Raw genomic sequence first — 72,089 nt, forward strand, 5'->3', positions numbered from 1 at the left:
AGGACTGGCCACCATCCAAGCCACTGTGCCACACAGTGGGGTACAAGGACTGGCCACCATCCAAGCCACTGTGCCACACAGTGGGGTACAAGGACTGGCCACCATCCCAGCCACTATGCCACACAGTGAGGTACAAGGACTGGCCACTATCCAAGCCACTGTGCCACACAGTGGGGTACAAGGACTGGCCACCATCCCAGCTACTATGCCACACAGTGGAGTACAAGGACTTGCTACCGTCCCCGCCACTATGCCACACAGTGGAGTACAAGGCCTGGCCACCATCCCCGCCACTATGCCACACAGTGGGGTACAAGGACAGGCCACCAACTAATTCTCCATACTCTTTATTCAGCTCTGATTACAATGTGGCACATTTGGGGACCTAGTCTGACCTGGAGTCACCAAGGGGTTCATTTCTGGTTCAGGATAAACATTGGGAGACAGGGTAGTATTACTGTCTCTACAACTCTCTATGTTACAAGTATTGGGACGTCACGGAATAATAACAATAATCATTGTTGTTATAGTAACATCATGTTTAATCATGAGCAGTTACATCAGTTACTTTTTCATATAAAATTAAAAAACAGTGGATTCTGATGAAAGTGAAATAATATTCCAATCATTCTGAAAGAAACATCAAAGAATCAAACAAATTCTACGAGAGTACTCCAGTAAAAACAACATAACAATAACAAGATGAAGGGAAACATGTCAGTAAAGTTACATTGTTCTTGGTAACATTTTAAAAAATCAACATTGGAATAAAACTAAAGCCCGGCTTTTGTGATATGTAACATGGCTTTTAACTGCTAGTTCACCGAAATGATAGGCTTAATTTCCAAAGTCTAGTTTTGTCCCACAATAGTCCTCGTTACTAGTTTTCTAAGACTATTTTTAGAACATACAGGCCTTGACACCATTTGTTTCTAGGCTAAACATAAAAATCACAAATTGACCTTACAAATATGAAAAATATAATCTAAAAAGCACCATGTTTTTGTTTTGCTGATTATAAACTTGAATGATCATTACAAAGATAATTAGCACATTAGTTAAACTGCAAGACAGCAGGTTACAAAACGTTAAATGCTAAGACAAAACTAACTAACACTGCACACATAGCATAATGTTCCGATAACTTTTTGAAGGAAAAAGAGATCTTTGAATTATAAACCAAAGAAATAAGAAATAACAAGATTGATGAGACAGCAGGGACAAAATACTCCCTTTGCAATGTATATGTTTCTTAAAGGGGCAGAACGTTGACTGTTCTGAAGCTTTGTTTCTAAACAATAGCCAAAACCCCTGAGCCTCCTCATCTCTCCTCTCCTTATTCCCTTTCTGCTTCAGCTGCCACAACGCCGGTGTAAGCTTATCACGTGACATGACTTTTCTCTAGTTTATAAACAAATGCACTTATTCTGAAATAAGAACGTACAGGCCTAATGCAAGCCTAATATTGTTTTGCATAATTACAAAGACACACTACTATGCTGAGACAGTGAGGTGCATAACAATATAGCTTTGCACATGAAAATGACTAGCTCCCTGTACGACTTCGATGATCTGGAGCATAAATATGTAAATGCTTTACATATGTAAATGAAACACACATGAATGGACTGTGTAACATGTGACAATGTGACAAAGGTAATCGGCTGGCTACAAGGAACCCAGGGTAGGAGAGTGATTGGCTTAATATGATCGAGGCATATCTATAATGTAATCTAGGCTTTGACAAACACTGGCTTCTAATTTAATCAAGCTGGCAAACACACAAGCTTTCTCTTCAACATGCCTCTATTATCAAACAAGACTGAAGCCAGTCCACTGTGTTGTTCACTTTTCGGAGCTGTATCATTTTGGTTTGAGAATTGAATTGGGCATTTGACATCACACACCAAAATTATTTCACGCATATTTAAAAACACACCGAACTGTCGCTGTACTGTCCCTTTAAGTAAGTCACTCATAATCCAGGGTTAGAAACTAACACTTTTTGTCCACTAGTCCTAGCAATCTTGAAATTCAATAAACATCCAAGACTTGTTCAGTACATTAGTCCCAGGTTTCCTCTGTTTCTTTCCATACCGTGACAACATTCCCTCCCTGTTCCTCCCCCCATGACCCGTCAAGGTCACTCTCACTGTCGTCATGAGGCACAAGCACATTCTTCCCATCATCACTGAGGGTGTAACAGGAACAGAGATACGACCTGCAAAAAAGGAACAATCTTAAGGTTGTTCAGTGAGGAAACAAGGCTGACATTGTTACACTGTCCATGTGAGCCATCTTCCAGAGTGAAGGCTGTTAACTGACCAGTTTCCACCCTTGCCTAACTAGGCTGGAATTACTGGGCTTGATCATAGCACCACCAGTGGCTATTACTAGTTATGTCCCTTCTATGTCCTTCCTATTGACCAATGAGACTCCACATCTCACATCACTCTTACATTGCGAAGTTCATCAAATCACCTGAGCACCTTGATTAAAACATGAAATGATTTGGAAAATATCAGTTGACGCCGAATTGGTGGTTCGCATGCTTTGCAAATCCTGCAAATCCTGCATGGCAGTTTACGAACTGGATGTCAACTTTGTTGCAAGAGTTGGATTGGTCTATGCATAGACTAATTAGTCCAGGCAAAAAATTACTCCATAATGCCAGCCTAGTTTGGCAAGGTTGGAAACTGGACTTTTATAGTCAGATAACTCCTTCGCCTCATGAAAATGATGTGATCATGTTTTGCTTAAGTTAACTGATAAAGTATAATGGTTTTTACACCACTAACACAAACAGTATGTTATTTTTACCAAGGTGTGTCAGCTTCATGTGGGAGGAGAGCCCATAGTGACTCAGGTTGTAGATGTTTACCACTTTGGTGAAACCCACAAGAATGAGTAAAGAGGGTATCAAATATATGGTACTGACTAACCAAGGATCATAATCAGGGCAAATCTGGGATTTGAACCCACAGCCAGAAGACCCTGAGAGATCCAAGGGTGACCACAGTGGCACCTGTACCCAAAATTACTTGAGCAAGCACAGGCACATATCAACAAGTGTAAAGAACAAACATCTAGTGTGTGTTTTAAACAGTGAAAATCTATGTGCAAGGAAACTTCCCTCTTTCCAGGAAGATAAGCCATGGGCACCCAAGAGAATTCACCAGGACATTATGAACTTAGGCTTAAAAGAATAAAAGAATTGGTTCTCTGACTATTGAAAACATAGTGCGTAGGGTGTTTTTTTTTTGCTTGTTCAAACTAGTGTGTAACCAAATAAGCAGTTGTGTACCTAAAACCTGGGAAAGGGCCCCGAACATTAACAAGCATGAAAAATCCTATTGCCGCCGTGACCATAACACGAGATGTGCAGAAAAGCAGTGTGCACGTAAAGGGAAGTAACTGCGTGCTTTATTGGATTGCATTGTTTTTAAGTATTAGGATTTTTATATTTTCTTTTAAAATGGAAATAAAAACGAAACATGCAGCAGACTTTATGATGATGCGGGCAGTGCCTGAGAACCAAGACTATAATTATTTTAGCCTTAAGTTGTTGTTCTCCATAAACAATTCATTTATTAGGTTGGTCTACTAAATTAGGGTGCATTTTAGACTAAGAATCGGCACTGGCATCTATTCCATGATTTACAGTAGAGGATGGATGTTTCAAACAAAAGTCTGTACCTGAGCTTGTCAATATCACAGATATTTTTGATTGGCCGAAAAGAGAACAACTTCTCCACAGCTATCACAGAGTGACCTTCATCCTCATCAAGGTCAGCGTTAAGGGTCAGCTGACGAATGTGGTACTGTACTTCCAATGCCAGTCTGTCCTCAAGAGTGGACTTGTTCTCCTTGTAGGGATAATCACATTGAGCAATCTTGGGAACAAAGCAAAAACATTTGCAACATCATAGACTTCGTCGACACATCATGGCTTTGTATTTGTGGATACTTATAGCTGCTATGTGGTGTAGTGTCACCAGATCAATAAAGTCCCTTATGACCAGCACAGGTTGCTAGGGACCAATTCTAACCCAGAATCCCAACTGGTTCCAATTTAGTCACCATTTACTAACAAACATATATTAGAGTTTAAGAACTTGAAAATCAGAGCACAAACATGACCAAAGCTATGAAGTTCACTTGAAATTTAAAACTATTTACATCAGATCATAAAGGTTATACATAAGGCTAAAAAAAGATAATAGTCTTGGTTCTCAGGCACCACCCGCATCATCATAAAGTCTGCGGACCATTTTGTTTTTATTTCCATTTTTGAAAAAATATAAAGATATACTTTAACACAATGCACAAAAAGAAATTGGAAATGGAAACAAAAATGAAACGTGCAATGAGATTTATGATGATCTGGGCAGTGCCTGAGGTTTAACAAGGCAACACAAAAGGTAACCAAAGTTTCTACACAATGTGTTGCTATGTACACTGAATTACATATTGATACGTCAATAATGGTAAATCTAGGGCCAAATATTTAATACATCAGCCATACTGGCACATGAGTCAAAATACACAACAAACAACCGTACAATCATAGCCAGCAAACCACACTACACATCAAATGTCATCCTACTTGTACTGCAGGGGAAAGTGATGGTAAAGACAACATTTTCAAAATGGCAAATTGGAATATTGTGAGCAGCTTTGGACAGCTTTGCTGGGATCATCCCAAGAATATTTCAACATCAACAAAGGTGTTGTGGTTTCAGGGGGAGGATGAAATACCTTCAGAAGGTTCATGTCAATATCCACCTACCAGGGTGTAGCAGGGAGTACCGGCTGGGTGTGCACTGCGTGCCTGCGGTGTCCTGGTGAAGATGGCAGCCTGGGAACAGTGGCCGACATGGGCGGAGCTTTCAGGGGGGGTGCCAACACCATCATATGACACACTGTAGAGGTACTTATCACAGATATCTTCACACCTGCACACAGAACAGACATGACCCATAGTAGGATGCTTTAAATTTTCCTTGTGAGTGAGTGAGGGAGGGATGGAAGGAGTGAAGGAAGGAATACAAGTGAGAGAGAGTGTGCGAGGGATGGAAGGAGTGAAGGAGGGAATACAAGTGAGAGAGAGAGAGTGAGCTAGCTAAAATTAACACCACTTTGAACACTCTTTGAGTTATATCATAGGTCCTGCTCCTCAATGCGATCTTAGAACTAAGGTGATCGTAACTCCTATACTTTACTATTGGCTTATGAAAGTTATAGTGATAAGATCACTTCGTGCCAAAGGTGTTCCTAAATTTGTGGAGAAAGCCCAAAGTGAACAATGTCCAAGACAATTACCACCTTGGTGAAACATAGACAGGTATGGTGCTAACAAAGTGTTTGATTGCAAATATGCTCATATCAAACGTTTCTTTAACTTCATCATTGAAACAGCTATTGTTTCAGTCGGTTTGAGGGAAAATGAACCTCCAAGTCCTGCAATAGGGGCATATAGGGAAAACACTAGTCGTTTTAAGTCTTCTTTAACTATAACTGATAATATTTAACTTTTCAAAGTTTTCTAACAACCCGAATAAATGTTCATCTGTATGAAAACATAATTTCTCTATGTTAGTGTTGACATTTTTCAGCAAATCTATAAAACATTGGCATTTATGCATTTGCCTCAAAGGTGCAGCAACATTCCTTGATGACATCATACAACATCACGCAATAAAGTTACAATGTAGTGATATCATCATGGTCATTGCCTGAAGAAAGCTGCCATACTCCTCTAATCTTTAGTTGTAAGTAATCATGGCAGTACACGGCCTGTCGTAAAATGAGACCTTTTTCACTTTTTGGACGGTAGATTATATCGCATATTTGAGGATTTGCTTTTGTTGTTAAAAGACTGAACATACGATAGTTCAGACACAAAAACACAAAACCATACCAGCAGACATCCTTGATGTCAGTTTAAATCAAACGTGATGATGAGAATCTACTTACCATCTCTGAAACTCTTTCCTTGACCATTCAAACTTGTGATCCCAGTGTCGGAAACCAGTAAAATTTGGAAACAGTATATTGAAGTCTGCATTTGGAGTTGTCATGACAATCAGATGTGGTCTTAAGTCACCAAATACACGTTCTACGACCTTTTCAAGGTCAGACGGTACTAGGTGCTCAATACTGGAACAAAGTACAACAGATTTTTGAGTGCAAACATGAACAAGGATATCAACCTTCCAACATGCCCAAGCAGTTTTTACTTTTTACAGAAATTTGTTTACAGATTGTTTTTTTATATAGTTGGTTGGTTTGTTGTTTAACGCCACACTCAGCAATATTCCAGCTATATGACGGCAGTCTGTAAATAATCGAGTCTGGGCCAGACAATCCAGTGATTAGTATCATGAGCATCAATCTACGCAATTGGAATTGATGACATGCATCAACCAAGTCAGCGAGCCTGACCATCCGATCCCGTTTGTTTTTTCTTTATATAGAAACTCAAAGTATTTTCTAGAGACACCATTGTTGGGACAAAATTAGCTTCAACTTCATGACAACGGGGAAACAAGAATAAGTTTACAACCAAACACTATGAAGAATTCTTAATGATATGCCACATCAAGGTAAAAAATCAAAACACTCAACAAAAAATAAATTCATATCACACAACACATACTTATTTCCTATGAAATTTCAGATTAACAGGTATTGTGTGGTTTCTGAAGAGATGTTTACAGTATGAGGAAATGTATTTTGCGAGAATTCAGGAGCATGGTCAACATGCAAAAATCAAACTATTGCATGTACTGAGACCCTCTACTATCTACACATATACCAAATGTCATCACATTTTCAATAAAAATAGCTGAGTAATATCCCGTGAAAATCCAGGGTAGAGTAGGTCTTCAGTAACCCATGCTTGCCATAAAAAGGCGACTATACTTGTCGAAAGAGACGACTAACAGGATCGGGTGGTCAGGCTCACTGACTTGGTTGATGCATGTCATCGATCCCAATTGAGTGGATCGATGTTCATGATATCAATCACTGGATTGTCTGGTCCAGACTCGATTATTTACAGACCGCCGTCATATAGCTGGAATTATGCTGAGTGCGGCGTTAAACAAACAAACAAACAATAGAGTTTCAGCTTGCAGTATGGTTAAATAGCATAGGTCAAATAAAGGTCAAACTGTAAAATATCACAAAAAATGGAACATGTCTATTGGACCCAACTACTACCAATGCTAACTACATGTGTACATGATTTCATCCCATTATGAAAATAAATGGCTGTGTAATGTCAAAAACAGATTTTTCAGTAGTCCTGCCATGGCATCCATATTGAAAATTGGATTCAAACCTCTGGAAATATTTGGGTGTCGTCACTGATGGGAACAAGCATATGAAATTTCAGCTTCATTAGTCTTCTGATTTCTGTGTAAAAGATGTTTACGTTGCATGCTGGGCACCTCACAAACAGGTCATGACATAAGCACAACCAAAAAATGAGCTACATAACTTTATTTTTATTTGGACCAAGTGAAGCTAATGATTTGTGAAAACTGTAAGACAAAGAAAGTGTGGTTCAAGTAAAGAAAGCTGCTTACAATTCTACCATGGTGACAGCCTGACAGCCCTGCAGTCTGGAGTCCAGCACTGTGGCATCCCCGTGGAATATCCTGATACACAGGGGCTTCTCCCTCCTGTGTAGGTAGTCATATATCAGGGGCTTGATACAGAGCTTTTTGGCTTCCAGGATCCGCTTGTCCATGTCCACCAGGGTGATGCTCTCCACAGAGGTAACCGTCTTCAGTAGAGTTGCTATTCCACATTCTCCACAGCCAATATCTACAACCTGTTGGCAGTGGATGGATAAGTGACTTTACTGGTCACCCCACCCTTATAACTTCACCCCACACTTGAACCTGTAACTCACACCCTCTAACATGACAACCCCTACCCACTTACCCAAGAGGGATGGGGACAGGCCTTGTCCCACAGCATATTGTAATGCGGAAAACGTAGACCCATTTCCGTGTAGTGAGGTCTGTCTGAGTGAGAGAGACAAGCCTATAGCATATCATTAAGTGGTAACTGTTGACCCAGTTTCCATGTAGCGAGGTATTAGCACTTTTGGACAGTGTGAAAAATTTACATGTCGGGCTACAGGAGTAAACATATTAGCATTAGGGAGGTAACTCTCATAGTGAGTGAGTGAGTATGGTTTTATACCGCTTATAGCAATATACCAGCATATCATGGTGGGGGACACCAGAAATGGGCTTCACACATTGTTCCCATGTCGGGAATCGAACCTGGGTCTTCGGTGTGATGAGTGAACCCTTTAACCACTAGGCTACCCGACCGCCCCTAACTAACTCCCACAGAGAACTTGAGTTCATGGTTTACAATACCCTGACTCACAACATTGTGGGTTTCAATGTTAACAATATCTGCATGTCTCCACTGATCTTGTTCATTATATAATAATATTACAACAATGCAACTATCACTTTGAAAAGATTAATTATGAAAAAAAAATAAAAATAACATTACCCTGTAGATATATCAGTGTCAACAGTATCATCTATACCACTATGATTGTGTCAACTCAATCCCCTTGTTCATTGAAAATAATAAAAAATGTTTCAGGAAGTCATTGTTGTGAAGACATATTACTTGTTTTCATAATGTTTGTTTTCTACTGTTATATTACATTAATATTTCATCAGAAATGTGTCACATTCTCACTCCTGATTCTGAATGTACCCAATGCAATAACAATTTGTTTTACCTTCTGGGTTAAACGTGCACTTTATGACAGTATAGGTACTTGCATCAATAGGTAGTGTGCTACAAAATGTCTTTGCGCAATGTTGATCCTATCGATCAAAGTTATCTTCTTCTTGTCATTGTTCGCAAAGAGGCCCATAGCAATATGAGGTTATACGATTTGTTAGTTTGTTGTTTAACGTTGCACTCAGCAATATTCCAGCTATATGACGGCGGTCTGTAAAATAATCGAGTCTGGACCAGACAATCCAGTGATTGACATGAGCATCGATCCACGCAATTGAGATCGATGACATGTATCAACCAAGTCAGCGAGCCTGACCACACGATCCCGTTAGTCGCCTTTTACGACAAGCATAGTCGCCTTTTACAGCAAGGATGGGTTGCTGAAGACCTATTCTACCCCGGAATCTTCACGGGTTTGAGGTTATATGAACACATTGTCACAAATAATTGAAGATGACATCATCCATTGTTAATGACAATTTTATGTGATGTCATTTGAAAATACTAAGCTGATGTGTCCATTTGAGATAAGGAAACCCATATTTTTCTACATTTGCTCAGATTACGGTTTAAATTAAGAATAACCTTGGCCAAGGCGTAGAACTTAAAAAATCAATTCACTCGGGAAAGTCAATCCATAATTCCTCATCGCTTGTAGGATATTCTCTAATAGTGCCACAGCACTTTAGCTCACTTAGACCTGAAGTCAACAGCTTTAAATGTCAACAAGCAACAAGCATTGCTAACGTTCAATTACCGGTAGTAACAACCAGCCATCTAGTTTTACCACAGGCCACAGTATGACGTGCATGAATACATAAGCCACTTGCCAAGAGCTAAGGTAGTTACATCATTCCTTCACTGTAGACTCATAATCCACAACTCCTCAAAGCTCATTTCTTAAACAGTACAACAGCAAGCTTTTCATCAAAGTTATAATGTTGGGTATTTTTACCTAAATTACTGGAAAATATTGGGAGCAAAGCAGGCACAGGTGATTCTTATTCTGTGGTTATTTTATGACAAAACAGCAATGATTGTGACATTGATCACTGCATATACAAAATGTCTAGCATAATGGGAAATACAATTATAACTGTATACATTCTTTATAATCGCAATTTATCTCAAGATATACACTAACAATGATGTTTTGAACATGTTTGTAATCTCCTTCCTTCAGCCAAGACTTCACATGAAGCAAAACAATGTAATTTTCTACTGAACATTTTATACAATAATTATTGTTCCCTCAAACCTGAATGGGCTTGTATATTATACTCAGGTGTGTTTTGCACACAAGAGACTATGAAGGTGCAAGTTGAACGACCACTGCAGTTATCTCCTACCATGACTTACGCTAGTCACTCGATGCTGATGCAGGATATTACGGACGAAGCTGTATCTCTGTACATAGAGCTGTGGAACAAACTTGGGGCCTCTGTCATTTTCTGCTGACTCTGACACATAACTGACTTGAAGCCCGTTGCCATGGCTGCAGGGCTGGCTCTCTCTGGCATCTGTTGTCATGACACTCACTTGCAAGTGCTTCAGTCATTCTTCAAAGGAGGCTGAAATGAGGGGGCTATGTTTCACTTACTTGAGAAAACGTGTTTGTTGGTTGTTTACGCTGCAGTCAGCATTATTCCATATCACAGTGGCCAGTAAATAACCAAGTCGGAACCAAACCAGTGATTGATACTATGAGCACTGATCCACTCTGTCAGGGTATGTTGACACACTCAACAAAGTCACCGAGCCTCCCTACCAGATCCATGAACTTCCCTCTTACGACAAGTAGATCCCTGTGGGGATATTCATTTCTAACAAGAGAAAATAAGAACTCCAATGATTTAGTTCTGATGGATCTGTACAAAGTTCACGAAGTACAAATACTTTAATGTCTCGGTTGGCTGAAAGTGCAAGCTTAACCCCCATGGTGCCTGTCTGTCAGCTGGGTTTGCATACTGCTCAATCCGTGAAGATCCAGGGTAGAATAGGTCCTCAGCAACCCAAGCTTCCCATAAAAGGCGACTATTCTTGTCGTAAGAGGCGACTAACGGGATCGGGTGGTCAGACTAGCTGACTTGGTTGATGAATGTCATCGATCCCAATTGCGTGGATCGATGTTCATGATATCAATAATTGGACTGTCTGGTCCAGACTTGATTATTTACAGACCGCCGTCATATAGCTGAATATTGCTGAGTGTGGCGTTAAACAAACAAACAAACCATACTGTTCGGGGGCGCACTTTGAAGATGTAGCGGGTTCAAAAACGCATACACTGTATCAAAAGTGTTACAAAGTTCTAACTTCTTCACACAGTGTAACCGAATTGAATAACATGCAACTTGAGTTGATTGTCTTTCCAACAGTATCTAAAGTCAACAAATCCAAAAGGTCTATGCACTGCCTAGCCATCGATAAAAGTGCTTGTATTGTAAGTTTTCTACTTTCCTACATTAATCGTAATATGGAAGCACCTGAATGTGGCAAGTAAAGTCAAGTAACTGCCCTTGTTTGAAACCTAAATGTCCAATAATTCATACAATTGGAAAGGACACATCCTAACGGTGATAGACATATCACTTTTATGTCGCAGTACATATTCACTTAGAATTTTCCACGATTCATATTTACCGATAAAAAATCCCGATGAAATTGGCAGTGTTTTTGACATCAAAACAAAATTGATGGAAGTGGTCATGATTAGTTCAGATGCAGACTGTGTCACAGATTATGTTACCATACCAATGACAGTTTGGAATGCATATCTTGAAAGAAATCCTGGTTACTTCCATGTAGGTTTCAGTGTTCATGCTCTTTCATTAGTGAAAAAAACAACTTCGGGGTAATTGACTTTAAACATTTCCAAAGGATAAAAGATCTCTAAACAGTCATAACAATACTCAAATTGAAATCGCTCAATATCAGACATCATTATTATTTTTTAATAATTAACAAGATTATAATAATGTATTATCACCCAAGAGTAAATACACATAAATTCAATCAAAATCGTTGAAATGTTTTCGTGGGCAGCAAATCTATTCAACAAACCTATTTTCGATCACTCGTAACTCGGGCGCTGAATGTCATACAAGCACTGTGCAATCACACAGACCGCTTATTTATACTTTGTGTGTTATGATGTGTTGTAAATGATTTAAATTTAACTTTGAAACGAAATATAATTTGATCATTTAAAAACTTAAATACTACTTTGAAAGCTCAAGAAACATACAGTAGGCTATTTTTAATACAAGGAAACGAAACTTGCACTGGTGAAAGAAAGCAAAATTATTGTTTTTACGGTATGATTACAAATAATATCTAGAATAAGTGAAAGAGAAAATTACGAAAATATGAATTACTTCGCTTAAAGTAGTGTTCAATGTATATACAGTTCATGTGTTCAAAACTCTGAACAAATTTGTTTCTCTATGACCACTAGAAAACATACATCCTCGTCGCAGCTTGTATTTTGCACTTGACAGTCCATGAAATTCAACATTTTCTTTCATATTGTCTTATAAATACGACTTTAGAAGTGTATTTACACCTGGGTATGTACATGCACATTAAAAGACATTCGTGATAGTTTATTTCCCGAACAGTTCCATTTCATCCCATTCTACAAAAAGAAAAGTTTGCAATAGATAATGATCGTAGGTCAATGAAAGTAATGGAATTATTTGTCATAAAAGGAAAAATATATCCTTGGTATTGGAAATATAACCATGAAAATCTTTAATATATATGGTTTTCAGATATTATGTCTTTCCTTTCTTCTTTTGGCCTAGCTAAACTTCTCAGGGAACTAATGTTTGAATCTGGAGGTAATGGACTATGTCATTTGAAACAGCCGCCTTCTCCAAGACATATTTGTTCTGGCTCGTTACAGTCTGACTGTTGCAGTTCTTCTCACCTCTTTCCTTGATTGGCAGGTCCTATGAACATTGTTTTTAATCCTACTCTCGGTTTTTCAATCATACCTCAATGAACCGACTGTATTTCACCTTTCTTTATGTACACACATTTGTACCCTAACTCGGCAATATATATACGGGGTGCAGGCTAAAACGGCACCTCAGCAAAACGTCACCGATTTCTCTGGCGAAAACGTCACCCCATTTGGAGAAAACGGCAACTATGTGTCGGGCAAAAACGGCACCTCCATTTTTAATAATAATAGGAACGATTTTTGTAGTAATATATATGGTTTATTTACATGGTCACAGTTATCACATGATACAGCATGTTGTTGTTTTTTGACATTCTCCTCGCATGCAACACATCGAAAGACCATTGTGAATAATTGTGATCTGACAGCACCATGTTAGGCTTCTTAAATACAGTTTCAGCTTAAATTGAGTAAAGGTACATAAAACTTCAAAGCGTATAGTGTTTTCACAATAAGTTAACTGCGCCTCCCAATCAGTCGGCGAGTAAATTGGAGTAGGGGTCTAATTTCTTACTTGTTCTATTTCACAATTATTTGTGTTTGTAAGAGATGATGTGAGTTTAATTTCTATTATTTTTCTTTAAAGCATGTCATTTTTTCACAATAAGTTGTGTTGCGTATAAGCTAAGTTGGATTATAGTTGGAGTAGAGGCTAATTTTTTCTAATGTAAACTTGTTTTAACATCTCACAATTATTGGTGTTTAATATCACTTATTTGGTAAAAAAAACCAAGGTGCCGTTTTCGCCAGGCAATAGTAGCCGTTTTCGCTTGAGTCGAGGTGCCGTTTTCGCCCGGTGACGTTTTGCTGAGGTGCCGTTTTCGCTATAACCCTATATATATACGCGACTGTCTGTTTTCACTAACAGGTTTCAGTTTGGTGTGAAGTTTCCCTTAATTTAATACCCTACAAGGTACAATCCTCATCACTGCCGTTTCTAACGCGACTCTAGGCTTGTGTACATTTGCGTACATGCAGTCTGTGCATTGCCAATGAACAGCACTTACATTAGTTACAAGTTAAGATCAGTTTAGATTGGAGATAAGGACTTATCCAGGAGACAGGCTGTTACGACGATTTATTTATTCAGATAAATGCAATGACAAGTGTTATTTGGATTACCAGCTGTTCACTTTTATCATTATACGAACCAGTAAAATACTGAGCAGTCAAAAACAAACATCATTCCCATTAACTTTCGCCGACAGTACCCACGAACATTTCATGCCGTATTCCAATGGGGAAGTAACTGTGGATCAAGGGGGGTAAGAATGTTTACTTCCGGTTGAAAATTGATATTTTCAGAATTTTAATTGGAGCCGAGGGAAGGGATATTCTGTGTAATGCAGGTAGATATTATTTGTTTTTTTCAATGCATTGCGTTTCTTTTGTTGATATGTTGTGCAGGTAATGTGTTTGGCTGTATACATTAAGCATCATATGCACACTCATCGGAATAGCGCCAAACAGATGCGCTGGAGCCTGGGGGTTTGACTCGGATTTGACAGCTGTCAAGTTTGACAGCACTTTGAAATGGCGCATCTTTGAAAAGATCAAACTGGTTCTTCTTTTCGCTATACACCTATTTTCCTCAATCAAAGGTAAAGACTTGAAAACGCGTGCACAATAAAGCAGTAAGAACTGATTTAATTTTCATGAAATGGCTTTTCAACAGAATTATATTTTGGTAAAATTTATTTAATCTAACATTTTTTAGCTTCGTGAATTGTCATTGTTTTTTGTGGGAGCGGGAAGTTACTTCATTTATGGCTTTTGATTTGTGTGTACTATTGTATTCAATATACACATTGTCCTATGCATGAACTTGACTAGGCAGTCAACTGTATAATCTGTAGCCTGTGTGCATCAGTCATACTAAATTGACAGATTTTCTATGAAAAAGAATTAAACTCACCCAGTGTTTTTCCGGTGATTTTTTACTTGTACATCACAAGAAATACAGTACATTACTACCATGAGTACCGTATGCTTGGTTGGTTAGTTTGATTTTCATAAACCAAAATAAGATAGAGATAAGGACCCAAACAAAATTATGTGAAGCTTGTGCAACCACCTGATTTAGCTTTACCAATCAGCATTGAATTGCTTAATATAAACCTGTATTTGACAGCAGCCAGGCTGACTAAATGTTGACAGTTCTTTTCACTCTATTCGCTTCATTTTGACTGTGCCTGTGTATGCTGTGTGTTGCCCTGAGGTTCCACTGTTGCTGACACTGACATGGACTTTTCAAGACAGTAAATAGCTAATCCGAATAAGATAGCTAGATTCTTGAACAAGTAGAGTAGTGTCCGTATGATCGAACAATTGACATGTGTAATTCTTTGCTTACATCAATGCAATACTGCATAGATTAGTCATCATTGTCAGTAATATATTCAACTTAAGATGCATTAGTCACTTAGTGTACAAACTTGAATTAATTACACAGATAAGGACAATTAAGTAAATAAAAACCTTTCACACATCGTATTATTGTCTGAGTGTGATGTTTGTGTAACTTCAACATGTTTAATTCTATAAGCACAAATTTACGTTCATGGCGCTGTCATATCTGGTAAGATGTATTTGATTGATGATCAGGCAAACATTTTGACTCAGTTCTGTGTTGGTCAGTTTTTTCTTCATTCATCAAATCAGTGTTCTCAAACATTGTTACATATATGAAGTTTACAATATTAGGTTTATTCACATGATTTTCTAGTGTAGTAGATGTGAACCATGAGACATGTTTGATGGGTCAGTAGTAACTAATGTCATGAGTGGACAATCTCCACTGCATTTGTGTTCAAATGTTTTATTTATGGTGGAAATTGCTTCCTGGCTGGATGTATTAAATATTTGTGCAATCGATTTTTTTTCTCTCAGAATGAGATTAATTCTGTTGTGTTCTTTTGTCATCTTCCCAGGGCAAGGGAGTTAACTGACTTTTATAGTCCAGTTTCCACCCTTGCGGAACAATATGGAAAATATCTTTTGACAATGAGTTGGCGGTGCACATGCTTTGCAAATTATGCAATCGACCGAAATCTGCACGACAGTTCACAAACTGGAATTTGATTAGGTTACGTGATTTTGATTGGACTAAGCATAGACTTGTTAGTCCAGCCAAAATGTAACTCCATAATACCAGCCTAGTTCGGCAAGGGTGGAAACTGGACTTTTATAGTCAGTAAACACTCTTGCCTCAGGAAGATGTTCATTGTTTGAATACTTTATATATAGAATATCAAATGTGAAATTGAGAGATGAAATCGACTAGGGCGCTGTCATTTTAATATTACATTAATAAGTTAGGGATCAGCTTAAAATAAGTTTTGGGGATATCTTTTGTAGTGAAGACTGAGCACACAATATCATGAAAATATCCCGAGAAATATTCATGATCCCCAACTTTTTAGGGTTGGTTTACATGACCAACAAGGTGCCATTGGATAGTGGTATGGACAATTGAAGGGAAGGCACTCCTATCAATTTCATGAATTAAGATGAGCTCCCCTTGATTATACATCAGGTCAGGGATGCATTGCAACAGCTTGTTGACATCTGCTAGCTAACGTGTTCCGGATTATACGCTTCTGTACATTGTTCCGTAACGTAAATGTGAAGTTGTTCACATGACTCCATATTTATGACTTTGCAGTCTTCCTGGTCTTGGAAATTTGGATATCATAGAAACAGTAGGTTGTTGTGACATATTCCCTGGTGACAAACATTATTTTGTGGAATCTGTTTTGAAACATTGGCATTATTCCTGTTAAACATGTTGTCTGACATAACATAATACAGCACTATATATATTGCCTTGTAATCTTTGAAAATACAGGGCCTAGACCAGTGGCCTAGACAAACGGTAACCTATGAATAACCCAGTAAAGTAATATTTTTCTGCTATTCTGTTCTTCAAAACCTTCCAAATGGCATGCTGGTTTTTGTGGGGAATTAGTCAGCAAAGAGCCAGAGTGACAAGAGACTAATTACAATTTTGATTACGAGAACAGAATGAACACTATCTTGGATATAGATGAGGGTGCCACAGAGAGTCGGTACAACCCTCTGGGCTATGGGTGAGAGGTCAAACCCCAACGGCCTAACATATTGCTTCTGTATGTATTTAGCTAAAATTAGAACAACAAAAGGAAAATGATTGGCTGTGGAAGCAAAATGGGGTGTGCCCTATGGTTAATGAATGGCTAGACAGAGGGGAATACTTAATCCTGTGGGACTGGAACTAATCTTATTGACACATGCTTGGGTGCTTGGAAATCTTGTTGACACATGCTTGAGTGCTTGGAAAGAGATCATGATATCACAATAGGCGAGCTTGTATTGGCACTAAACCTTAATAAGTCTAAATTGAAGTATTAGCTCAATGCTATTCTAATATAGGTGATGACAGGTTTACTTAAATAAAATAGTTCAAGGCAACATATTAAGCTATTTCTTATTGAATAGTATGTCTGAGGGATGGGTTCTTGTTACCTTAGGTTAGTATTTATGAAACTACTGAAAACTAATATTTTGTATCTGCATTTTCCCTGGAGCCTTATATATATTACTTGCTGTTCTATAATCATATGGGGGGCACAGGTGACCCAGTCTTCTAAGGCGCCACGATTTGCTGTGCTGAGTTGCGTCCCTTGGGCACGCCAGAAACCTATGATTGTGGGTTCGAATCCTGGTTCGCCCCGATTATGTTTTTAGGTTTGTCAGCACCATATCTGGACTCGTGGGTTTCACCGAAGTGGTAAATGTCTGAGACCTGCATCACTTCGGGCTTTCTTCCCACATTAAGCTGACACGACTCGATATAACTGGAATACTGTTAATAAAAGCGGTGTTAAACCCAACTCACTCACTCACTCACTCACTATTATCATTTGAAAATTTGTATAAATGTTACATCATGATAACTTATAAAAGCACTTACTGTGGATCTAATTATTACATGAAAACTTTGCTGAATTTCTGAATCAGGTATTGTATTTAACACTAACAGTTTACTATAACACAGCTCTGCTATCAATTGCAAAGAACGAAAAGAACGAGGAGTGGTTTATTTCACAACAAACCTTGTTCTATCATGACGTCATTTCTGGAGATTCGAACATGCCCTCAAAAGTTAATGATGTCTTAAATTGGATGACAATATTTTTGAGAGGGAAGTGTCTAGTGAGTTTTTCCCCTTAAATGCAATGCAGATGAAAGCAATTAATGGCCGAAAGGTAGCATCCAAGAGTTGGAGAGATATGACAGTTGGTATTTTGAGTATATCTAGGAAATACCAGACTTAAGCCCCCGTTTTTCATATTCATAAAATGGACTTGTCCGACATTGCCAAGGTCACATTGTATTCAGGAAGTCATCATTAACTTATTTATGTATGGGTGAATATTTTATAGCTTTTACATTTATTTAACATCCTTAAAGAGCCTGGACATGAGGCTCTAATGATATTTTTTAATTGACATATTGACTGTTGTTTCTATGAATGTAAAGCCATGCAATGCATGTCATTTGTGCCCATTCTCAATTATAATAAAACATTTTGCATCCAGATAATCCAGTCTCCTGACCATGTTGACAATCCTGAATTAGGTGTTATTGAAGCTAGCTTGCGCTGTCAGAATCTTTGAAGATTCTCTTCATTCTGTCAACAGAAATAACCAACTGGAAACTCAAATGAATTGAAGTCACACAAACCTTCGGTACCATGTCGATTGAACTACATGAAATCGGGGCCTCTGCGTCCACATCACCCAATCCACAGCAAGCAGAGCTGAAGTCACGGTCCAGTGCCTGGCAACGTCTTCAGAAGCGACTCAAGCGTAAAGGGGTAGTTGAGGTAGACATCGATCACCATCGCTATGACATGCTCAACTGCATCCGGACCGGCATTAGGCATGTGCTGCTCAATCATCCAGAACTGGGACCAAAGGTGAGACCAATTTGAAACTTTTTACCGCACCATGACCAAAATGTCCAAGTGAGTAGACATGCTTATGATATGGCAAGTTGTCTGTTTGTCCATACGGTAGCCTAGTGGTGAAGAGTTTGCTCAGTACGCCTGATGTTTGGGTTCAAGTCCCACATGGGTACAGTGTGTGAAGCCCATCTTTGGCGCCCTCAACGGCGATATTGTTAGATTAATGCTAAGGTGGTGTAAAACCAGACTCAATGGCTCTACTGGTCAATGACATGAAGGGATGCAATGATACAATGGCTGTCACAATACGATACATATCTCGATATTCTGGCGACAATACGATACATATCTCAATACTCAAAGATACAAAAACAAACAGAAACAGATCACCATACTCCAGATTATATTAACTTTCAAGACTTCAAGCATGTCAAGATTTCTTTTTCAGAAAATTAAAATGTTAACATTGTCAGGTGACAGTTATGCCCTTTGGACATATAATAGTCAAATTGCCACATGTATGACTTAGGGAGCGACCATTTGATTTCTATGGGGGGGGGGGGGCGGAAGTTGTTTTCTCAGCAAACTATTTTTTTCTGAAGCCATTTCTAACAAACTATTTTTTCTAACAAACTATTTTTTTGTAACATACAGCTGAACAAACTATTCATTTCAGATGGTAATTTTGCAATTTTATTATAGAGTAAAATATGCAATCATATTTCAGCAAATGCAGCCTGTGGTGTATTATAACATGAACAGCTATAGAACACCCGTTATAATAGTCTTTTTCATTCCCTGACATAAATACAGTAGTCCTGTTTGTAGCCTGGTGGAGGATGCGGTAATAGCTGTTTCTTTAGTCCCGGCCCGTATCGGTGGTATACTTCCAAGCCATCGTAACTGTACCAACCTTTGCCTGGCACACACACACATCCCACGAAATGACCCCCATTGCCATACACTAAAGCAAATAGTGTATATACTCGTTCATTCATCTGAATAACATTGGGGTATCTGGTGAGAGGACAATTGTCTATCTCTATGTACACTACTGGTGGGGAATCAATGGTGAACAGTCTTGAAGAGAATGTTCGGACACCAGAACAATTCTCATTGGAGTCTTTACCCTGAAACAGGCATGGTCGAGGATCATGTTCATTGGCAATCCATGAATTTAACTTCTCCTGAAGAGTAGTGTGTTGACCCTCCTCCCACGACAAAGAGATGTCAGTACTTGTTCTGTGAATGACTGGATTCTCACAGTCATCTTTTGCACTACATTCTGATGAAAATTCAGTGGTGACGAGAGGTTTCATCTTAGAAAATACTCTCTCCTGTTGTCCACCATAGCAGTTCCAATGTCGTGAGTCTTCGGAAAATTCATCAAACTGTTGTAGCCAGCATATTTTTCAGCGTAGTGTTTCTCTTTAAACAGTGTGTGAACTTCCAGCAATTTAAGCGAAAATGGTTCTATAATTCTCTGAAAATTTCTCAAGATGTCTCTTCTGAATGTGAACAAAATGTGAAAAAAATATAAAATGTTGTCAATAGGACAGGTGTTCGTCAGTCGGATGTCATCTTCTATAAAGAAAATGAAACCTTCTCATACTGTGGGACAAAATGTCCTGACAGGCTTTGTCACTAGACACAAATGTCGGAACAGTAGAACTGAAACATACGAACACTGTAATCAGACAATGTATACAGCAAAAACAGAGCAAAACGTGTCTCTCCAGCAAAGGATGATGGTGTGCATTGACGTGTTCAAATAGATGTTTCATCACAACAGAAACACTTATGACCAGGTCATATCCAAAGATCATATAATATAGTTTTTTTTGAAGGATTTTGGTGAAAATTGTTCATACCGATACCTTTTCATTTAATACATATGGTTTATTTGTATTTCAAACCATTCCTCAAACAAACCACAATGTAAACATGTTCAACATTTATCAGTGAATAAATGTGTTCTTTTACAACATTGTAGCTTGGTTATTTCTTTTTGGAAATTGTTAAATTGGACGCCTGAATATTTGTGCATGCATTTAAATAGCAAAATGTGCTGAACTGAAGCCATTAACTTCATATACAGAAATAGCAACAAATAAGATTAAAGTAATAGTGATGTTGCGCCGAAGGCGGCGGAAATTTTTTACGTTTATAATGCTGGAATAATTCTTTAATTTAATAGATAAATGTTGCAATGACATGCAAAATTGTATCTGGAAACAAACTATTCATTTTTCTCACAGTAGTAAACATTCTATTTATTTTACTGATTATCTCCAACAAACTATTCATTTGTATATACTTCCGGCCCCCCCCCATAGAAATCAAATGGTCGCTCCCTTAATGAGTCAAAGTATGGCATTCATCATATATATATCCGTTCTCTGGCTGGCAACTAAAGTTTGTTTCAAGGCATCAGTAGCCGTAGTCTGACTGTGGTTGATAGTATAATAATGGGATTAAATTGCGTACTTCGGTTCGGATTTGTTGACTGGTATTTGCGGTGTTATGTGATCAGCGGTTGATGTTTTTCGAGAAGGGGAAAATATTGAGTCTGTGTGCTTTAACCAAGTTAGCGCCATATTGAATTGTGCATTAGCAGGGAACACTGTACTTAAGATTCGCGTTCAGTATCGTGGCGTATCGAGAGATAGGCCCACGTGTATTGTATCGTGGGTAAAATATTGCGATGCATCGGAATATCAGTGTATTGTTTCACCCTTAATGATGTGACTCAAGATTTGTTCATGGCATTAAAAGTGTTTAAATCAACAATAGTTCCTTTAGAAAAAGGTTTCAGTCATGGAAGTTTTGACAAATCATTTTGAAAAAGTCATCTTCTCAGAGAGCACAAGGTCTAGGAAGTCATTTGTTAATGTTATGATGGAATCCCAGTTTACCCTGAATCTGTTTTTAGGTTTGCCAGCACCATGCCCGTGGTTGTGAATTTCTCCAAATGTTTGAGACTTGCATCACTTTTGGCTTTTGTGCCACATTGAGGTTTGACGCCACTGGAATACTGTTCAAAGGGGGGTTTACCCAACTCACTCACTCACTCACTCACTCACTCACTGCACTCATGTTGTGATGAGATGCTACAACACACAGTGTTTCCAGTGGAACTTTTGACTGCCGGTGATGTGGGCTGGTAGCAAAGGAAACTAGCCGCCCTGACTAAAAATTACCGATCCCATGATCGTCAGTGGTTATCTCTGTGATGTCATTATCTTTTCAACCAATCACAGATAAACTTGTGACCCGCAATTTTAACATCATGCCAAGTATGAATTTGTAACAAAGATCACATAAAAAAATCCAAATTAAAACATTGGTATTGCAGTGACTAGGATGTATTTCATTATTGGCTGAGATTGTGCACTATTTTCAGAACTGGGATTTCCAATAGTAAAAATTGACCATGTTGACATGCCAAGTTTTGAAAGAGAGTGATTAATGTTTACAGCGATTCAAAGGATATGATCTGTATTTTTCAATTGAAATTTCCCGGACATAGGGACTGTCAACCCTCAAATTTAATGGTCCAAGTCCTATTTTACCTGTCAATATCTGGTATATATCGGAGAACGGAAATACTGACAGAGGGGGGCTCAGATGTGTTCATGTTGTGATGTGATGCAACTCTGTAGGACTCAAATGTGTCATGTCAGGAAAAGAAAATTAGAGAAAAATAAAAACTGATCCTATCACATACTGTGCATTTCATCCTTCTTCGATCCTGGAGTGAAAACGATCCTTGAACATGTTGAAGATGTAGCCAGCTTCAAAACACACCCCAGGCAGAACCATGGCTACCATCACTAACAATGGATGTACACTGCCTGGTTCCCATGCAGCTTGATTACAGGACGTCCCACGCAGCATGATTACAGGACGTCCCACGCAGCATGATTACAGGACGTCCCACGCAGCTTGATAACAGGACGTCCCACGCAGCTTGATAACAGGACGTCCCACGCAGCTTGATAACAGGACGTCCCACGCAGCTTGATAACAGGACGTCCCACGCAGCTTGATAACAGGACGTCCCACGCAGCTTGATAACAGGACGTCCCACGCAGCTTGATAACAGGACGTCCCACGCAGCATGATTACAGGACGTCCCACGCAGCTTGATTACAGGACGTCCCACGCAGCTTGATAACAGGACGTCCCACGCAGCTTGATAACAGGACGTCCCACGCAGCTTGATAACAGGACGTCCCACGCAGCTTGATAACAGGACGTCCCACGCAGCTTGATAACAGGACGTCCCACGCAGCATGATTACAGGACGTCCCACGCAGCTTGATTACAGGACGTCCCACGCAGCTTGATTACAGGACGTCCAAAGCTTACTCATTCTCTTTCTTATCACCCTAGTGTGGAGACATTCTTTTATTTGAGGAGAATTATAATTATATTAAAGTCTGCTGAGTGCGTGATCATGGATAATCAGAAACCTAAAGTGTGTAATGATAGTAGACAGACTTTTTCTGTACATGATCCACACTTAAATTTCTGTGACTGTCGTGGTTGGTGTACTGACTCCAAGAGACGCAGCAAGTGCAAAGATTTATGTACAGCTGACTTCACTACATACAGGGTCCGTCAGTGGCTAAGAAAACCCAAAAGACCACACTTAAAGCAGTTAGTTCCAAAGCGTCTAAATTTACAACCTTGAAACAGTATTCTATCATGCCAGTGCTTGTCTCAGACTTGGATGATGAGGCATTCAACTCCTTCCTTACAGCCGATCTATCTCAGCCCTCGTCTAACGAACCCCATTCTATTGTCATTGTGCCTGCAATAACGACTATGATTCAATCCACTGAAGATCGTCACCAAGTTGAACACATGGATTCATCCAAATTGACAGCTCTGCTCCCAGAAATTCGGATTGAGGATCGGTCAAGGTGTTGTGAACATTTAAAGGGGGTTTCCTGGAGGTTGTTTGAGAGTCGGCATTCATCACTATCCTCGACTTAAGAAGAATGTCAAAGCTATGATCGTTTGCATCCGGATAGAGATCAGCATTCTCCCCGTTGTTCGGTCAGTTCAGAGGATCAGAGAATACTCGGCAAGGATTGGGATCATTGTAGCCCTCCACAATTGTCTGAAGATCGGAGACAATCGGAGATCAGCAGGAGCGGCTTGCGTTACCTACATCATGGGATCATCAGACTCAATCCTCAGTGTTTTCTCAGTTTGATATTCAAGCTTTAGTACAGGCCATGACAGCCGCTCTTAATGAGTGAGGCTTGCATTAGGACAAGCCACAGACACACTCAGATGGTGATGAGCCTCGACCGACCACATAACCTTGTGTATCGAAGGACAACACAGATCAGACGTTACACATCTCTGAAACCTGTGATCAACCCATCTCACCTATGGACAGCTTTGACAGTGTAGATCAGGCAGATATGCTTACCGTATTCAACGTAATAAGCGCCCCGCTCTAATAAGCTGACATATTGGCTAGTAAACAATCCAAATTAGCACCCCTTCCGATTGATCAATGTACACAAGACTTATTTATTTGCATATATGCACACTCGTGTGTTATATGCACCCTTAATTAAGGGCAATTAAATTCTGGAAAAATATATCTGTCGTACATAAACATTTCAGGCTGTCACCATAAACCACAAGATTTATCTTTCAACTGTTTTCTTTTTCAACCAGAATAATATTCTAATAAGAGCCCCCTATTTCTAATTTTGAGAGCGCCCTGGGCGCTTATTACATCTTATTGATGATCATCCTCGATCTTGTTTTTTTATGTCGGGTTGAAACACAGATACATTTACCTTTCCTCTGAAGTCAGTCATCTTTGACCTAAACAAAAAACAGCTTTGAGTGGGTTAGATTGCTGACTCTGTGTGCTGACAATTAGATGCCTCATTCTGGCAATGTGGCTTAAAAACCTGGATGGGACTCAACTCTAAAAAGTACTAAAATCTGTACTTTACTAAGAAAGTGTGATCCCAAATTCAACATTTGTTACATTTGACCACTTTCTAAATGGCATTGTGTGTTCATAACATCCCAGTGTGCGGGAGCCATGGAATGGTATGGACTCCATTGCCACTTCCCATGACCTTGACAGGGTGGTAATGAACCTACTCTCACATTGCTTTGGCCACATCACCTCCATACCAGGAAAGGTATTTTGCAATCCTGTCCTTGAAGGGACCAGTTCAGCTCAAGAGGTCACCAAGGATTCGCAACTACAGATCTCTGTTGATCTTCTAAGGTTACAGTGCCAACAGTTTGAAAACACACAGTGAGAGACAGAAGTCTCAATTGACACCACTGCACACAGACTTATATATCAGCAAAGAAGGGTTCATTTTTAGGCAGAGGACATTGGGGATAAGGCATTACAAGTCCCAACTATACCCTCGCCTGAATGGTCACTTTCAGCCAGAACAGGGACAGGAGAATCAGAGAGGAATGCGGTCTCCTCCACTAAATGACTCAGTAACAGCGTGGTCTGACTGGGACTTTCTGCCCTAATTGTACCCTAAGCCCCACACCAGTAGGTGGAAAAGTTGGACTTTTTGCAGCCAACTGGATGTTTCTTTACAACACTCCTAACTGAGGGCTGCAGGCTCCCCTTATTAAAGATACCTTTGGGGACGATGATCCTGCTGCAAAGAGATTATGCTGCCTGTCATGTACCCGCTCTACAAGAGTCAACAGGTACACTATTAGACAGACTCACTCACTCAATTTAGGGGACACCAACTACAAGTATATAAAGATATCGTTTCCACGGTGAAACCAAGATTCTATGTATCCCGTTTGCAGCCATTGAGACAGCAGAACACTAGCATGCGTTTCCTAGAGAACAGCCAATCTAATCTGCAGACCATGAGCCTAAATCCTTTTCCTTCTTTTTTCTCTAGTTGCACCACAGCTTTCATCATCATCACTTCTGGCATAAATTTGTTGCTGAATGTTTACCAGTTTCAATAGCCTGCATGGGTATACTGTGAAGCCCATGAGGGCGGTCAGGTAGCCTAGTTGTTAAAGCGTTCACTCGTCACGCCGAAGACCCGGGTTCAATTCCCGATATGAGTACAATGTGTGAAGCCCATTTCTGGTATCCCCCGCTGTGATATTGCTGGAATATTGCTAAAAGCAGCGTAAAACCATACTCACTCACTCACTCACTCACCCATTTCTGGTGTCTCCCACCATGATATTGCTGGAATATTGCTAAAACCAGCATTAAACCCAACTTACTCATTTAATCACTCGCTCACTCACTATTGATAAACCAGCCATGTAACATGTTCAAACTAAAGAAGCCCAACCTACCAACCCACTTTTTGGATGGACGGAAATTGGCCTTTCCATGTTTTCAGATATTTGTATAATTTTGGCAGCCTTTTAAATGCAACCCTGGTTGCTGTGGAAGCAGTGCACTTGGTAACACATGTTCCATGGCTTGAGTTATGACAGCTCATGTGTTCCTACAATCAACTGAAACAGATTTGAAAGGAGAACTTCAAGCTTGTAGACTGCGCTGTGTTAGGCACAGATTGTATTGATTTTTTGTTTCTCCTTGATGTAATGGCATGAAACCACCAACAACTGCAAGACCCCAGCTGATGAGCTAGAAACTTGTCTACCTGGTTCACAGCCACACCAGCAATACATCAGTCTACTGTCTACCGTTTAGCATGTTTATCGTCTCTGAGTCATATTATCATAAGAACTTGTTCTCCAGTTACACAGCAGTTTAAGTGGCATCTAGTGTGACATATTTTAACAATTGGCAATTACACATCGCTCCAACTTGCACCTTGAAAACTGAATTGTTTGATAGTCATTACTTAGAAGTTGACGGATGACAAAGTAGACACAATTTATGGAAAACAACTTCTTTAATAGTGTAAAGGTGACGTTTTGGTATAGAGCCTTATACCATTGCCAAGCAAGGACAGTCAAGGACGTTCTTGACAACGGTATAAGTATCTAAACCCAAACGTCGCCTTTACAGTATTAAAGAAGTTGTTATCCATAAATTGTGTCTACTTTGTCCTTGAAAACTACTCAGCAAATTCATGTTGTTTATGTTGGAGTGTTTCCAACATCGATGCATATTGGGGATTAAAATAAAGTTCTTGTTCCCTGATGGGTAATATGTAAAAATCTTAATGTCTGGAATGGAAGGTTTCGTTAAGAATTTTATGGGCAACTTGCCGACATGTGTATAGTAATTTGTACTAGTGTTTGTTTATTACCTCACTCAGCAGTATTCCAGCTATGTGATGATGGCATGTAAATAATGAAATCTGGACCAGACAATCTAGTGATTGATATTGTGAGCAGCGGTGCATGCCTAGAGGGGAGGATGGCATGCTCTCAACCAAGTGCCTGACCACCTGATCCATTTGGTCACCTCACTCGACAACTCGTAGGTGGGGACCATTTCTAACCGGATCTTCGAGGGTCGGAGTATCCACAGGGTTGTACCCGCGACTTAAATCACAAATCATTTCACTTCACTCACGTCGAATATACTCATACAAACGATAAAGCTTAATTAAACAGTCAAGGTGACCTTGAACAGTGTCTTTACATTTGAAACTACAGAACCGGCCTTACAGCATACACGGACATAGTGTGTAATAACCTCGACTGTATTGGTGTCACCACTGCAATGTCTCTTGAAGGAGTCCTACGTTCCTTGCAGCCAGGAGGCTCATTAAGCAGTCGGTGTATCAAGTGACGGAGAGTTGACACAAGGGCGCCGTTATTATGCATGATCTATATTTATGATATTCAGTCTTAATGATGGAGCTGCTGTATTATGGATATCAATGGACTATTTATCATATTGTCTATATGGTAATGCTACATTGTGATAGGTTGCAGTATGGTAATGTCATGAGTGGTTTATGATGGGGAGTTATGTCACCTCATGCTGGTTGTGCATTTAATAGCTTGCGGAGTGTGCTGCCGGGGGTGGTGGGTGGGGTGGGGATTTGGCTGACGGGGTGAGAGTTGTGTTGTAAGGTGCTGCACACTACCCTGCCTAAGTTAGACACTGACAGTGCTCAATGACCAGTAATTGTTGCACAAATACCATGAATACATGTACTATTTTTAGCTTCACTGCTACTCCAGTGTGTGGCTTTCTTACTAAATAAACTGTTTAACATTTCTGCCACATTTCACAAATTTTCCAAAATGAAAGGATCGAATTTGAATATTTTCTTTATGTCATTTGTAACTGAAATGCTGTTCAAAGTGGTGTTAGACCATATCAGGACCAATAATGAGAGATACAAGTTTTGGGACCTGATTTGTGGTGCATGTAATGTTAAAATACCTGTGAAATATTGATTTTTCCCAATTAATATAAGTTCCTAGATTGATCCCTGCCTATATAGCATTATAGCTAAAATTTATTTTTATTCAATAACAAATTCTATCCATTTTCACTATTTTAACGGTAACGCTATTATTCAGGGCATTATCATTTGCAGAAGCCCGAGGCCTTCCATTAACTGCCCGACTAAGAACGTTTTTGGCAGATATTTTATATATATATATATATACACATACTGCTAAATACTATTTATGAATACTGACTGCACTAAGGCCTGTTATTTCTCATCCTCTATGACAATCATCATCAACTGTTTGTTATAAGGAATAAGTTTGCTGCTATACCATAGAAACCCATCCAGAGCTCCAGATAACTTTTTGAGCAATTGAGTTTTTACTCTTGGGTTTCTATTTTAATTGGGTTATTACATTTGTATCGGGTAACCAATATTTTTACACTCATCCATTCATCACTCTATTCGGTCCTCAAATAAGTGAACATATTAAGATTTAAAAAAACATGAAATAATGTTTCAGATGTATATGGCTGTTCTAAATATATATAGGCTTGACTTAGAAAGTAAATTAGCTCATAATTGGGTTTCGGAAATTAGCTCCGTTGTATGTATGCTGAAAAAGCTTCATAGAGTATTTACTCGTGCTGTTTTTATACATTTGAGTTTTTCATTGAATGCATATGTTTCTGTACACATATGATTGAAAGTAATTTGGTTTTGAAATATTGGGGGAGTATTTTACGCAAAATATGTAGCTTATCTGTTGCTCTGGCTATCCACGTGAGCACCATGTGGACCTATTGTAAATGGTCTCAGCACTGTAGATTTATCGGCAGGATTATGCTGGAGGTAGATAAGCGAGACACCTGTTGCTAGTGAACACTGAAACTGGCACGGTAGCTGGGTAAACTAGTAACCTACTTGTCAGCTTATATGTCAGAATTTATGTAAGTTCAATAAATCGTTAGTTTTAGATAGCTTGATGTTTTGTGATTATCATTTATATGCCTGCATAGATAAGGCTGATTAGTAACCTGAATCAAAAGAATCTGTGATACATTGAATAACAAGATAAACGATGTAATATATCTATGTAGATGACACATCATGATATAATAACCATTATTGTATATCATATAATATTATCGTTATCATGTGGCAGTGGTTCTCACATTTGCAGCTTATTTCCTGTCTATGGTAGATTTAATTCTTCAGCATGTTGAGTACTGTGTTTCCGGTAAGGACCACCAGAAACTAGAAATATTTGGCCAGTCCTGATGTCTGAAACACAGTTTGCTAAAATGAGATTAAACACACACCTTTTGACCTATATTTTCACATACTAGCTGACCTTTGCAATCGAAGGAAGAGGTGTATTATGACAACTTTTATACATCCAACATATATGTCCAACATGTTCAACATATATGTACCATCTGCACCGGGGGGGGGGGGGGGGGGGGGGGGGGGGGCGGCACACGGGTGGCCCAGTCGTCTAAGGCGCCGCGATTCGCTGTGCAGAGTTGCGTCCCTTGGATCTATGATTGTGGGTTCGAATCCCAGGTTCGCCCGCTTATGTTTCTAGGTTTGTAAGAAACCATACCCATGCTCGTGGGTTTCACCGAAGTGGTAAACGTCTGAGACCTGCATCACTTCGGGCTTTCTTCCCACATTAAGCTGACACGCCGTGATATAACTAGAATACTGTTAAAAGCGGCGTAAAACCCAACTCACTCACTCACTCACTGCACCAGGGGGGTTCAAATCAGGGAACCGGGAATAGGTCTGTGCGGCGGACTAAAAATATTTTCGGATCCCTGGTTCAAATAACGCAATTTCCTACTTAAACATTCTACTTGGCCGGCCTGATTTTCAACTTAACCTGCTATATCAGAGAAAAGAAGGCGTTTATAATTTTAGCAGCAAAACTTCATTAACTAAAGCATCAGGTCCTGGGTGATGTGCAAAAAAGAAAAATAACAAGTCAGGTACTTTATCTGCGGTTGAAAAACACACAATGCATCTTCTAAGTTTCTATGTTCAAACCACCGATTTCCGAACTTGCCCAAGGGCTACTAAAGTATATTTTCCCACATGCCCGGCACTTTATTTTTACAGGTCGGGCAAGTCAAGCATACTAGTTGAACAACCTAAAAAATACCTGATTGATTGTCACCTCTACCACGCTTGATCTGCTCCCCAGGATGAACCAGTCCCACACTTTTAGTATTTGTAACTATGGAAGCTGATAAACAGGCAATGTTAACATGACTCAGAAGAAATTCAGTAGTGATTTGCAGTAAAAACATGTGTTTTTTATGTAGTAAATCTACACTGACTATCAACATAAATACAGTAGAAAGAGCTGAAGTTTCCTACCAGTCTGTCGGTCAGTTTGGAATAAAGCAGAAATGTCACCAGTGACACGATAGTGGACAGGCTACCCCTAAATCGGACATGTTGTCTCAGAAACAGCAATGAAAACAAGGATGACATTTGGCTTTGTGACAAGTTAATATTCTCATTTAAGAGGAAATATTTGGTTTGACAAACAATTTTTCTTCTGGGGAGGGGCAGGGCAGGGTGGTGGAGGAGGACTCAACATAAGTTATGTGAGGACATACATCATGTTCAGTGAAACGTTGATGTAGCTGTGCAGTGAGCATGTGGTATGTAGAATATCATGTATCTTAAACATATGTTATTCCCCATTCCACTTTCTTTTCTTGTGGGGGCGGTCGGGTAGCCTTGTGGTTAAAGCGTTCGCCCGTCACGGCGAAGACCCGGGGTTGATTCCCGACATGGGTACAATATGTGAAGCCCATTTGTGGTGTCCCCCGCCGTGATATTGCTGGAATAATGCTAAAAACGGTGTAAAACCATACTCACTCACTCACTCACTCATTTTCTTGTGGTGCTGCATTGTTTATCACTTCTGAAACAACAAGGCCACTTCAGCTGAAACTGTATGAATGAGCCCTGGTATGTTGCTTCTGAAAACTGCTCCCATTATTCTGATTTAGATTTTAGACATGGCTGTCATTATTTCTTTGAAACCAGGTGAGCTACAGAGCATGGTGTATCTATTTTTTGTGTTTCCAAGGGAACAAGTTAAAATTAGGGTGATTTTTAGGGAATTATATTTTTTCTCCAATACTCTGAATCCAACTGTAAACTTTATAACAAAATAGCTGCAATGTTTCAGATACAGTCAATAATGATAATAACATTTATAATAAGAATAAGAATAATATATTATAATAGTCGTAATGATGATAGTATAATATGGTAAGGGGGTCGAACATTGTTAGCCCAACAATCTAACATGATCTAATGTGCTGCAATTTGCCATACAGATTTGCATCATTTAGCCAGCCAGGATCTATTGGTAACGGTTCGACATCCACATTTGTATATGACTCGTAACCCTTTCCTTGGCTGAACCCGGCAGCTACACTAAAACATCTTTCTGTCTGTCTGCCCTCATGAACATGATGAAGATGTCACACACTGATTTAACTGAAATAGTCTTTATTATGGGGATGAACCCAGTTTACTCACTACATAGCATGCCAAGTCAATGTTTTCAGTAAACATTTCATGCTTTGCTGGACTAATGCCTAAATGTTGTGTTCCTGTGTTGAGGAGAGTCTGGAGGCTGAGGATTACAAGCATGTGTTGGAGAAGAAGGTGGAGGGCCCAGATGGACAGGTCAGTGCGTCACACACACTACTCAAACATCTCCCAGAAACTGCCGTCATCACATCACTACTCCACAGCCATGAATATGTTACAGTCACTGTGTGAAAGTGCTTGACACACACTACTCAAACATCCCCAAGAACTGCCGTCATCACTACTCCACAGCCATGAATATGTTACAGTCACTGTGTGAACTGACTGAAATTTTACTCTGGCAATTTATAAAATTCCAAAATATTTTACAGTTATTTTCCTGTCAGATTGACTAAAAGTTATTAAGAAGTACAAAATGGCTTAGAGCATCACAATAGACTAATTCTGATCGGATTAGAAGCCAAAATTAAAAAAAATATATGCGTTGACTTCTTTCTTTCATTCCTATCATTTTCAGTCACTGGGTGATGACATGGAGCATGAACATATTTGGAATTTGTTATCATCACATAATAAATGGAAGAATAATTATAAAATGACTGAAATATTTTGGTGTTTTTTAAATTGCCTAAGTGAAACTTTTAGTCATTTTACATATTTACTGATTTCATACATTGACTGTAACATATACAGACAACAGTGGAATATTTCTGAGTGTGTTGTTAAACGACAACAACACAAATCTCTGTTCCTCTGTGGCCACTGCATGTATTCTGGCCACACAGTTCTCAAGTATCATACTAACAGGCTTTTGTACACTGTTTTCAAGCCAGTGAGGCGTGAAGTATTGATCCTGTCATATAGCTGGAGTATTGCTAAGTGCAGTGTAAAACAACAGCAAATGTATCAATTACACCAGTACTCAACTCGGCTGTCTCCAACACAAATGGAACGCGTTGAAGCATAATGACGTCCTTCCACCGTTTTAAAACACTCAGGAAGACATCTTTTCCGGGGAAAATGTTCAATTATTACTGTCTTCTCATTTGATTTTATGTCGAGGGTTCGCTGAGACTTCTGAATGTGGATCTATACTAACTCGCTTTCAGACAGTTCATTTTGATAGGTTGTTGATTTCAACCTAATAAGCAAGAGACATTGTGATGTAAGGGATTGAGCTTGGGACTTTCTCACTTTTCTCATTTCTGAAATGAATGGCCCAGGTAATATATCAGGAGAGACTGGAGACATAGGGGTGAATGGCCCAGGTAATATATCAGGATAGACTGGAGATATAGGGATGAATGGCCCAGGTAATATATCAGGAGAGACTGGAGACATAGGGCTGAATGGCCCAGGTAATATATCAGGAGAGACTGGAAACATAGGGGTGAATGGCCCAGGTAATATATCAGGATAGACTGGAGACATAGGGGTGAATGGCCCAGGTAATATATCAGGATAGACTGGAGACATAGGGGTGAATGGCCCAGGTAATATATCAGGAGAGACTGGAGACATAGGGGTGAATGGCCCAGGTAATATATCAGGATAGACTGGAGACATAGGGCTGAATGGCCCAGGTAATATATCAGGAGAGACTGGAGACATAGGGGTGAATGGCCCAGGTAATATATCAGAATAGACTGAAGACATAGGGGTGAATGGCCCAGGTAATATATCAGGATAGACTGGAGACATAGGGGTGAATGGCCCAGGTAATATATCAGGATAGACTGGAGACATAGGGGTGAATGGCCCAGGTAATATATCAGAATAGACTGGAGACATAGGGGTGAATGGCCCAGATAATATATCAGGATAGACTGGAGACATAGGGGTGAATGGCCCAGGTAATATATCAGGATAGACTGGAGACATAGGGGTGAATGGCCCAGGTAATATATCAGGAGAGACTGGAGACATAGGGGTGAATGCCCCTAGGTAATATATCAGGATAGACTGGAGACATAGGGGTGAATGGCCCAGGTAATATATCAGGATAGACTGGAGACATAGGGGTGAATGCCCCAGGTAATATATCAGGAGAGACTGGAGACATAGGGGTGAATGGCCCAGGTAATATATCAGGATAGACTGGAGACATAGGGGTGAATGCCCCAGGTAATATATCAGGAGAGACTGGAGACATAGGGGTGAATGGCCCAGGTAATATATCAGGATAGACTGGAGACATAGGGGTGAATGGCCCAGGTAATATATCAGGAGAGACTGGAGACATAGGGGTGAATGGCCCAGGTAATATATCAGGATAGACTGGAGACATAGGGGTGAATGGCCCAGGTAATATATCAGGATAGACTGGAGACATAGGGGTGAATGGCCCAGGTAATATATCAGGATAGACTGGAGACATAGGGGTGAATGGCCCAGGTAATATATCAGGATAGACTGGAGACATAGGGGTGAATGGCCCAGGTAATATATCAGGAGAGACTGGAGACATAGGGCTGAATGGCCCAGGTAATATATCAGGATAGACTGGAGACATAGGGGTGAATGGCCCAGGTAATATATCAGGATAGACTGGAGACATAGGGGTGAATGGCCCAGGTAATATATCAGGATAGACTGGAGACATAGGGGTGAATGGCCCAGGTAATATATCAGAATAGACTGGAGACAGAGGGCTGAATGCCCCAGGTAATATATCAGGATAGACTGGAGACATAGGGGTGAATGGCCCAGGTAATATATCAGGAGAGACTGGAGACATAGGGGTGAATGGCCCAGGTAATATATCAGGATAGACTGGAGACATAGGGGTGAATGGCCCAGGTAATATATCAGAATAGACTGGAGACATAGGGGTGAATGGCCCAGGGTATATATCAGGATAGACTGGAGACATAGGGGTGAATGGCCCAGGTAATATATCAGAATAGACTGGAGACATAGGGGTGAATGGCCCAGGTAATATATCAGGATAGACTGGAGACATAGGGCTGAATGCCCCAGGTAATATATCAGGATAGACGGAGACATAGGGCTGAATGGCCCAGGTAATATATCAGAATAGACTGGAGACATAGGGCTGAATGGCCCAGGTAATATATCAGGATAGACTGGAGACATAGGGCTGAATGGCCCAGGTAATATATCAGGATAGACTGGAGACATAGGGGTGAATGGCCCAGGTAATATATCAGGATAGACTGGAGACATAGGGCTGAATGGCCCAGGTAATATATCAGGATAGACTGGAGACATAGGGCTGAATGGCCCAGGGTATATATAAGAATAGACTGGAGATATGGTGGAGAATGGTCCCAGGATATATTTCAGAATAGACTGGAGATATGGTGGAGAATAATTCCAGGATATATATCAGAATAGACTGGAGATATGGTGGAGAATGGGCCAAGGTAATAATATCAGAATAGACTGGAGATATTTTGGAGAATGGTCCAAGGATATATATCAGAATAGACTGGAGATTTGTGATACTGGATAATTATGGGTGAATGTTAAATAGATCAATATCAAAATATGGGCAGGTAGAATTCAGTTGTGACAAAATATGGTGAGTTTTTCATGACAAACCAGTAATTTGTTTCTACTCTCCTCAACAGGTATTTGTGTTTGCCAGTTACGCCAGCTCAGCATTTGCAGCTATCCGCCGCGCCATTGGTCTGCGACAGGACTTCTACCTGGAGTCTGTTGCTCCGGCCAAACTGCCATATCTGGAGTTTGTCAGCAACTCCAAGAGTGGACAGGACTTCTTCCTCAGGTGGGCAGGAAATGAGTGCATTTAGAAACCTATGTTTTGCTTTGCTCACCTGACAAATGAATAAACAGTAAAAAGAACATCATAATATCTTATTTCACAATTTCATTTTACTGAATAAACAGATCTCTGAAAGCTGGTCAAGTGTGGGGCTAACTTTTCCAGCCTGTTTTATAACCATATACCCCTGAAATATATGTCTAACTTTTATCTCCACAGCAATGATCAGCAGTACTTACTGAAGACTGATCGAAAATATTGCATCGACTTCTTCCTGTCCACATTGGGGTAAGTCTCCTCAGTGCATTCTGTCACAACTACTTCTTCCTGTCCACATTGGGGTAAGTCTCCTCAGTGCATTCTGTCACAACTACTTCTTCCTGTCCACATTGGGGTAATTCTCCTCAGTGCATTCTGTCACAACAACCTCTTCCTGTCCACATTGGGGTAAGTCTACTTCCTCGTCTCCACCGAGAGTAATTTATTGCATCTGTATCTGTCCCCCTATAGTCACTACATGGAGCTGTTGCTGTGTGTTTCAGTAACTAATTGCATCTGTATCTGTCCCCCTATAGTCACTACATGGAGCTGTTGCTGTGTGTTTCAGTAACTAATTGCATCTGTATCTGTCCCCCTATAGTCACTACATGGAGCTGTTGCTGTGTGTTTCAGTAACTAACTGCATCTGTATCTGTCCCCCTATAGTCACTACATGGAGCTGTTGCTGTGTGTTTCATTAACTAATTGCATCTGTATCTGTCCCCCTATAGTCACTACATGGAGCTGTTGCTGTGTGTTTCAGTAACTAATTGCATCTGTATCTGTCCCCCTATAGTCACTACATGGAGCTGTTGCTGTGTGTTTCAGTAACTAATTGCATCTGTATCTGTCCCCCTATAGTCACTACATGGAGCTGTTGCTGTGTGTTTCAGTAACTAATTGCATCTGTATCTGTCCCCCTATAGTCACTACATGGAGCTGTTGCTGTGTGTTTCAGTAACTAATTGCATCTGTATCTGTCCCCCTATAGTCACTACATGGAGCTGTTGCTGTGTGTTTCAGTAACTAACTGCATCTGTATCTGTCCCCCTATAGTCACTACATGGAGCTGTTGCTGTGTGTTTCAGTAACTAATTGCATCTGTATCTGTCCCCCTATAGTCACTACATGGAGCTGTTGCTGTGTGTTTCAGTAACTAATAGCATCTGTATCTGTCCCCCTATAGTCACTACATGGAGCTGTTGCTGTGTGTTTCAGTAACTAATAGCATCTGTATCTGTCCCCCTATAGTCACTACATGGAGCTGTTGCTGTGTGTTTCAGTAACTAATTGCATCTGTATCTGTCCCCCTATAGTCACTACATGGAGCTGTTGCTGTGTGTTTCAGTAACTAACTGCATCTGTATCTGTCCCCCTATAGTCACTACATGGAGCTGTTGCTGTGTGTTTCAGTAACTAATTGCATCTGTATCTGTCCCCCTATAGTCACTACATGGAGCTGTTGCTGTGTGTTTCAGTAACTAATTGCATCTGTATCTGTCCCCCTATAGTCACTACATGGAGCTGTTGCTGTGTGTTTCAGTAACTAATTGCATCTGTATCTGTCCCCCTATAGTCACTACATGAGCTGTTGCTGTGTGTTTCAGTAACTAATTGCATCTGTATCTGTCCCCCTATAGTCACTACATGAGCTGTTGCTGTGTGTTTCAGTAACTAATTGCATCTGTATCTGTCCCCCTATAGTCACTACATGGAGCTGTTGCTGTGTGTTTCAGTAACTAATTGCATCTGTATCTGTCCCCCTATAGTCACTACATGGAGCTGTTGCTGTGTGTTTCAGTGACTACCTGCAGCACTTCCTGAAGTTCCCCCACTCCCTTATCGTCAAGTACCTGGGCTTATACTCCATACAGATGCCGGGCGAGAGGAAGGTGGGTAGTGGCACTGCTGCTGTACTACAGATTTCATATTTGTTCTCATCAACAGATCTGATCACCCTATCATATTGTACTGAGTTCATCAGTTATGGCTGTTTCTTGTTTTTTTCATAAACAGACCTTGCCGAATTGAACTTCTGAGAAAAGCTGACATTTTGCACACATTTGAATAGTTCGCAAAGCATATGTGATCCGATGAATATAAGAATAATGGCCTGAGCACAAAATCCCAGAGTTTATGATTAGATGAATTTTCAGAATTCTCTCATTGACTTTGTATATGTACTTCTAAACCAGCATCTTCAGAACTTCTTCATGCATTTAGTGCCAAAGTGTGTTTGCAGGCCCTAATTGGTAATGTTGACCATGACCTTATTTCCAAGGTCATGAGAAGCATTTGACTGATTGGCTGTTTGTGAGTTTCCTGCATGGATTTGGTTTCATAAATTGAGCTTGTTATAAATACCTGATTATTTTCCACCTGGATTATTTCTCGACAGAAAATACTTTTACCATGGAAATAAGGCCAGACATTCCAGATTCATGCTATGTGTTTCAGTGTGGCAACTACCTAGAGTAACATTGTTCCACAAAGTTTCATCTCAAATTAAAATATTTTCATAAAATAACTAGTAGAGTTAAGTAACAAAGTTATTATACTAAATATATCTGTCCTCATGAAAAAGGGAACTTGTCTCAAATAAATCTCTAGGTAATGAATTTACTCGATGAACGTAATATAATTATAAGAAATAAGGGATTGTCAAGTGAGCATTGTACGACCATCGTTAACTTTTACAATTTTAACATCTTCTCTAAAACTACAAGTCCTATGAAACTGAAACTTTGCATGAATGATGACCGGCTATGGTTTCTGTTAATTGTGATCTGTCTCAAAGCATGGCAGGTGTACACTACTTCTCATGAGCGCAAATGTTAACAAGTCAGATGGGTGCACTGTCAAGTCAGCATCTTTGATAACATCACACATCTCACGACGAATGACTATCTTGTTTGTTTATTTGTTGTTTAACGCCACACTCACCAATATTCCCGGTAATATGATGGTGGTCTGTAAATAATCGTGTCTGGACCAGACAAAGTTCATGTTTGTCATCATGAACATCGATCCACGCAGTTGGGGTACAATGACATGCATCAACCAAGTCAGTGAAGTGAAGTCTCTGTGAAGATTTTAGACTGTTGACTACATTTTCAAGTGCGCTACAGTGCCGTGGGTCTATGTTTCTTGTGTTGTTGCATATTTAACAGCACCTCTGAAACTACAAGACCTGTGGAGCTGAAAGTTGGTGTAAATGAGCTCAGCTATCGAGGATTATGGTGTCTCTAAAAAGGGCACACAGAATTATAATCCTACTTTAAACATTGTTGCTTCATGATTCAGGTGAGCTACAGAGCTTTGTGGCTTAATTTTCACATTTACCCGGTAATACTTTTTTTGTCGACCTTCATATTTCTTACATTGGTTGCCATCAATGTAGTAGACGAAACTACCAGCATTAAAAGAATTTTTTTTTTTTTCATCTGCATATTATGATAAAGTTTTCTACCAATATGTTTTGTTACAGAAATACTTTGTGGTCATGCAGAGTATATTTTACCCCAGTCATCGTATTGAGACTAGATTCGACATTAAGGGAGCTCTGGCTGGCCGATACCAACAGGTAGGCCCTTGTTTTGTCTGTGCATGTGCTTGTCCTAGTCCGGCTTTATGCCTGTTTTATTGTGCTATCCCAATGAAATATTGGAGGGTGACAGTGGTAGAGTCTGTATGGACAATGTTGAGGGGGTTGGGTGTTGCGTGTTGAGGTGGGTTGTGTGGATGGTATGGTAGAGAGGTGGGGATGGGTGGAGTGATGGTTGTTGATGGATTTATGGATGACCGGTGGTTAGAGCCTGTGTTGGGAGGGGAATTAGGAGGGTGAAGTATTTATGGGGAGTTGGGATAGCAGGGGAGACAATCCCAGGCAGTGAACACATTTGGGAGTATCCAGCACTTTACCATCTGTCCCTAGATCCACACTTTAACAAACCATTAAAGACAGACTCATGACACCACACAGGAGAGGCAGAATTGAAAGGAAAACGAATCACATGATATACATGCTACAGATATCTCAAACATGCTACAGATATCTCAAACATGCTACAGATATATCAAACATGCTGCAGATATCTCAAACATGTTACAGATAACTCAAACATGCTGCAGATATCTCAAACATGCTGCAGATATCTCAAACATGCTACAGATATCTCAGACATGCTACAGATATCTCAAACATGCTACAGATAACTCAAACATGCTACAGATTAGTCAAACATGCTACAGATAACTCAAACATGCTACAGATATCTCAAACATGCTACAGATATCTCAATCGCTAAACACATGGCACTGTTTCCATGTTATTTCAGCCATACCCCCCAGGCAGCAACATTGTCACGGTGCTCAAGGACCAGAATTTTCTCAATGAAGTCATTGACTTGGGTAAGTACCATGGTTGTATCTATACAGTCTGGGTTACAATAGGTTACCAGGGAGCAGGTCAACTGGCCTAAAAGTCATGAGGGTCTCCACAATAAAAGTCAAAACGTCCGCACACAAAAATACAGTCAATGAACTAAATGAATATGTCACATTAATTGTATTATGAAATGTCAACTGATCTCGACGGGTATGTGGTGTGATGTACCCTGTATGTGAGCCAATGTACCTGAAGCTGTCAACAAATTTATCTCACTGACAACAAATTTATCTCACTGACAGCAAAGTTATCTCACTGACAACAAATTTATCTCACTGACAACAAATTTATCTTACTGACAACAAAGTTATCTCACTGACAACAAAGTTATCTCACTGACAACAAATTTATCTCACTGACAACAAATTTATCTCACAGACATTCATTCATACAGACTTCGAATAATTGTCTGAAGATTCACTGAGTAAAACGCTTTAAACCAAGTTATTTCCCTTTACCCAATGCATTCGGATAATCACCAGTACATATCAGTTCAAGTTTATGTGAGATATGCAAGTTACCTATGATGTGTTCAGGTTGATTCCTCTGTGCGGTACATGAGCAGGCTACGTGGAAAATATTACCCGCTCCTTAACCAATCAAAAGCTAGTATTGTAATGTATTACAAACATGTACAAATTGAATGTGGAAGCGATAGTACAAAACATCTTTGACTATATGAGTCCCAAATGTTACCATGGTTACAGGACCACAGAGGGAATGGTTCATCACCCAGCTTAAAGCAGACACTGAGTTCTTGAAGGAAATGGCAGTTCAGGATTACAGCCTCCTGATTGGTCGACAGGAACTGCACACCGATGAGCGCCGAGAAACACTCCCGAACCTGGTTGAGAGGCTGAAGAAGTGAGACATGCACTAGTCCTTGAAATCGTTTAATGAAGCTGACTTGCTCAAAACCCAACACATCCTAAATTTTGATTGGCTGGTCAAAGATTGCTCAAAGATTACTGGTCATTAACCCTATGGAGGGTTTGTCAGACCTTGACAAGAGTGAGAGATCCGATAGATTTCAACAAGATACAGCTGATGGAAACTCTTATTGATGCCATACTGTACTGTACCGTACCATACTGTACTCACACATGACACAAATCATAACAAATATTTAAAACACCCTTTCCAATATTTTGCATAGAGATTTCACTAAAAATCTCACCCAGTATATGCTTTAAAGTGGGGCAAGTTTTGCGTTTGTATTGTCTGGACCATAACACCATTTCCAGGAATGACTGTAGAACATTTCAGATGTGTATTTTTGTCATTGCAATTTTGCATTTAACACTAATTACTCTTTTACCAGATCGCTCCCATCGACAGCCTCCTCCTCATCCGACAACAGCTCCCCCGAACATCACAATGGGAACGTCGAGGGTGGTGGCATTGAGATGCACTCTCTTCCAGGAACACCAAATGATGACACCAAAACCAGCGTGGCAGAAAAATCCCCAGAACGTAAGACCGGTGTATTCTTTCCTCTCTCTCTGACAGAAACATCGTATCTTGATGGGTTGATGACGACAGAAAACCGCCGTCTCCTGCCCAACTGCAAGAACGCCTTACACATCATTGACGGTCCCACCCACCGTTACTTCCTTGGTGTCATCGACTTCTTCACACTGTATGAGTATCGACAGAGGACCGGGCGAATCTACAAGAACATCAAATACTGCTGTGCTGACCACTCCACTGTCCCCCCTGGCGAGTATGGTGACCGCTTCCTGCGTTTCATCATTGAGCACGTCAAGTGAAGTCGGGGAGAGAGGGTATACGAGTCAAGATAGGTTTAGTTTTGACACTGTGTCACTGTCTGTGAATGTGTTGCACTCAATGCTATTGAACTGGTTTCACCAGTGCTTGAATACTCTCATTTTTCTGTTTAGTTGGATGTTTAGTTAGATGATAGTGTTTACTGCTAAGCAACACCTGCGTGTTGAGTTGATTTTGAGACTTGTAGTAAGACTACAGTTTATCTAATACTTATCACCGTTTTAAAACAATTATTTTTGAGATATTGCAGTGTTATTATTTATTACAAAATTGCATTAGGTCTGATGGACTAAACTGACTTGATATAAAGGCATTCATACAGAGGTCCCTTTTCTAGATATAAAATTAATCCAAACAGTTGTTAATTGTGGGGTTAACCATTTTAGACTCTGCGGACTGGAATTTAAAGGAAGTAACCTCTTCCCCAAAATGCTGGATAAACTTAACTTGCCCTGGGTTTTTAAAAACATGGTGGGTATTTGGTATTCTGTCTGTGGACCTCTCATACCGCCTACCCTTGTGTACGGAAACACAGTGGGTATTGGGTATTCTGTCAGTGTACCTCTCATACCTCCTACCCTTGTGTACGGAACCATGGTGGGTATTGGGTATTCTGTCAGTGTACCACTCATACCTCCTACCCTTGTGTATGGAAACACGGTGGGTATTTGGTATTCTGTCAGTTTACCTCTCATACCTCCTACCCTTGTGTATGGAAACACGGTGGGTATTGGGTATTCTGTCAAGGTACCACTCATACCGCCTACCCTTGTGTATGGAAACACGGTGGGTATTGGGTATTCTGTCAAGGTACCACTCATACCTCCTACCCTTGTGTATGGAAACACGGTGGGTATTGGGTATTCTGTCAGTGTACCACTCATACCTCCTACCCTTGTGTATGGAAACACGGTGGGTATTTGGTATTCTGTCAGTGTACCTCTCATACCTCCTACCCTTGTGTATGGAAACACGGTGGGTATTGGGTATTCTGTCAAGGTACCACTCATACCTCATACCCTTGTGTATGGAAACACGGTGGGTATTGGGTATTCTGTCAAGGTACCACTCATACCTCATACCCTTGTGTATGGAAACACGGTGGGTATTTGGTATTCTGTCAGAGTACCTCTCATACCTCATACCCTTGTGTATGGAAACACGGTGGGTATTGGGTATTCTGTCAAGGTACCACTCATACCTCCTACCCTTGGGTATGGAAACACGGTGGGTATTGGGTATTCTGTCAGAGTACCTCTCATACCTCCTACCCTTGTGTATGGAAAAGAGCTTGGATATTTTGTTATTGTGAATGTTCTTCAGTCAGGACTGTTTGAATATTTCAGCCTAGTGTCCCCTTGTAAGACTACATGTGAAATTATGCTACTGGTTACATGATTGTGTTATTACGTGATTGATTTATATTCAGTCTTCGTTGAAAAATGTTTTCATATAGATATACATGTCATGAATAATATTTTTCATATTTTATGACTGCTGAATTTCAGAAATTTATCTTGAGGTAATTTCTAAAAAAGGATATATCTCTGGGTTTTTGTATCTGATATCAACTGCTATTTTGTTCTTCCATTTAGAAAAGTGTTTTATGTATTATCTTAAAGCTGAAGCTATGGTGAAAGGAAATTATGTTCATCAAGCGAAGTCATTATTTTGAAATGAAAGTTATAAACCATGAATATTTGACGTACAATGCTTGTGTTCTGGTACCTGTGATCAAACAATGCTTGTGTTCTGTTACCTTTGATCAAAGAATGCTTGTGTTCTGTTACTTTGATCAAAGAATGCTTGTGTTCTGTTACCTTTGATCAAACAATGCTTGTGTTCTGTTACCTTTGATCAAACAATGCTTGTGTTCTGTTACCTTTGACCAACCAAGCTTCTGTTGTTTTACCTTTGATGAAAAACACTTTGTTCTCTAATCAAAAATATATATGTTTCTGTTACATTTGATCAAACAATGCTTCTGTTGTTTTACCTTTGATAAAAAACACTTTGTTGTCTAATCAAAAATATATATATGTTTCTGTTACCATGGTTACATTTGATCAAACAATGCTTCTGTTGTTTTACCTTTGATAAAAAAACACTTTATTGTCTAATCAAAAATATATATGTTTCTGTTACCTTTGATCAAATAATGCTTGTGTTACTGTTACATTGAACCAAACCCTACATATATATATTTCTGTTACCATGGTTACTTTCAGTCAACAGTGAATGTTTCTGTTGGTATAAGCTTCTGAACTGCTTATAAGATCATTGTTGTTTTCTAAGAATCTCTATGATTTATCTTTCCAACTGTCTAATACTCACTATATTCCAGAGTAAGACGGAGCCCCATTCCACAAAGCGATCACAGCGCTGCGACTATCGTAACTCCTTTCTGCTTTGATATAGAGGTACAACAGTCGTAGCGCTACTGTCACCTTGTAGAATGGGGCCCAGGTCGCTCCGTACATCCTACAGATTCTCATCTTTTACAGCTACCTCTATGTTTTGATACAGAATTTAATTTATCTTTTTATTGGCCTGACTTTGAGTGTACAATCACGTTTTCTGATTGATGGTTAAGGGCTGAAGCAAATCACTTCTTAATGATACACGTAACAGTACTATATATATAATGGTACTTCGCATAGACACTGAAAACCTTTTTTAAATAATTCCTTTTATATTAAGTATGATAACGTTGATGTCAGTTTACGAACTGATGGGTACATAATCAAACTCATCATTAATCCAAGATGTCTGTAAAAGTTTGTAGATAGTCTGTTGAGCAGATAGTTAAACAAATACGTCCAGTTAATGCAGTGGTGGCAACATTCCTGACCATGGCAGGGAAATCGGGCATCAAGTGAGAAGCAAGGAGTTATTTTTGTGTAGTGTTGTCCATACTGAGTTCTATGTGTTTCTGTTCCCCCACTGTCTCAGTGGTGGTAGACTCCTGGGATGGGACGGGTACCCGGGTTGGGTGGGTACTGAGTAGGACCCGGGCACCCACAGGACTACCCGGACCCGTGGTTAGTCATGTGATATATTGTTTAATGACAAAAATTATCTAGAACTCTATGGTTACACTACAAGTCACTTATGTTTGCATTTCTTTCTGACTATGCACCCATTTCTTCTGATTTTTCATTTGGTTGAATATAGATATAACTTAGTTCAACTTCATTGTATGAATGACCAGATTGTTTAATACGTGTATCTAAATACGTTTTTCCAAACGGACATTTTGAGACATCTCCTGAGACCTACAGTGGGTACCCGGGTAGGGTCGGGTAATAGGGGGGGATACCCGGGTAGTAAATTTGGACTTGTCCCAGCCCTAGTAGACTCTGGCTGCTAGGTTAATGTGAAACAGACTGCCTGTTCATATTACAGCTGCTTCTTCTCACTCTGTTTGATGTCCAACTGAATGACAAAAAGATTCTTTTGAATCATGCATAACTCAATTTATTCTTTGTTTTGTTTGCATGTTCTACTTATGCCTAAATGAAAGATGTTTCACATGTGCTGAGAATCAATGATGCTGAAGTTTCTAGCTGCTGATACATGAAGGAACTTTTTATTTTTCTGATTACTATCAAATATTGCCAAAGCCAACTTGTTCTGCAAGTCCTCCAGAACAACCAGATTATGTCTCAGTCAACTTGCTGTGTATGATGTTATGTTGCCATGGTTACCACTAAAAACCATCAGTGGTTGCTATGGTTACTGTGACTAATCAGCCTTAGAATTAGATCTTAGAGTGCTTAACTAGATTCATGTAGTTCAACCTGTGGTTGTCATGACTACATTCTAAATACCTGTAGTTAGTTTGATATGGTTGCTGTGGTTACCATCCCTTAGCTCACACTTTGTCCAATGCTGCTTTGGTGCCATCCACTTGCCTGACTGTATTCAGTCTTTGGTAGTTTTACTATCTTTGTACTTTTATACTTGGATAGCATGAATCTGTATTCTACTTACAAGTAGTTTATGCTCCTAACACCTCACTAGTGAAGGCAGAAGTGTTTTTCTTTCCCACAAGGATGCTGTAAACAGAAGCTTCAAAAACATATGATTCAAAGAACTGACCACTGAATCCTGAGGTCAGCAGTTTTGGATTGACCACATAGAAAACTATCAACCAATCATCTATGGACTTAAAAATCAATCTTTGGTCTCATTTGTGCTGGCATTTTTCCACATCTTTTTTGTGCATGGCAAGGGCAGGTAACTCTAACCAGTTTCATACACATTTTAAAATCATGTATTATTATAAATGAACTCAAGTTTGCACTCTGTACAATAATAACAAATATTCTTTATAAAATGAATACTGATACCAGGTTTGTTAAAAAACTAATTTTGAAACCCTAGAAACTTTGTTTTGGGGGAAGAGCTATCACATTCTTCAAGGAAACCTCTGATTTTCACCTTATTCAGTGATGTTGATGGACATTAATAAACACCTGAATCTCAAACTACTATCTGGAAGAGATAGTGTACCAGGTTCCTGTCTTGTCAGGCTTGTTAAATTGGCTGGTATATATGGATATAGTCCTCTGAAATTGTTGGAATATGTTATGGCTAGAAAAAAGTGTTTTGGCTCATACTTTTGATGAATAGTGTTGACATTTTTTAATAGTCATTATGTTTGTGAGGTGTAGAGATTAGTATCGTGGAGACTTACTGCTAATTATGATCTTAGGGCGAGTAATTAACACATAATTGCAGCTTTAACGTCCTATCAGCATTATGTGGGAGGGAAGTCATTAGTGACGCATGTCACACACTTTTACCACTTTGGTGAACCACTAGGTACTGTGCGGACTAGTGGTGTAATGATACGGAGATACAATATTGTATCGCGATACGGGGCCCATGATACGATATATCGATATACGACCCCTGTATCACGATATATATATATAATATATAACGTACAAGTTATATTGGTGTGAAAACGTGAATAATAACAGAAACTGTTCACCAACCAGGTTACGCAGAGTCTCTTGTATTTCCCTGCTGGCTATAAATAGCATAACATTCACAGTGCCATCTAGCCTATATGTTTTTGCCCAGCAAATCTCCGATCTTCAATCTCTAAAATTTAATAACAAATGATTCAGCATTGTGATTTCACTTCACTAGGAAAGAATATCAACTTGATATAAAAGTACTGTATCGGGATACGAATCGTATCGCACCTATAGTATTGAGATATGTATCGTATCACTACCTGACTGTATCGTTACACCTTAGTGCCCACTCACAGATTATAATCAGGGCGATTCTAGGATTAGTATAGCAGGGCATGGAGTCATCCCATAGATGACATCCTTACCTTGTCAGCTATCTCATGGGGTTAATCTTTTGGCCATGTGGGCGAGGTGTCCGACTTCAGATCAGAAGGTCCATGGTTCGATTCCCATCACAGGACTCGGAAATAAATTTTCTGGCTGCTACATTGGCACCCAATGGAGCTGAGCATGTTCATATTACATCTGAGCAAAGTAAGTCTCACTACCCTACTGTGGGGCCCATGCTTTCTGTCTGTGGCAGAGTATGTAGCAGGGCGTAGCTGACAGGGTTAAGCTCTTTGGTCATGTGATCAAGGCATCTAACCTTGAATCAGAATGTATGTGGTTTGTATCCCATCACGGGACTTGGAAATTTTATGGCTGCTACATTAGAACCAACAGTAGATCCAGATGTGGGTAAGGGAGACAACTCTGTGCAGCAAATATTGTGGCACCCGAGCTCATTAGGCTAGTCATGTGTCTTTTTTAGGGTTGTATTTCTGTGTGTACATTAAATGGACAATACTCTTAACAGTCGTTTGTTATTTACCCATTGTTAGGTTAGAAATTCAATGTATTTATGTCAACATCTTTGAGAGAAATGTTAATGTTGAATATCTATCAGACAAGCTGTGATAGAATTTAGAAGAGATGCCTTTGAAAATAGAGTACTGTAGACTTATTGATAGGGTAGATTTGCATTTGAAATCATGCTGTTACTTGGTGATTGTTACTTGAATATAGCGCTTGTTCAGATCTTTATGCACGTGTAGTATCAATTATTCATAATCAAATATGAATTGACTGGAGGTCATTGGAAGGCAACTTTCATCAACATTTCTTCTTAGTTATGATTTTTTGTGTTATTGATTTCTATAGATGTGTTTATTCTAATTTATAGCCTTTATTTACACAATTTATTTATACTGCACATATATTTTTTAAATATATCTATTTCGGTTTCGTATCATATCAATTCTTATTTATGTTTATTTATTTCTATATTTTGATGAATATAATTGCACGTTTTTATGTTCAGTTGTATAGAATTGAGACATAATACACTTGAGACATAATCGAGTTTGAGTTTTGTTACTAAGATCACTATAATTAATCAAGCTGCGGACTCGATGGCTTTATTGAGGAATATCCTCTTGGGGTATTACAATTCACAGTTAGAATAAAATAGAGGAAGTCATCTTCGCTGTTCATGAAAATGTTTTTTTTATTAGTTTCTGCAAAACGTTTTTATTTTCAGTATTAAGTATGAGCCCAGCTCTACTTTATTAATAAAATGAAAAAGCACCCATTGCTTTTATGTGAAATGTTTATTTCTATTTTTTTTTATTGAAATTACTGAAACATCAAATCTGCTGAAATTTAAAAAAAAATATTGTTGCATCCTTGTTGTATTGACTTAGAAAGTCGGGCACATCACAGGATATTTATTATTCTGTTCTTCTCTATGGAGATTAAAAATCTCTTTATTTGAATTGTTTGTTTTGCTATTTATTTACTTTATTTCAATCGCGTTATGCCTAAATGTCTGTCTATAAATTATGCAGAGTTTTACATACTTTTTCCCCGATTTACTTTTTATGGCTGTTAAATGGACATTGTCTCTTATTTGATGTGACAATAACACTATCACAGTACTGACTTGGGTGAATATCCTTTTGTTTTATGAACAGATGAAGCATTTAATGCTGCATTCTCTGTTAATTATTTGTTGTCTTTCAGATTCAAGAATATTTGGAGGTTGTGCTTTTCATGTTTTGTCTTGCATTATAAACTCTTTGGTACGTTTGTATTTGACACTTGTGAACAAAATGTATTTACAAAATATTTCATATGGAGAGTATAATTTTTTATTTTGCTTCTACACATTGTTTATATGCTGTTGTAAGTCTACAAGTTCTTGAAGTTTGGATCAGATCTGTTAACACTGTGATCAACCTGACTTGATATTAGCTGAAGATATCTATGTACAGCTCGTAATACAGAGAATATTTTGTGACATATTAAGCTATATACTGCATCTACTTATAACAACAAAGTATTGGCTCTTTTAATAGAGTGCAGTTCAAAAGTTTGGTTACTTTTTCTTTTAATTTCTTGGTTGTTTGGTCGGGTGGGGAGTGGGAGTGGGTAGGGGGAGAGGGTGGTGTCCACCTTCAGTGACTGAGGGCCATGGGTGGTGGATTTTTAGTCCCCCCCAAATTTTCCTGGACAAAATCTTCTGCAGTGTATTCTGCAGTAATTTTATAAGCCGAAGGTTTGTGGATTTTTTCAAGGCTGATTAATACATTTTGTTTTCAACCGATACACCCGTCTTCCAGTGATGCACATTCAGAAATACTCATATATGCCTTTGGTTATACAACACAGAGTCCCATTTTATAAAACTATGTACATGATGTACAGTTTGCTGAATGACTTTGAAACTTTATTTAATTTCATTCTACAATTTAAGCCTGACTACAGGTTTACACAGTTCTGCTTAATTTTGGTTTTCTCAAAGAATGCTATGCCTATCAACACCAAACAAATTGTATTAAATACCAAAGAAGGAACATTCTGATTATTTTTCGTTCTATTACATGCAAGTTTTGGATATTGGAAGTATACCAAAATGAGTTAAAATGGCAAAGATGTTGCACAATGATTTTTGCTTGGGATGGCATTCATTGGGTACTGTGCTGAATACACACACACCATTAAATTGAAAATCCTAAAGAATTATCCATTGATAAAGTAGAACCCAAATCCACCAGACCATAACTGGGCAGTTACTGTTGGGATAGTGTATATGAATGTAAAGCGATATTACAACATACCGTACATTATGCGGTATAGGCTTAGTTTTTATGACCCTCATCTATGGCATAAGAGGTGAGGTCGGCCATTACCCCAAACAATGATCTTTGAAGTACATAGGATTTGTTAATCTGGACATTTGGTTATCTGGTACCGTCTGTTTTATCAGGGTTTCAGTGTATTAGACATTTTGAAACTGTTGTATGACAGAAGACAGGATTGACTTATTTCATTCTCTATACATGTACAATTTATTATTTCCAACATCACACTGAAAGAGTTCAGTTGAAATCCATGTCATTTATGTCCTAAAATAGATGGTCTCAGAAACGAGGTTTTATCTATATCAATTTCAGATGCCCATCACCTCAGACTAGAGGTGGTGTTTGAGTTACATTATGTTTTCTATTTTGTGATGAAAATATTAAAGATGCTTCAAGAACAGATCTGTTTAAAACTTGTTGGTAACTCATTATTTATTGATCCTGTGTATTTAGTTTTTATTTCCAACTTGACCAGTCAGCATTAATTTGTATGTGTACCCCATAAGCTTCATGTCGATGAACTACCGCCATCAGTCTAATCCTGTAACCATTAATACAGTCAAGTCTCGTTAATCCGAAACTCGTTAATGCGACAATCGGCTTTATCCGACACTAATGATGGGAACCGATTAAATCAGTGCTATTTAGTCCCGTTAATCTGACAGTCTCGCACTCAGACTCCGACACACATAATTTGCATCTATCGTGTTGTTGTCCCATTTTTTATCACGAACGTTGATACTACCTAATTTCGTTTATCCGACATACTCGTGCAACCAACAGTGTCGGATTAAGGGGACTTGACTGTATTGCTATGTTAGACTTGTGTCACTTTATTCTTGTTTACCCAAAAATATGATCCCTTCTTTCATATCAGTGGTTATGTTCAGTGATTATTTGATCGAGAAAAGAGCTAATTTGGAAAGAATTGTCACTGTTTTATTTGAGAGAACCACATTTCCTAATTTAGAAGTATTTATTTGATCGTATAAAAATACAATGTGTTAGGATAGTGATGTTTGTATACAATTGTCATTCATGGTGTCATTTGCAAGGTCGATGTGACAACCTTGTTCCAAGTTTCTACCACTGGGCCCCGTTCTACAAAGTGATCTTAGCGCTATGACAGTCGTAAGCCTATGTTAAAGTTTGGAAGCTCCGATCACCTTAGCGCTGAGATCGCTTTGTGGAACGGAGCCCAGTTCATGTTAAACATGTGATTGTCTGAACTATGCCACGATATCCTTGTAATTGTTGTACTCTTCTTCGATGTATGTTGTGTATATATAAAGTATAAGCTACTGCAAACCATGCTTACATGTAGACTGCTCAACTCCGCTCAACCCATGTATCCTGGCAACCTTTCCCGTCATTGTTCAGAAAGGATGATATCTATTGTTGATGTAGTTCAACATGTTTTCTATTGTAGCTCAGGGAAATTGTCAGTCGGATATACCTATGTCTCTTACCCTGTATCAATGCAATAGCCAAGGTGGTGTTGGTCCACTCTGAAGGCCTATGAAGCTGTAGACATGGGCCACCACTCCCTCATCACAAATACACACTGACAAGAACCCAGTCCAGTTTCATAAGGGCCATAGTTGTGGCAATATGAAACTGAACCATTACAAAAAAATTGTGTATTGCCGCAGTAGGAAGTTTTTGAAAGGCATTTAGAAGTGATACACATAAAGGAGTAAGCATATACTCTGAAAAGTTGTGTTCCTCATAATAAAGACGTTGACATCCATAAATTCTCTTCCTTGTTGCAGAATGGTGTTTAATATACTGAACAGGAAAAGTTAGGGTTCATGAATATTTTTGGGGATATTTTTTATTATGAAGATTCAGAGCATCCAAATTCATGAAAATATCCCCCCAAGTGTTCATGATCCTAACATTTTGTTGAGTACATGTGTTTGAACATTACATTCAAATTTTTGAACTATGCAATTCCACTAATTCTGAATAAAAAATTCAATTCAATATAGCGGTAATACATGGACTGGTGTAGATAACTCAAGGTATAGAAGACAGGCAATTCCCCTGACTCATGAAGATGCTCTCTATGGTGCTCTATCCTAACACCAACAAGCATGGTGACATTTCTAGCATTTACAACTCTTATATATCTTTGTTACAGCCGTCTATATCCTCCAGCCTGTTGTTGACATAGTTTACAGCTTGTTACTTTTATATACATGTATTTATATATTGTATACATGCACAGTCTATTGTCCTGATGCATATTTTGTACGAAATAGTAGTGAATTCCGATGATGTGGCAGAGGTACTGTTCTAGAGCTGTCTAATATTTCGGAGTGAGGGTGAATCTGAACAGAGGACCGTAGGATGCAACCAATATTTTTAAGGCGACACAGCTTTTTATGCATTAAATAACCCCAGGGCTTATATTGACAAGAATGCTGTAACTTTCAAATTATGAAAAGTGATTTTAGACTAGCATCTAATAAGTGTTTCCACTCTCAAAAGAAGTAAAGAACACCCAATTCTTTCATACTGCTATTGTTAATCTGTTATGACATGACAGATTAACTATAGTAACTTGAAAAAATAGTACTTATTTAAACAAGGTATTAATGAAACAGACCGCCCAAATTCAGTAATGAAAGTTTTTCTTATAAAACTCACCAAACACACTAAACACTGATTTGATTACATTTGATTATCTTTATACATTTATTGTTTTGAAAATACCAGTACCTTTTCTTCGGGTAAGAGAATGTTTAAGAAAAACATGAACTGGATTTTGTTAGTTTCAAGAAATCCCTGACAATGTATGGCTTTAAACTTGCATGATACGGGTACATATTAACTGACATCAACTGCATGAATCTGTTGACTCAGTACTATTTGAATGTCCATGTCCACAGATGGCAACACGTCTCTTCAAGTTACTATACTGTCCATGTTCATCAAAGTAGGAGGGGTATGGTGGGCTTGTCCAAGGGTCCTAATCCGCTGTGTCAGGATCTGCAGATCACAAGTTTGAGTACCAGATTTGATTCTAAATTTTACTGCACACTTGGGGCCTAATATCATCCTCTGAACAGATCTTGATAAACCCACAAACTAATTCTGAATCTACACTGTTTAACACATTTAATTGGAATGAGTTATTGCACATATTTGAGTCTTAATATCATTTAGTGAATGAATTTTCAGCCAATCAAATAGGAATTTTTGGATAAAAAAAATATTGAAATTGTGAGCAAATGAATTATCAGATGAAAGCGAATTGAGATTTTATAATGAATTTAAGATTTATTTGTTTTAGGTACCCCGGGTAGATGAATTTTGAGATAGGTGAAGTGGACAGAATATGGTACCTCTGTTTCTGGATCTGTCAATGTTTCATTACGTGTCCTGATATTCTTCCATACTTAACTGACAGACACTTTTCATGCAGTGAGTTTTAGTAGGAGAATATATGTTCAAGGAGTCCTTATCTCCTCTGTTTCATTATGTCTGCATGAGCTAAATGTGCATTTTATACTTGTATTTTGTGAAGTTTTATATACTTACTCTCGTCTTATGATCTGTGATATCATTCCAGGATCTGTTTAGGATCACTCTTGATACTGACAGCTGGGTTTGCCTAGTCATTCTCATTAAAATAAGATCTTAGTTCTTGCTAAGTAAGCTAAACAAAGCTAGCGATCACTTCATTTCCATGATTATAAATAGTCTTTAACAAAACAAATATCCCTAGATTGCATTTTATTTGTGGCAAAATGATTACCCTTATGTCTTTAGTTTCTTCTTGTATTTGCACACAAAATAGTAAAAAAATATCTTATGCATAATTCTATTTTATCTTTGTTTTATTCTTGTTGATTATGTAGTTCTCCCGTTCATCTATGTAATATGGTTACATGTTCTGGGTAGAAAAGTTGCTTGGTTCTTTGAATTTAATGATTATTCCTTTGTGCTTTTTATGACATGTTCATGGCTTAACTGTTTACTGTCTCTGTGGGACGTAAGGGGTTGGATGTGTGGGTTCTTGATCCAATCAGGTGTTACCTTTCTGAATGCCTCAGTCCATTTCTTCATATGCTCGTGATATAGTCAGAATCATACCATCGTCTCAGATATTTTATGCATAAAAAAGGGTTTGGTCACTTTTATTTAACATTTTGATTTGGAAATTTGAATTTGAACAAAAAAAATATTATATAAAACTTCCGTGACAGAGAATAATCAGTATTGATTTTCTGCCGAAACAGATTCCATTTCTATGAGAGATACAGAAATCAGATATGTGGTCTGAATGCTATGCAATGACCCTGATTGGTTGATTAGAAAGTTCACTGTTGTGGGCTCCTGTGGAGGAGTTGTCTTTGAGCAGAGCGATATCCTATGTCAGTAACAGACCAGGCAATTAGGTTCCAACATTTTTGGCACATACTGAATGGGGAGTGTTTAATTAAACACCAGTTTGAACAGTATTTTAGTTACATCAGAACACTTCAGCATAATTTTGATTGAACCCACAGCCAATGGATCCTGGCATAGCTAAGGAAGGCAAATCTGAACAGCAACCTGTGTTACTTCAGACCACTCAAACCACCCAACCCCTCCAACAATAAATGTATTCTTCTCTCATTGCAGTTAAACAGTAATATAAATGACTTATTACAATACGAGCATTCATGAATTCCTACATATCTGAATATTAAGAGGTCCATGCCTTGTATGTCCGATATATATTTCATCTGTTCTTGGCTAAGTATGTTATTTGTCACCCTTTAATTATTTTTTCTTGAGCATAAACGATAGCATGTGTGGATGTGCTAAGGCTGTATAAAGTTATGAATACATATTATATACTTGATACATTGACAGATCTGTGTTAATCTTGATATATGAACAATGTAGGATAACAATTGATGTGTGGAGATGTTTTAATTAAACTTTGAACTATACTACTCCAATGAAGAGAATAAACACCCAATTCTTTCATTTGAAAGAATCGTGTGTTCTTTAACTTCTTTTGAGTAGTATACAACATAATTAGTGAAAAGATTGTTAAATGAGATGTTTGTATTAACTTTTGATGCATGTGTTTTTTACTTTAGTTCTGTTACGATTGCACTGATGGATTGATAGAATTACTGCTGTAACAATTGTAATAGGCCAAGATGCTTTGATGGAACTATCTTGTCTAGGAAAGTGGTGGTAAATATGGTATGTTTATTGTTATAGCACAAACTTTGTTGACATATTTCAATAAAGTGTACTCACAAGAGGCGCATGTTGTTTTTCTTTTTCCTGACTGCCTACGTGGTCCAGTGTTTGAGCGTCTGCTATATTAAGTGCAAAAATCTTGGAATACGTTAAACTTCATGTGCCTTCACCTCTCCTCCTGTATTCTGTTTGATGTTTAAAACTGCACTCAGCAATATTCCAGTTAAATGATAGTACTTTGTAAGTAATGGAGTCTGGACCGGACAATCCAGTGATTGACATCATGAGTGAGTGAGTGAGTGAGTTTCATGCCACTTTGTACACTATTCCAGTTATATCACGGTGTGTCGGCTTAGTGTTGGAGGAAAGCCCAAAGTGTTGCAGGTCTTGGACGTTTTCTTCTTTAGTGAAACCCACGTGCACGGGTAGGTGTCTAGCCGGGAGAGCCACATTTCAGAAATGGCTATTGCCGGTAGAGACACATTTTCAGCTGAGAGCATTTCACCTATTCTAGCGGGTAATTAATTAATCTGATTACCGATACCTTTAAATGAGTGTCCCACATTTAAATTACATCCTCATCTTCACTACAGACAAGAACATTGAACATTTCCTGGGACATTAGTTAGAGGGTGTTTCTTTCACTTCACCCAATGTATCTGGAGGAGGGTGCAGAAAGGTCTGGTGATGGACTATAAGGAAGATAAGGAGGTGAAGAAGCTGGTGAGAAGAGCTGCTGCCCTCCCTCTAGTACCTTGTGACAAAGTGGATGATGTGTGGCTTGATGCCATTGCTGACTCTCCTGCTTGCCCTAAAGTGACTGCCTTCATAGACTACGTGACAACCAGTTGGGTTCAAGGAGGGGCCTTCATGCCAGAGATTTGGAACCATTTCGAAAACCAAGGCCACCGTACCAATAATCACCTGGAAGGGTGGCACAACAAGATAAAGAAACTTGCCAGGAAGTACCACCCGAACATCTACGAGGTAGTGAAGCTATTTCAGCGAGAGCAGTCACTCAAAGAGGTTGCAATCCTGAGACTCTCTCACTAGTGGTCAGAACCTTCACGAAGAAAGAAGTACAAGGCAATCGATGCACGTATTGCGTCCCTCAAGATCCAGCTCCTGAACCAACATCTGAGTGAGATGGAATATGCTGATCACGTGGTCGGCCTCCTTCATCTGCAGTTATGACATATTCATATTCAACAATGTAAAGTTTTGATGAATATGTTATCCTTGTTGAATAAAAAATGAGAAAACAAGACTTGTTTTGTTATATAGGGTAACCTGTTAGAATCACAAAGCATGTTTTGACAGCATAGCCGCGAGAGCCACATTATACACTCACGCAACGATAACCATTGCCACGAGAGCCACATCAATTTGGGCTATCTATTTTCGAAATGTGGCTTTGCCGGCCTGTAACCCACGGGTATGGTGCTGACAAACCTAGAAACATAATTGGGTCGAACCAGGATTCGAACCCACTATCATAGGTTTACCAGGAATCACAACTGGGAGACAAGCATAGGTTGCTGGGGGGCCTGTATTCTTACCAAGAATCACAACTGGGAGACAAGCATAGGTTGCTGGGGACTTATTTTCTTACCCGGAATCCCCACGGAAAGAAAGAGAAAAGTTTGTGCCACAGATGGATCAAGGTTGCAACTGTTTCAGGTGTTAAATCAAGAGCTGTTAAATATACCCCTGTAATAAAGTTTAGCACCACTTTTTTATTTCATATAGCCCCAAGGTCCATGTATCGTTTGGATATATCTACATATGAAATTGACATCATTTTGTTGTGCAAAGGTTTTTAACCTCATACCAACCAAACCATATGGTCCAGGATATATGGTATATGGACACGATATAATTGGCAAAATCACCAACCCACACATTGTCAAATTAGTAATGCCAAAGGAAACGAGGGGCGTTCAATTCTGCAACTTCAATATAAGACCTAGTTGCAGAATATCTTGTGCACTTTTATTTTTCAATATAATCTCCATTCACCTCAATACACTTATTCCATTTGTTCTTCAAGCTTTTAATACCACTTTTATAGAAATCTGCAGATTGGCCCTCTAACCGCGCCTCTGTGGCAGCCTTTATGTCCTCGTCATCCTGGAAGTGTCTTTCATGTAGGGCTGATTTCATTTGCTGGAACAGGAAATAGTTACTGGGGGCTAAGTCTTGGCTGTAGGGTGGGTGATTCATCTGTAGAGCCCAGACTTAGACTAATAGTGCTAGCCCACTGAGATACCATGCCGCAGTTTAACATGGATTAGACACTGTATACCAGTCCGAGCCGAACAGTCTTTGCGTTAGCCCCTTATTGCCTAATCCCGTGGAGATTCCATGTTAGAATAGGTCAAGAGGCAACTAACATATCGGTTGTCATTCTGCCGCTCTGGGGACTGACCCTCTATCCACTACACCACAGAGGCGGTCCAATGACAATGTAAGGTGTGGAATTAAATGATATTGAATGACAACACAGATGAACTGGTGAATTGGTTTATTATTGTATTTCTTGTTTATTTTGGTTATGTTGATGGAGCTGGGGTCGTTGTGACCTGATTCTCAATGTGCTGAGTCTGCAGGATGAACAACACTGTGAGGAGCTGCAAAAAAGGAACGTGTGTCAGTGTCAGATGGAAGCGCTCACTCGTGACTGGTCTTCCGACTGATCACGGAAGGGGACGATTTCAGTGATTACAACGGCTGTGATGCTCAGAGGTATATTTTCAGTCTAAATATCCGATCGCGTTCGGATTGCGATAGTACCAAAGCCTAATAGTGCCACTTTGGTAGCATGTTTTTATGTCGAAATTTCGGAATTTCGATATATATATGTTTGGATTATATTTTCGTAATTTCACTTATTCCCTCGAAATTACCATTTTTTTTCTTATTACTTCGATTAATTTCTCATGATTTCAAATTTATTTCCAAAATTCAAAATTTCGAGAAATTGAAATAACGAGAACATAAATCTATATTTTGAGTTTTTGAACTAAACTTGAAATAACGAGTAAATAACCAAAGCAACGAGAAACTAATCGAAGCAAGGAGAAAATACTGACATTTAGAGTTTTTGAGAAAAACTTGAAATAACGAGAAAATATTCGAAGTAACGAGAATAAAATCGTTATTTCGAGAAAATAATTGAAATAAAGAGAAATTTCTACCAAAGTGGCTTTTACGATATGGCACGAGTCTTCTTGCAGATTGCGGAACTAATGAGACTTTTTGGGTTTATAATTTAAACACTAGGCGTCCCAAATGATTTGCACGTTTAAGTATGTTGTACCCGTTTCACTCAGTCAGTGCATGCAGCTTTTCCGTAACAAAATGCGAGACGCCGACAAATGTAAAATCAAACTTCGACGAAAAATATAATTGTTGAGGCTTTGCCACATGTGACCTACCTCAGTGTAATAAATCTTGAATTCACCCTTGCTGACATCTCCGTCATCTGTGAAACATACATGATGATACATTAGGGAGAAACATCAACCAGAAAATTAAATTCTCAGGGATTATAATGAAAAGTCGTAAATTCAGTTTATGTCCAAATGAATGTGTCTCTATACAGACGAATATTTATAATAATTGACGTGCACAGTTGGTCGAACCCGAGGGGAGAAGTGTCCAGCGGTGTCCAATCTTGCTAGGTCTCACTATTGTGATCTCTTAATCCTAAAAATATAATCATTACACAAATATAATGTGAAATTGTTATAACTGGATATGAGATAGAGTTTAATCTTAGGACATACACAAGCATGCACATGCAAACACGGTAGGCCCTTTCAACAGTAGAACTAAATCATAAAAAATATGTTTGGTTTATTGTCGCTGATAGAACAGCAGGACCCCGTTCCATAAAGCGATCTTAGCGATAAGACGATCGTAACTACATGTACCATACTTTAACATAGACTTATGACAATCATAGCACTACCATCCCTTTGTGGAACGAGGCTCAGGTCAGTAACAGGACGATGTTTGTCACTGTAGTTGGTGTAATCAGAGATCATATACCGATCGGAAAATGATGGCTATTCGTGTTATATATCCAAACAATGTTGTGTCGAAGTTGAAGGGACCCCCCACCCCCAAGTTCGTTATATCCGTTAGTTCGTTATAAGCGTGTTCGTTATAACCGTAGTTTACTGTAATGTGTAACGCGACGTTAACCCCCACTGATTTCACTTCACCCATGACGGAGGAAGGTGATGTTGGATCTGACCTTTACAACTTTCGCGAAACCCACGAGATGGTGCTGACTAAGTCAGAATAGGATCAGGTCGAACCAGGATCAGATTCACAATTATAGGTTTCTGGCATGCCCAAGGGACGCAACTCTCCGCCGATGAAGGACATAGGTCCTCACGTACAGCAAGCTGTAATGCCGCGGAAGCCCCTAGGTTTCAAGAAGATGGTATTGTGAGCTACCGTTTTGGTCCATTCTGTTGTAAAGGGCGTCCAGGTCGGAAGACGTCACTATACCGCTCTGGTCGTCGTCGTACTCCAGAAACAGGCCTTGTCCGACGATGTTGAGAGTAGGCTCCGTCACCCCCCAGTGGAAGTCGAACTCGGTCCGGGAAACTTCACCGTCTCCTAGGAACCAACACAGATGATGGACACACGTAAAAATGCATTAAAAGGGAAGCAGGGATTTTCCCTGAAAAAGAAAAGAAACATATTCCTAAATTGTCTCTATTTCTTTTGTTGAAAAAAAAGGCAAATCAGAAAATAATTATGTATTGATTTATCGTTGGACGTATCTAATCACATTCCATTGAATAAGAATATTGCTTTCTATACAGTCAAGATAACTGCCTACCAGTAAACTGCACCATTGCGAAACAGAGGAGAACGTTTAGATAAAGGATACACGATAATGTTTGTTTTATTACCACTGAGTCCAATAATCATCCTTACGCAAATTATAGTTTCACATTGTATCCCTGCGTGGTTCTCTCAAGTGATACATGCTCAAAGAACCGTAAATGTCTATCCGCTCAAGGAGCGAGGGTATACATATTAGATAGTCTACCTGCTCAAGGAGCGAGGGTATACATAAGATTGTCTATCAGCTCAAGGAGCGAGGGTATACATAAGATTGTCTATCCGCTCAAGGATCGAGGGTACACATACCATTAGATTTTCTATCTGCTCAAGGAGCGAGGGTATACATATTAGATTGTCTATCTGCACAAGGAGCGAGGGTATACATATTAGATTGTCTATCCGCTCAAGGAGCGAGGGTACACATACCATTAGATTGTCTATCCGCTCAAGGAGCGAGGGTATACATAAGATTGTCTATCCGCTCAAGGAGCGAGGGTATACATACCATTAGATTGTCTATCTGCACAAGGAGCGAGGGTACACATATTAGATTGTCTATCTGCTCAAGGAGAGAGGGTATACATATTAGATTGTCTATCTGCTCAAGGAGCGAGGGTATACATATTAGATTGTCTATCCGTTCAAGGAGCGAGGGTATACATATTATATTATATTATATCTACTCAAGGAGCGAGGGTACACATATTATTAGATTGTCTTCCGCTTAAGGGGCGAAAGTACACTAACTGTCAGATTGTCTATCTGCTCATGGTGTGAGAGTACAATTACCGTCGGTGTCGTAGTCATGGAGGAACGTTTGGACGTCGGCCCTGTCGAATTTTCCGTTGTGGTTGTAGTCCAAGGTTTTCCACAAATTGTCTGTTTCCTGGTTCACGTAGTGCACCCATTCTGACACGGGATCCGTGTTACTGGAAGGGGAGACAACCACGTTAGTAAGAGCGTGCCTGTAAATACTGACGGCGTTGGACGTTGCCCATAATATCAATCACAGGTTTGTCTGGGTCAGTTACGATTATTTACAGGATACCGTCGTATAGCTTAGATATTTCTGAGTGTGGTGTTAAAAAACAAATAAGCATGCAATAACTCTCTTAATCAAACTAATAAACAAAAGTGGTGCATATGAAAACGTGTCACTGATTTTGCATATCCTCCATAGGAGTGAGTGAATATGGTTTTGCGCCGCTTTCAGCAATATTCCAGCAATATCACGGCGGGGGACACCAGAAATGGGGTTCACACATTGTACCAATGTCGGGAACCGAACCCGGATCTTCTGCGTGACGAGCGAACGCTTTAACCACTAGGCTACCCGACCGCCTCGCCTCCATAGGAGGTCAGTGCAAAGTTTATAAATCCAGGTACGACCGAGAGAAACATTTGGAGAAGAAGCCACTCGTGGAAATTTCATGGCGCAAAGAAATCCAATTTTAGAGTATAGCCGACTTCTGTATCCCGAAAACATGATGAGCTGATAGTTATTCTTGCTTAATTGTCAGACCTCGTGACAAACGCATGATCATTGAACAGCATTATTCATGCGTTCATGGATGTCAGTTAATTGGTCCGACTGTGTGAGCTTCTTTTGAAACGAATATTTATTGACTGGTGTTCTTACCCTAGCACACACGGCAGGAGGAGGAGCAGGGCGTACTGGAACATCACTGGAACACAGAAAACAAAAAGACTTCTAGGTACAACCCAGTCTCATTCGGCAATTACCGTACATACTGCAATTGAGGCTCGATCTTCTCTTTTTCTCAAACCTACTTTCACTTTGTGCTTGTTTCCTTGGAAAGTTTTTATATGACAATGACGCTGAAACTTATTGTGGTACTTTTTGCTAAAGGTTTAAAAATAGTGTGAAAAAATAGTTATTATCTTCCAATATAAGAATATTAGGTTTGAACATGTATATTCGGAAACACTTGTCCCTACACCATAACTCTAATCCGTAGGTAACTTGTTTTTAGCACGCTCTACACACTTTTTCATTAACACCAAGCTACCCAGACGGGATAATGTTATTGTTAATGTATTATTTGAAAATAACGTTTATCAAAGCTGTATTGGATGAACATTTAGCAACGCTTTTTAAAGGGCAAGTTAAGACAAAAGTATGATTATGAATTTGTTACGAATATCAGGTTCATAATATTCGTTGAAAGTATTTATCTGTCCAAGTGAAAATGATGAAATTACACACAACGTACTCGGCGTCTAAAACAAACCTATATGGGGGCGTGGCCTGAAGCTTTGTGTTTTTTATCGTCTGTTTTACGCAATTTCCGTTGTTTTCAAATGTAACTTTGGTTACTTTGGTAACTTTCCGGCAGCGACCTCTGGTGACATGAACCTAGACAGTATCCCCCAGCATTTATGAATAACAAGTGTTATCATTCGGCACAGCCTGTAGTCCTTGCTGCGCAATATATGCACTGCAGACAAATGCATATGATCACAAGGAGGAAAATGCTGATGTTTTTAGATCGCTCAGCACAGCCTTATATGTAGACAACTGCCTAGGCAACATCCCCACTGCACCAGAAGCCAAAGATCTAGTGCATGAAATGAGTGCCTTATTCGAAAAAAGCGGCTTCCATCTCAGACAATGTATTAAATTAGTAACGTTCCCTCAGTCGTGGTTGATTTACCTACAGAAAACAAGGCAGCCATTTGTGAGCGTTGGCTGTCTTGGCGAGACAGGAATTACCGAGGGAACCTTGGGACTCCAATGGCAGTGTAACAGTAATGTGCTTGGATATAGGGTCAAAGAAATTAGTCATGGGTACCTCACCATGAAAGTCACGTATTTTCACTCCTTTCACAGCAAGAGCAATGGTCATTGTCAAAGATCTCCGAAAACTGAAGAGAGATCGGGATGCACCTGTTTTGGATGGAAGTGAATATGAAAAGTGGTGTTCATGTGAAAATGAGCTACCAGGTATTGAGAATGTGAATCTATCCCAGGTGCGCCACCCCTCACAATGTTTATAGGACAAGTTCATATATAAGGACAGCTTCATATCTTCTCTGATGTCCCCGAACGTGTCCAATGGTGCAGTTGCCTTCCTTGGACAGTGAATCAAGGAAGTGTCTATTTCAGTTTAGCACAAGGCAGATCCAGACTTGCTCCATATTTCGAGCTTTCAGCAGCGCTGATAGGAGCACAACGTGGAGTGACACATCGTCAGTTCTCTATTGACTGAAATCTGATTCCTGCAGGTATAAAGTATTTGTTGGAATGAGGGTTGCTGAGATTCAAACTCTGATAATGTTGCGGACTGGCTCATCCTGCTGATGATCTAACTTGAGGCAATCCCTTGAAATAGCGTACAGATTCTCCTACTTGAATTGCCCACTTCACGTTTACGTCCGTTCAAACATCCCTTTTACTCCACAGGGGTGGACAGTTTGGGGCCAATGGTAATACTTGTTGTTTGTTTGTTTGCGTTGTTTAACGCCGCACTCAGCAATATTCCAGCTATATGTAAAATAATCGAGTCTGGATCAGACAATCCAGTGATTGACATCATGAGCATCGATCCATGCAATTGGGATCGATGACATGTATCAACCAAGTCAGCGAGCCTGACCACCCGATCCCGTTAGTCGCCTTTTACGACAAGCATAGTCGCCTTTTACGGCAAGTATGGGTTACTGAAGACCTATTCTACCCCGGATCTTCACGGGTCGCCAATGGTACAAAAGAAAGGATAGAGAAGATGGGGAGGAACCTTTAAATGTACGGACAACATGTGCAGTACATCTTAAACAAGATGACAGCATCTACACCATTTTGTAACCATGTGCTCTGAGCAATATATCACTGAAACTTCAAACATACACTTCTCTTTAGATACTCGTATGTATGGCATGGTTTTGCAATAAATGTTGTAGTTAATAAACTTATACAACTTTGTAGGGTTACAATTGGTGTACAGGTACTTTGATAATTTCACGATTATTTGTTGTGGTGACAAACATATGAGTCTGGTCAATTCGCTCCAATAGTTTCATTGTTTGCAAAGAAGCCCATAGCAACGTGGCGCCACCTTTTCTCATGAACGCCTTGTCGCCAATTATTCAAGATGACGTCATCATGTTTATGACGTCACACACTTGAGGTCATCTTCCCGCCGCAAGGGAATAAACTGATTGTAAAAGTCCAGTTTCCACTCTTGACGAACTAGGCTGGAATTTCTGTGCTCGATTGCAGCGCCACCATTGGCGATTAAGATTTATATTCTTTCTATGACCCTCCAATCGACCAATCAGATTCCACCTCTCATATCACTTGCATTTGCTTAAAACAAAATGGCGACGCCCAGTGAAGACTATCTGATCGATAATCAATATCTAGCTTGTACTAAAACGAGTCTTACTTCGCGAAGTACATGCGATAACGTGGATACCTTGATTAAAATCATGAAAAGATTTGGAAAATATCTGCTGATGCCGAGTTGGCGGAACACATGTTTTGCAAATGCTGAAATCAACCGAAATCTAGAAACTAGACTTTCATAGTCAGTTAACCCCCCTGCCCCGGGAAGATGGGAAAAACACGTTTCCACATTTTCTCAGGAAAAAGCCTTTGCATAATATAAGAATATCCTACTCGCAACTCGAAATATGGGTCATCTGTCCCTCTTGAATTAATTTTGACAATTTCTCGTGAATACATTTTGGTTGGTTGGTTGTTTAACGCCGCAATCAGCAATATTCCAGCTATATGACGGCGGTCTGTAAATAATCGAGTCTGGACCAGACATTCCAGTGAACAATATCATGAGCATCGATCCACGCAAACGAATCGATGACATGCATCAACCAAGTCAGCGAGCCTGACCACCCGATCCCAAAAATAAATTCACTCGGGTCAGATACTCCTTAATTCCTCGTAGCATGAAGAATATTCCGTAAACGTCCAATAGTATGTCACATAGAGCAGGATGTCAGTTGGGATCCTTTTGGACTTTTGTGATGTAGGTGAGTGAGTTAATATTAAGCGTCACATCAACAAAATTTCAGGCACGTGGTGACAGCGTGTGACGTAGGTGGTAGAGTATAGAATTACGTCGCCGTTAGCAATATGCTAGCAATAGAGGGACATCAGGAAATAGGCTTCAAGTAATGTACCCGTTTCGGGGATCGAACCTGGGCATTCGGCGTGACAAGCGAACACTACAACCACGTGGCTGCACCGCCGACCCGGATGTATTTGAAACATATGTTGAAAATATGATTATTAGTAAGCAGGAGTAATACGGATTCTCTTGAATTTTCTCAAAGAGAGCTTTTTGTTCAAGTTCTGTTTTGATTGAAGAAATTATACAATTAGTTTAAAAAATAAAACATATCTAAGCCCCTATCATTCTTACCTGTCTTAATGGTGAGTGTTACGAAATGGACATATGGCAGGAGAAGCAATGCTGATATGCTGGGTCATGTGACGTGGGATTGGGGAAATATTTTTAAAATCTGAGCTATAACTATCAACTTAACCTGAATTGAAAACAACACGAGAAGGAGACAAAATACAACTTATTATAACACTTACCATTTCAGTGGTACCTTTTTTATACCGTTTTTTCGAAAGCCCTGCTATCCAGACGGTTTCATGCCTCCATATATGAAGTTTATGTCAGTAGCGGGTGTACGGGTTTTCAAGACCTGAATGGGTTTCAGGTCGAAGGTCGGGGGTGCGCCGGGCCTCTAATAGAAGCCGGGTCAATTGTTCTGTGCAAAAAATAGAAGCCGGGCCTCTAATAGACGCCGGGTCGATCAATTGATACAATTAATGATCGGGACATTCGTGGTCATAGTGAAATGGGGGTATTAATAGAAGCCGGGCCTCTAATAGACGCCGGTCCTCTAATTGACGCTGGGTCAAAGGCTTGTCCGAAATAAATAGAAGCCCGGGCGTCTAATAGAGGAAATACGGTAATCTCGTCAAGTCCCGTACATCCCGCTACTGACAAACAAAACAGGTTTATTATTACAAGTTCTCAAGATACAAAGTCGTGAGATTATTTTCGATGAAATATGTGCGAGTTACAATTAGATCTTTCAGTAGTGCGACTTGAACAGGGTCACTTTTGACGTGACAAGCAAATGACGTCACCTCAAACAAAAAGGTCCGTTTTCCAGACGAGATCCGTGAAGATCCGGATTAGAATTGGTCTTGTCGTGGGAAGCGACTTATGGGATCGGGCAACGTCTGGCAGGAGAGCGGAAGGTCGGCGTCCCTCTCCCTGGCCGCGTCATACCAAAACCCTGCCTGGTGCTCGAGTATAAGCAAGAAGTGGTCGGCTCGGAGTCAGTATACTGTATATGAGTGGAGTATCTATGTTAAACTGAGACATGGTATATATGTGGGCTAGCACTATAAAACCGGCATTAGTCCGGACACGCACGCACGCAAGCACGCAAGCAAGCACGCAAGCAAGCAAGCAAGCAAGCACGCACGCACGCACGCACGCACGCACACACATGCATGCACGTCGCTATGAAAGTGCAATAATCTTAAGCCCCATATGACCTGACCCACCCACCTTCTTGAATCCTGGAGGCCAAATATGTTCATGTCAACTGACATTTTAAACATGCATTTATTTATATTTCATAACTTGCGAACACGTGACTCCTCAAGGAATTGCACTGGCTTCAACATGTCCACATGAGTGTTTTTGAGATAAGTGTTTGACCCAAATATTAGGGCAGGAAAATGCATGTCACGCACGTGACCTTGTTTCAAGAGAAACAAGCCAACTGATATCAACCTGAACGGTGGTTTGGCGACTCAAAATTTAAACAAAGAAAAATATTTTTCAAATTTCAATTGATGAAGAGGATTTGGACATTCATAAATATACGAACTGTATGTGCCGTCAAATGAAGAGTGACTATGCAAATATACACAGACCAAAGACGTATATGTATAGGATGGGAAGCCTGCGGCGATTGACTTTGAAGATGTGCGCAGCGCAAAGCAGGCCAAGTCGACATCACATGTGAAAGACTCTGCCATGAGGAGAGAGTGGACTCCATTTTGACCATCTGGCGCTTGCGCAATGCCTTGTTTATCGACTTCATTAGTTACCCAAACTTCCGGATAATAGCATGTGCATGTGCATGTGCATGTGCATTTTACATGTACCACAGACGTATTGCCGATGTTATCATGTATGTAATAAAAACACGACCGTTATATATGTCTACTATGTGTTTGTCAGTCATTCTTATTTCAATTACGCTGCGAACACGATGTCTGATTATTTGAATTGGGACGATTCCGAAGTGGATTTTTCAGAAATGTTGGCGGAGTATGAATTAGAATTCAGCTGTGATTCATGGTCTTAGGATGAAAGTAACTCTACACCAAAGAGTCCACTATGCTTGAAACAGTATTTGTCCGTGCCAGGGTTCAGGGGTCTTCTCGTCAACAAACACAAACGATGCGATTTAAAAGGTGAGAGTACTAATGCATATTTTTAGTATATGTTTTCTGTTTCGCTGAACATCCCCTGAACGTGGTGTGTGTGTGTGTGTGTGTGTGTGTGTGTGTGTGTGTGTTTGTGTGCGTACGTGTGTGTGTGCTTGTGTACGTGTGTATTTGTGTGTGTGTGTGTGTGTGTGTGTGTGTGTGTGTGTGTGTGTGTGTGTGTGTGTTTTCTCACAGTTTTATTATGCTCAAAGTTAAGGGTACAATACAATTATTTACAGTTTATTATCTAAATATTTTCAAAAAAGTATTTTTCTGAAATCCTTGTCAAAATGATAACATGCTGTGAGGACCTATTTTGAACTTTGTGCCAGCTTACTTCCTCATGTGATTCAGAGATCAACACATTATCCCCAAAGGCCTCAGGATCACATCCCCCATCAACTCCCCTGCTGCAAGAGACATCCTTCACACCGCCTCCCAACGCCTCATCACAGGACAAATCTGCCGTCATCGCAAAATCAACGCCATCTCCCTCAAAGACATCTCTGACCACATCAATCAGCTAAACACTACGCTCCAACCCGACACCTTCTCCTCGCTGCGCACTGCCCAGACACAGGCCAACAACAAACAGCACACGAAGACCAAAGCCAACCTTATCAACAAGTTCCAACACCTCATCACCGATAAACCCCAAACCAGGAACACAAGCACCACCGGAAGACTGTTGTCAACCTCAGCAAAAAGGATCTCACCACAGAACAGACTAACATCCTGTCCAAAGGCCTTAAGTGCATCCCCACCAGACCACAACGGAACCATGATGACTTCATCTCCACTATCGAAAAGGGCTTCAGCAACTCGCATCAGGGCGTTAAATCGACTATCTGCGTCACCAGATCTGTGACATTCTTGCAAAAACCACATCGCAAACTCCTAAGCTCACCAGAGCTTAGACAAAAGCCCATCAGGATTGCTCCTGTTGACAAGGGCAAGGCCACAGTCATCATGGACACTTTCCACTTCCATGAGTTAGTCAACATCCTCCAAGAGCCAACCACCTATTCCAAGATCACGAAGGACCAAACTGCTGAACTCCTTCGTCAACATAAAACCCTCCTCAGACATTTAAAAGACATCTTTGAAATTAGCAAAGTACTTCACCACCAACTCTCCGTGAATCACCCCCGACCACCCTATGCCAGAACCAGCATCAAAATCCACAAGAACCCTCCTATAGTCCGTCTACTTGTGTGTTCGCGAGATAATGTCAAAACGGCTCAACACCCCAGTGTTGCTTGACAACAGAATAAGGATCTATACCCGAACGTTAGCTTTGCAGTATTAAAGAAGTTGTTATCCATAAATTGTGTCTACTTTGTTATTTTGCTTATGGAAATACTATTTATTTAGTTTTACAAAATCATGCTTTTATAATAGACAAATCATGCCAGATACTACCATTTTGTGGATATGTAATTATTTTCCAACTAAACAGTGCGCATACAATGTGCACGCACGTTCTACACTGAATGGCAAATTGCACAGTTCACTGTTTTTGATCATCACCATGATCACTATACAACACTGTACAAACTATACATCAGTCACATGCTCACAATACTATTATCTTCGTCTGTGGGGTATAGTCAACAGCAAGTGGTCCCCGTTTTCGCTTTTTAGAAATATTACCTCAAATAGGTGCAAGTGCACCTGATTAATCACTGATCAAGTTGAGACAATGTGTTCCTGACTTCGTAGACTGTTGGGTTTTCGTTTGATCCACCTTTCTGCCGATAATGAGCTAAATGTTCTTCCAGGGGATCTATATAAAATCAAAATATAAATCAATATAAAGCTTGCTCCTTTTCTCAAAAGAAATTTTGTTCATTCTACAATAGAATTCACAGAAATTCTGCGTTGCTTTCTTGTATATGGTCCTGTCCTAGTCATTATGGCCGTTTCCCAATCATTGAAATAGTGCAAGAATTCATCAGTCAGAGACTGAAGTCTCGGGTCGTCTCGTGTCCTATATGCCTCTAGATCAGGGTTCCTCTTGCGTTTCGCCTCCTCCTAATTCCAAGTGTTCAGACAGTCGAAAATACGTTCATGTGCCGAATAAATTTCACAGTTTCTGCCACATAGTCCCCATAAAGATCTTCCAGAGCCTCCACAACTGTCTTACAGAACAGTTGTGCAGCCAGGTTCACTTTCATCTTTGCAAATGACGATAAATGTACATAATGTCTGGTTAGTTTGGGGCATAGGGAAAATAACGGGGACTCCATGATCCTCATGCAAACGGATGATGTGAATCCATGAAACACATTTCCCACTATTCGAAAGAATTCGTACAAAGTTATATGCTCCAGAATTTGAAAAACAGTTTCTTGTCGTGTTTAGTAAATGTGGAACATCCATATGAAAAAGAGTTTTCTTTAGGGAAACGAATATGGGTTCAAAGTCTAAATTGTATTTTGTAAATTTTCATCACGAAGTAGTTTGAAGAATTTTTCTGTTTGGCGTCGCCACTTCACATGTTATAAACAATGGTTTTACCAGGCAGTCAGTCATCAAGTCTCACATACAGGCGGATAGATGTAGTCACCCCATCAGTAGCCAGACAGAAAATGGATATTTCAAAGATGTGGTGATGCCTTTCACCATAACAACAAGAATGGATTTCCCCAGTTTTGGTGTCACTGAAGAGGAGATTTCCATATGAGATTTCCATATGATTGATGTCGTTCCCAGTTTTGTCCCGTTCCACATTACAAACTAACTCCTCGCTTGTTTTGTCACAGACCCGTCTTTCTGAAACTTTAATTTTGTCTTGAAGGCTACCGACATAAGATGTCCATTCTTCCTCGTACACGCCACAGTTTTTCTCGTGAAAGCCACAACTACTTGGCAAGACACGCGAGTAGTCAAACAAATAGGTGTACTTAGAAGGGCAATGAACCCAGAATCTTTGGCCACATCATGAGCTCTTTGACTCAACGTAAAAATAAACACCACTTGACCATCATAGGGTGCCGCCTCATTGTTGATTTGTTTTTGAGTTTTTCGCACTTAAGTACTTAAGTTGTTGATCCCAGAACAGCCTTTGTGCAGAATTCTCGTCTGGATAACTTGTCTCGACATCACTTGTGTATTTATCCACGAGCTCTAGGCGTTCTTCGTTTTCACTGCAGTTTAACACACGTCCTTTTGTTTTGATGAGATCAAGCACCCGTCTTTTAAGTCGATCAAGTTCCACCTGAATTGATTGCTTCTCTTTTTAAAAAAATGCCAATCTTCTTAACCAAAATGGAATACTATGCCGTGTTTTCTTCATGTATATACAATGCTCAAACTTCAAGAGACGACAGTTTGTGATATATCACAACTGTCATGGTCTGACTATTTATATAGTCTCTTTACATATGGTATCCATTGTAAAATACTAGATGTAGTTAGAGTGAGTGAGTTGTGTTTAACGCCGCTTTTAACAGTATTCTAGTTATATCACGGCGTGTCAGCTGAATGTGGGAGGAAAGCCTGAAGTGATGCAGGTCATATGTAGTTAGAAATGTGTACAGTATATTGTGTAAAGATGAGACGAGTCTTGTGTAAAGAAGAGAAACGGCCTTATGCTTAGCCCATTACTGTTTAGCCTATATGTAAATGATATTGGTTCGGATTTAGAAAATCAAGTCTGTATTTATTGATGAATATTTCCCAAATGTCACGAGTTTACTGTATGCTGGTGATATTGCTGACGTAATATTGTAATTGTAAATGATCAGACTAAAATACTCGTTTTTAGAAAAGGTGAACCATTTAGAAATTATGGAAAGTGAAATCTGTGGGGACAACCAATTGAAATGGTATCTTTTTATAAATGTTTAGGAGTGATATTTACCCCGCAATTGGTTTAGACATTGTTCATGCCAAGAATGGTATTCAGATACGAATAATTCTTCAAAAAGTTGTACATACACCACATTTAAATCTCTACTTCAACCTGAAAAGCATTTGTTTCATTCAATACATTACAAATATCTTATCTCACTTTGTCGTTTCCATGCTCGACCCGTGAAGATCGTAAACGGCGACTATGGTTGTCGTAAAAGGCGACTAACGGGATCGGTGGTCAGGCTCGCTGACTTGGTTGATGCTTGTCATCGATCCCAATTGAGTGTATCGATGCTCATGATATTGTTCACTGGATTGTCTGGTCCAGACGCGATTATTTACAGACCGCCGTCATATAGGTGGAACATTGCTGACTGCCGTTAAACAACAAACAAAACGTTTCGACGCTCTGTACATAACCTGATGATAAAAAAGGGTAGGTTGGGAAATATAATGAAAAACTTTCGTCTTTGCATATTCTGCAAAGAAATATATAAAAATGTTATTGAAAATGAATACCATTTCCTTTTAGAATGTCCACATTATGCTTTTTTACCAGATAAATTTATACCTGAAATGAAACAAGCGTTCATTAATCTGAAGAGTACTTCGAATAGTTTATTCTTAGAAAATTTATCAAAATATGTTTACTTCTTCTTTAAATTAAGAAATGAATTGCGTGCGTTGGTATAGCTTTGATATACTTTATTTTCTTTTGCGTGTTAAATCCATCCCATTTGTAACAATAACAATGAATAAATGTCATTATCTCTGTCTCTCTGAACCCGCGATCACAGATTTGTATAA

General features: G+C 39.5%; 4 protein-coding genes across 4 annotated transcripts; 2 read left to right on the forward strand and 2 right to left on the reverse strand.

Annotated features, from left to right (window-relative positions):
• Nucleotides 1-565: 565 nt before the first annotated feature.
• LOC139458773 (small RNA 2'-O-methyltransferase-like) lies at nucleotides 566-13,984 on the reverse strand. Its single transcript, XM_071240188.1, has 7 exons — nucleotides 13,903-13,984; nucleotides 10,144-10,355; nucleotides 7,593-7,840; nucleotides 5,977-6,159; nucleotides 4,790-4,955; nucleotides 3,697-3,893; nucleotides 566-2,221 (listed from the first exon to the last, which is right to left on the reverse strand). Exons 2-7 carry the CDS (start codon nucleotides 10,312-10,314, stop codon nucleotides 2,065-2,067), a joined length of 1,122 nt encoding a protein of 373 aa, XP_071096289.1. The 5' UTR covers nucleotides 10,315-10,355; nucleotides 13,903-13,984; the 3' UTR covers nucleotides 566-2,064.
• Nucleotides 13,985-14,044: 60 nt separating this feature from the next.
• Nucleotides 14,045-42,317, forward strand: LOC139458774 (phosphatidylinositol 4-phosphate 5-kinase-like protein 1). Its single transcript, XM_071240190.1, has 10 exons — nucleotides 14,045-14,100; nucleotides 18,433-18,710; nucleotides 31,721-31,786; nucleotides 35,245-35,402; nucleotides 35,619-35,687; nucleotides 37,240-37,330; nucleotides 38,926-39,021; nucleotides 39,776-39,848; nucleotides 40,593-40,749; nucleotides 41,207-42,317. The coding sequence occupies exons 2-10, from the start codon at nucleotides 18,486-18,488 to the stop codon at nucleotides 41,652-41,654; spliced, it is 1,383 nt and encodes a 460-aa protein (XP_071096291.1). The 5' UTR covers nucleotides 14,045-14,100; nucleotides 18,433-18,485; the 3' UTR covers nucleotides 41,655-42,317.
• A 15,243-nt stretch (nucleotides 42,318-57,560) lies between these two features.
• Nucleotides 57,561-65,364, reverse strand: LOC139458775 (visinin-like protein 1). Its single transcript, XM_071240191.1, has 6 exons — nucleotides 65,320-65,364; nucleotides 61,557-61,602; nucleotides 60,707-60,846; nucleotides 59,519-59,683; nucleotides 58,489-58,535; nucleotides 57,561-57,681 (listed from the first exon to the last, which is right to left on the reverse strand). Exons 2-6 carry the CDS (start codon nucleotides 61,598-61,600, stop codon nucleotides 57,604-57,606), a joined length of 474 nt encoding a protein of 157 aa, XP_071096292.1. The 5' UTR covers nucleotides 61,601-61,602; nucleotides 65,320-65,364; the 3' UTR covers nucleotides 57,561-57,603.
• A 2,031-nt stretch (nucleotides 65,365-67,395) lies between these two features.
• LOC139459420 (uncharacterized) lies at nucleotides 67,396-68,687 on the forward strand. The gene is made up of 3 exons (XM_071240872.1): nucleotides 67,396-67,409; nucleotides 67,779-68,004; nucleotides 68,088-68,687. Exons 1-3 carry the CDS (start codon nucleotides 67,396-67,398, stop codon nucleotides 68,685-68,687), a joined length of 840 nt encoding a protein of 279 aa, XP_071096973.1.
• Nucleotides 68,688-72,089: the final 3,402 nt, after the last annotated feature.

Source organism: Haliotis cracherodii, unplaced genomic scaffold, assembly GCF_022045235.1.
Source record: "Haliotis cracherodii isolate W230 unplaced genomic scaffold, xgHalCrac1.p SCAF_13, whole genome shotgun sequence".
NCBI lineage: Eukaryota > Metazoa > Mollusca > Gastropoda > Lepetellida > Haliotidae > Haliotis > Haliotis cracherodii.

Coding starts and splice junctions, on each gene's coding strand:
- LOC139458773 (XM_071240188.1), bottom strand. CDS start 10,314: ATGACAACAGATGCCAGAGAGAGCCAGCCCTGCAGCCATGGCAACGGG. Junction 4,956..5,976: donor AGGAAAGAGTTTCAGAGATG/GTAAGTAGATTC, acceptor TTCTGTGTGCAG/GTGTGAAGATATCTGTGATA. Junction 2,222..3,696: donor TGTGATATTGACAAGCTCAG/GTACAGACTTTT, acceptor CCTTTTTTGCAG/GTCGTATCTCTGTTCCTGTT.
- LOC139458774 (XM_071240190.1), top strand. CDS start 18,486: ATGTCGATTGAACTACATGAAATCGGGGCCTCTGCGTCCACATCACCC. Junction 39,022..39,775: donor TGGCTGGCCGATACCAACAG/GTAGGCCCTTGT, acceptor ATGTTATTTCAG/CCATACCCCCCAGGCAGCAA. Junction 39,849..40,592: donor CAATGAAGTCATTGACTTGG/GTAAGTACCATG, acceptor CCATGGTTACAG/GACCACAGAGGGAATGGTTC.
- LOC139458775 (XM_071240191.1), bottom strand. CDS start 61,600: ATGTTCCAGTACGCCCTGCTCCTCCTCCTGCCGTGTGTGCTAGG. Junction 59,684..60,706: donor CCATGACTACGACACCGACG/GTAATTGTACTC, acceptor GTTGGTTCCTAG/GAGACGGTGAAGTTTCCCGG. Junction 57,682..58,488: donor TCAAGATTTATTACACTGAG/GTAGGTCACATG, acceptor CCTTTTTTGCAG/CTCCTCACAGTGTTGTTCAT.
- LOC139459420 (XM_071240872.1), top strand. Junction 68,005..68,087: donor TGCGCACTGCCCAGACACAG/GCCAACAACAAA, acceptor ACCCCAAACCAG/GAACACAAGCACCACCGGAA.